Source organism: Vigna angularis, chromosome 5, assembly GCF_016808095.1.
Source record: "Vigna angularis cultivar LongXiaoDou No.4 chromosome 5, ASM1680809v1, whole genome shotgun sequence".
Classification (NCBI taxonomy): Eukaryota; Viridiplantae; Streptophyta; class Magnoliopsida; order Fabales; family Fabaceae; genus Vigna; species Vigna angularis.
The window spans coordinates 23,918,275-23,990,363 of NC_068974.1; the positions used below are offsets into that span (position 1 = coordinate 23,918,275).

The 72,089-nt window shown below is 33.1% G+C and overlaps 4 protein-coding genes and 2 long non-coding RNA genes across 7 annotated transcripts; 1 reads left to right on the forward strand and 5 right to left on the reverse strand.

The window, feature by feature from the left end:
* Positions 1-2,646: 2,646 nt before the first annotated feature.
* Positions 2,647-3,289, reverse strand: LOC128196815 (uncharacterized). The gene is made up of 3 exons (XR_008249208.1): positions 3,102-3,289; positions 2,941-3,005; positions 2,647-2,836 (listed from the first exon to the last, which is right to left on the reverse strand). It is a non-coding gene; the product is annotated as an uncharacterized LOC128196815 (long non-coding RNA).
* A 1,558-nt stretch (positions 3,290-4,847) lies between these two features.
* LOC128196753 (uncharacterized) lies at positions 4,848-5,618 on the reverse strand. Its single transcript, XR_008249120.1, has 3 exons — positions 5,473-5,618; positions 5,281-5,363; positions 4,848-5,189 (listed from the first exon to the last, which is right to left on the reverse strand). It is a non-coding gene; the product is annotated as an uncharacterized LOC128196753 (long non-coding RNA).
* A 23,125-nt stretch (positions 5,619-28,743) lies between these two features.
* On the forward strand, positions 28,744-33,989 carry LOC108338894 (aspartate aminotransferase, mitochondrial). The gene is made up of 10 exons (XM_017575959.2): positions 28,744-28,973; positions 29,341-29,426; positions 30,671-30,877; positions 31,021-31,126; positions 31,249-31,353; positions 31,442-31,614; positions 32,358-32,517; positions 33,115-33,210; positions 33,445-33,539; positions 33,637-33,989. The coding sequence occupies exons 1-10, from the start codon at positions 28,806-28,808 to the stop codon at positions 33,707-33,709; spliced, it is 1,269 nt and encodes a 422-aa protein (XP_017431448.1). The 5' UTR covers positions 28,744-28,805; the 3' UTR covers positions 33,710-33,989.
* Positions 33,990-41,738: 7,749 nt separating this feature from the next.
* Positions 41,739-46,611, reverse strand: LOC108340481 (shaggy-related protein kinase eta). Of its 2 annotated transcripts, none has more exons than XM_017577894.2 (12): positions 46,391-46,611; positions 45,041-45,139; positions 44,543-44,602; positions 44,165-44,437; positions 44,004-44,078; positions 43,871-43,927; positions 43,374-43,514; positions 43,215-43,265; positions 43,039-43,134; positions 42,676-42,759; positions 42,446-42,547; positions 41,739-42,250 (listed from the first exon to the last, which is right to left on the reverse strand). In XM_017577894.2, the coding sequence occupies exons 1-12, from the start codon at positions 46,523-46,525 to the stop codon at positions 42,155-42,157; spliced, it is 1,269 nt and encodes a 422-aa protein (XP_017433383.1). In that variant the 5' UTR covers positions 46,526-46,611; the 3' UTR covers positions 41,739-42,154. The 2 variants fall into 2 exon arrangements, with proteins under 2 accessions (XP_017433383.1, XP_017433384.1); XM_017577895.2 differs by having other exon boundaries at positions 45,041-45,133; positions 46,391-46,610.
* A 4,075-nt stretch (positions 46,612-50,686) lies between these two features.
* LOC108340508 (uncharacterized) lies at positions 50,687-52,103 on the reverse strand. Its single transcript, XM_017577957.2, has 3 exons — positions 51,879-52,103; positions 51,719-51,801; positions 50,687-51,019 (listed from the first exon to the last, which is right to left on the reverse strand). Exons 1-3 carry the CDS (start codon positions 52,036-52,038, stop codon positions 50,879-50,881), a joined length of 384 nt encoding a protein of 127 aa, XP_017433446.1. The 5' UTR covers positions 52,039-52,103; the 3' UTR covers positions 50,687-50,878.
* A 7,520-nt stretch (positions 52,104-59,623) lies between these two features.
* On the reverse strand, positions 59,624-61,791 carry LOC108340507 (peroxidase P7-like). Its single transcript, XM_017577956.2, has 3 exons — positions 61,514-61,791; positions 61,128-61,319; positions 59,624-60,426 (listed from the first exon to the last, which is right to left on the reverse strand). The coding sequence occupies exons 1-3, from the start codon at positions 61,724-61,726 to the stop codon at positions 59,875-59,877; spliced, it is 957 nt and encodes a 318-aa protein (XP_017433445.1). The 5' UTR covers positions 61,727-61,791; the 3' UTR covers positions 59,624-59,874.
* Positions 61,792-72,089: the final 10,298 nt, after the last annotated feature.

The following is a 72,089-nucleotide window of genomic DNA, read 5'->3' on the forward strand; positions in this document are numbered from 1 at the left end:
GATCCAGGGTTGAGGAAGCATATGATGAAAGCTTTGATGACGGCACTTGGGAAGCATGTGCTGAGGAGAGATTGAGGAAAAACAATAAAATTATCATAACATTGAATGCCAAGATTGGAGCTATTACGAGAGAGTTAATTGAAATTCGTCAAACTTCAATCTTTAATGAAGAAGTTACATGTGGTTATGATGAAGAAGGTGGTGGTACAACTCATGAAGCACCTGCAGGTAGAGGTGATGAAGAAGCTGCTGGTGGAGATGATGAACACCTTGCAGGCGCCTTTAATGAAGAAGCAGGGGATGAGGAACCTGCACATGAAGATGACAAAGTTTCAGCATCTCACATCGAAGTGTTTGTATTGAAATTGATGATGATGGTGATGATGATGAAGGGGAGGTACCATTGGTGATCCCCCTTTGCGTAGTTTTGTTGATGATTCAACCACTACTGTCGATGTTGACCAATTGTACTATGCAATCAGCGTAAGAGACAAACCACATAGGTAATAATTTTTTTAGGGTTATATGTGAAATAATTGGGCAAACCTTGAGCACAACTTCATGTTACACTTTAGTGCCAACCAAATACGTTGATAACATGGTAAGTATTATGTAACATGGCTTTATGTTAAATGTTGGTAGTTATGTTAATAATTTGTACAATTTTCATTGTGTAGGTGGTGTTATTTGCTAGCACAATTTTTATGTACTTTGAGAAAAGGTTGTCCGGTGTTGTTAAGACGATTCTATTCAATCCATTATACGCGGTAAATAAAATTTTTTATCATTTCATATATTTGAAATTATGTGTAAGGCATTGTGGATTGATGAATTTGAAATTGTCAACAACACTATATTCTTACTAATTATAGGAGACGTCCACAGAATCGTAATGTGTTTACTCTTCGTAATTACAACTCCTATTTGCGTTCTGATTATTTTGGACTTTGAGACATTGCCACAGCTGACTTTGTGAGTTAGGTTTAATTTGTACGGACAATGTTTGCCCAATTTTTTTTCTTCATGTATTGACATTTGGTTTTCTTTGTTTAAAGTTGTTTATGCCATTTGTCCATGATGATCATTGGTGGTGCTATTCAGTGAAACTTAGCACATTACAGATATTTGTGATTGACTCATTGGGGAGGGGTATCAGAGACCGGAAAAGGATTGACAACGTTGTTCTATGATTGCACAATTTCTGTTTCAAAATAAATTGGTTATTGTCATTTAATGTTGTATTGTTTAACTTGTTATTGTACTTCTTATTTGGTAGGCTGAAAATCTTGCATGATTTTCTTGCATCTTGTACAATATAGACCGGAAGGGACTATTGGACCTTTGTCTGTTGAACAAGCAAATATCCCATCGCAACCAAACTTGAAAGTTGTTATAACCATTGTCTTTAAATATTTGGCGTTGTCATTAATGTAGGTTGTGAGAACTGGTATATGTTGTGGTTGTATTGTTTCACACATGATTGTGGAGTTATAATGTTAAAAGCAATGAAAATTTGGGATGGAGAGGACAAATACAATGGAAAAGCATGCCTCAATATACGAATGTAAGTATCATTATGATTGTTAGAAATATTTGATGATTGTGTTAATTTCTAAAGTGCAAAATTTTGGTTTCAAGAGGAGTTGCTTAGAATTAGAAAGAAATATGTATGGGAGTGGATCCTCGACAACGAGAACGTTAGAAGAATGGAAGGGTTAGCGGAATATGGATTGTTCTAGGAATGGTTCCATTTTGTAGAGATTTTGTTTGTATTTAGAGGAAGATGGATTTTTTCCAATAATATTGTTATATGTACAGATTTTAACAAACAATTATATATATGTACATATTGTTATTGCAATAAGATGATAGCTTTCATGATTACTTTATGTGCAATGTCATTTTATTTATGTTGTGTGTGTTTTGATGACAAAGAAACGCACAATATTAATAAGTCTTTTAAATTAATCCAATGGTTTACCAACTTAAGTGAACTCCTTAAACTTGTGGATGCAAAAAACACACTGGTAATCAATTACAACTGGCTGGTAAACGATTACACGAGTAAAATCTGGATTTTGTACAAAAACTTCAACTGTAGGAGCTAGCTGTGCACTACAAGAAAAAATTGAATTACATACCGCCAAAATCCATATATAAAACCCAAAATCCGTATATAACACTTGATTACATACGGCTTATAGACGGACAAAAATCTGTATATAAAACTATTGTAGCTAAATTATATACGGATTTATCCGTATATAAATTATATACGGATATATCCGTATGTAATTTATATACGGATAAATCTGTATGTAATTTATATACGGATAAATCCGTATGTAATTTATATACGGATGTATCCGTATGTAACTTATATACGGATATATCTGTATATAATATCTGTATATAATATATCAGAAAAATAATTTTCTTTTACATACGGATAAATCTGTATGTAACATAAAATAGAGAAAAAAAATATTTATAAAAAACAAAGCTTTAAAATAAACAAAAAGACTTACAAATATAATATTAGATAAGGTTATTGCTATTAGTTTCAACTTTCAACAAATGTAAAGAATTTATAATATATAATTATGCTTAAAAAGAAATAATTAAAACAAAAATTTTATTGAAAGACTTTATAAATAGAATTCAAAACAAACCGACCCTTGTACAATATAGAATTGAATATTAACTAAACTATAATTTACACCTAAAATATAATCAAGCTCTACTCAGAAAGAAACTCTGAAACAATTGTTGTTAGCTCTGCAAATGTTGCACAAAAAATTATTGGGTGGAAGACCTTCTTCAAGCTTGATGGAATCTGAAAACAATGGGAGGGGATAAGAAATGACATAACTATAGTAGACTTGCAAGGGAAGCAGAAAGTAGAGACATCTATATAAAAGAGCCATAGACATTTCTGACCTCTTAGATTGAATCCTTTTGGCGGAACATAAACCAACTTGGGAACATATGTCATCAGGTTTCACCTACAGAACAAGATCAAACTCATTTAGGTCCAAAGAGTGAAAATGCAAATCGAAAAAATTTCACAAACCAAAAACCATGTTCAATTGGATACCTACCCTTGATACCAAGAGAATCTCCAGATATATCGAAGCACATATAGTTGGACTAGCACATCTCTAATAATGAAATTAGGTACAGATGAAACAACAAAAGAAATATTGAAACACACCATAATGGAACAACATTGGCAACTGAGATCATCCTACAGTTCACAGTAGTAACATTTGTAAGCATAGCTATCTACAAATATACATTGAGTGAAAACTCACAAAAAAGTACTCACCAGCTAGTTGACAATAGCGTTGCCAACTTTAATTCCTATAAAAATATTAAATTAAATAAATTCCTACAAAAATATCAAATTAAAATATCAAAGTAATAGCAGCGAAAGGAAAAAGAAAGTGAAGACATGAGATGAGATTGAAGGGTAGTAGAAATGGGAGTGAGAGGTCATGATGAATACTATGAGAAATATGTTATTAGAGCAATTACAATGGTTGCAAGAACATGGCAATACACCACAAACACCCTTGGGTTCGTTCTTGCTGAGAAAACAAGTATCTGTGAAAGTGGCAACTTTGAATGAAACTTTATTCCAATTGAAAAGTTAACAGCGAGTAGTCTTTAATTAAAAAACAATAATTACAATCAAACCAATATTGGAAAAAAAGTAATAAAGTCATTTAATTGCAAATGAAATCTATAACTTTTAACATATCAATAACACATTGTTAAAGGAGAAAAGAATTAAAATGTATAATCAAACATTTTATCTAAAAAGAAAGAGAAATGCAACTATTCCATCATGAAATACTTTTATTATTTTTATAAATAATAATACATGATTTTTTTCAAATTTTGGCCCAGAATCCTATTGAAGTTGGAATGGAGACGGTGGTACCTTATATTCACTCCCATTATCTTAATTTTCTTTGTCTATTCATTAAACTTTTAGTAGCATTAGCAAAAAGGATGAACAAGGAAAAAATTAATAAAATACAACTTCATTATTTTTATTTTAATATTGTAGGTTTAATTCATTATTTTTCTAGTTCGTAAAATTAGCATAATTTTTCCTCTTTTTTACAATCATCTTTTTATCAACCTCCAAAAGAAACAAAAGAACATGTGTCAAAATAATTGGGCTAACAATGGCCCATAAAGACAGATAAACAACAAAAGAAAAGTTATTCTCATATTCAAATATCATTATTTACATGAGTTATTCATAATTCTTACCATATCAGGTAATTCTCTGATAGATGAGATTTCCTTAAGAAAGCCAATTTTGCAATCAAAAGAGCTAGAAGTAATATCCTGGAAGAAAAGTTAACAGTCAGCTTAAAGTTGATAAGCTTTGGTACTTTAATTTTCAACTAGTTCATGAAGATTTGTGTTACAAGTGATCCCTAACCAATACATGCAGATTTGGCCATGGACATGCAGTTAGCAACAAGGCCAGGGCACTTTTAGTTACTTTTATTTGATATTCTCCCTGTATATAGCCTGCAATCATATGTCACATTGAAGAAAATTGAACTTGTTTATGCATATCTAAGCATACCCTACACCTTGGTCGATTATGAAATCACATAAGCAAACCAATTGTCATGTCCATTAGCAGGAATTGAGATCATCAAATCATTAAAATCTCCAAAATTAGGATTCAAAATCTCATAGATACAAATTAACTTATGAATCACTATGGTAAATTTCTTGTCTTATTAGTAAAATACAGCAGGGTACAAAAAAGAGTATGAATACTAGTAATGAAAGGTTACTTTACAAAATTAGCTTCTAGGATAAAGTTTTCTTTTGCTTCTTCATTAATTTCTCATTCATGAAAAACACAAATCTCTACTTTCTTTCTCATGGAATGCTAACAACAGGTGGGTTTCACTTCCAAGCATGGTATACTTTTACTTGTAACAACAATGGTCAACTCATTAGGAAATAGTTACCAATATAACAGTAAAAACCTGAAGTGCCAATAAATACCACAAATAAGGCTAGTCACTGAACATGTTAACTCCACATAAAACTCCTTAGCAGCATATCGTGTTTGCAAATAAGGATGAATCCATCGACTTGGTCAATTGCACAAAGTTAGGCTCCTGAATGCCCACTAATTAATCCATTAAGACCTAAGAACATGTCCAAACCAGGTCAGAGAGAATGATGAACAAAACAACATAACAAAAACCTCGTGAGAAAAAAAATATCACCGAAACATACCTTACTACCACTTCGAATGTTTTCAAAAAGCAACACCCTCGCCTCAATCGATATCTGGTAACAATGGAACAACGTCTTCCGAACTACACCACATATTGTTACGTGCAATAGGAAGAAAGAAGAAACAAATTAGGGTTTTCGAGTTTTGCAATTTTAGGGATTTATGAATCAAAGAAGAAAGGGATTACTTACTAGATGAAGGAACTTTGTTAGCGTGACCGTGAGCGCAAAAAGAACGAAGTGTGATGGTCATAAAAGAGTATTTTCCTCTGGGACAAGTTTTCCATGATCTAAGGCATTTGCTCGTTGGTGATAGAGGTAGGAGCAAGGGTTGAGGTTCTGGCTGAGGAGCATAGCCATGGAAATGTGAGGAACTTCTAGAACCTTCGAGAGCCTCTACGCTTAGAGGTTCCTCCCAACTCCAGGCTTCCCTATCATCACCCACTACACCCCACGCTTCGGCTTGCAACCCTGTGTGTCAAGCATGCCGTGTGTCGCACACTCCTCTTCTTGTCATCCTTGTAGTAGCACTATGCAATGGCCGTCGATCCAAAGCCTCGGTTAGACCGGAGCACGAGGGCCCTCAACGGCACCGCAGTCCCATTCCCTTTCTCGAAACCTCATTAACGAAAAACACGTGACGATGGTTTGTGATCGAGAGGGAAAGAGAAGAGAGGGAAAGCTCAGAGCGAAAGAGATGAGAGGGAAAGCTCAGAGCAAAAGAGATGAGAGGGAAAGCTGGGAATGGCTCGAGAACTTTTCAATTAATTCTCAGGCTATTAGGTTTTCACTTAGGGTTAAATTTTTAACTTTTTTATTATTTTTTAACATCCGTATATAATATTCATATGTAAAGAGAAATCTATTTACATACTGATATTACATATGGATTTATTCTTGAGAAAGCTTCTGTCAAAGGTGCAAACATTATATACAGATCTTACATACGAATTTTCTATATGTAATATATTTTTATTATTATTATAATATATCCGTACATAATATCCGTATGTAATAGTTTTATTATATACAGATTCAGATCCGTATGTAATAATTCGTATGTAAATGGCCTTTTTCTTGTACTGGTGGTAATCTAGGTGACCACGGTCAAAATTTATAACTTTCTTACATAAGTCCAATGGTTTTCACTTGAATTTGGTGTTTAAGTGTGAGTTGAGTGTGGGAAGTCATGTTTGGGCGCCCCATGATGGAGGACAGGAACAATGTTTGTGAGATGACCAACTTAGGTGAAGCCATAAAACTTGTGTAGCAAAAAACACACTGGTAATCGATTACAACTGGTCGGTAAACGATTGCACGAGTAAAATCTAGGTTTTGTACAGAAACTTCAACTGTAGGAGCCAGTTGTGGTAACCTGGGTGACCATGGTCAAATTTTGTTACTTTCTTAATAAGTGTTAAGACTCTGGCAAGTGTACCGAATCGTATCAAGTAATATAAATGGTAAGACCAAGTATCATTTTCCCTAGAGACTCATTGGCCTAAGCAGTAATGTGATTTGTTGATTATTTAAGACTTGAGAATGAAAATTAGGTTTAGAATGCAAAACAAAAAATAAACATGAATGCAAATATTGATCAATTGACTCAAGAATATGCAGGTGATTGGTGTAAAATATGGAATGATGATGTTGTCGGGATTTCCGACTTATCCTATCCACCCTCATGTATTTACGAATTCATCTTCTTCATTAATGCTAATGCCACTTTTTAATTTACCTTAAACTCGATGTCTCGGTAAAGAAAGTCTACTCTTAATTACTAGTTTACAATGTCTTGTCTCCCTAGAAATTAATTATGCATTACATTCGCACAGAACCTTAAAGGCAACCAATTCTCGTATCCCTATGTCTAGGTAATATTACTCTTGGGAGAATTTCCTCAGTTCTAGATTTTCCTGTATGTGTCTATATCAACAAAATCAATGATCATGCAATTGAATGAGTTAAACAAAGCATGCATAGAGTGTAGAGGAAAAACCCTAACAATTAATGAAGTAAAGCATATATATTAATAATCAATTCAATACATGAGAGTTTCAAAGGATTACATTGTTTCCCCAACAACAATGGAGGTTTAGTTCACCATAGACATGGTGAAACTAGATGAAAATAATGAAAAGAATGAAAGATAGAACCCTAAAAGTTGTAGATTGGAGATTTCGCATCCAAAATCTGCCTCTGAGGGGTGAAGAGAGTGTTTCTACGCCTCTTTCTGTCCAAAGATAGACCCTCTAGGTCGTGCAAATCAATATATAATTCATAAGAAATAGCAGAAAACTGACCTAGGCCTACGTTGACAACGCTCAGCGCCAGGTGCAACACTCAACTTCTTTCATCCAATTCCTCTTAATTCCTGCAAAAAAAAAAAGAAAAACCAAGCATAAAACTAATAATACCACCTTCAACTCTCTTATTCTCACAACTTATGTAAAAGAATGATTTCAAGCTATTTTCTAAGTCATAAAGGGTGTTTTTAGTGTCAAAATTAAGTGTAAAATAACGGTGTTTTAAACCTTATCAATAAGTCCAATGGTTTTCACTTGATTTTTGGTGTTTAAGTGTGAATAGAGGCTATGAAGTCATGTTTGGGCACCCCATAATCGAGGAAAGAAACAAAGTCTGTGAAATGACAAACTTAGGTGACGTCCTGAAACTTGTGCATAAAAAAAAACATACTTGTAATCGATTACAACTGCCTGGTAAACGATTACACGATTAAAATCTGGGTTTTGTACACAAACTTTAACTATAGGAGCCAACTTTGGTAACCTGGGTGACCATGGTCAAAATTTATTACTTTCTTAAATAAGTCCAATGGTTTTCACTTGATTTTGGTGTTTAAGTGTGAGTTGAGTGTGGGAAGTCATGTTTGGGCACCCCATGATGGAGGAAAGGAACAATGTTTGTGAGATGACAACCTTAGGTGGAGTCCTGAAACTTGTGCAGCAAAAAACACACTGGTAATCGATTACAACTAGCTGGTAAACGATTACACGAATAAAATCTGGGTTTTGTATAAATACTTCAACAGCAAGAGCCAACTGTGGTAACTTCGGTGACCATGGTCAAAATTTATAACTTTCTTACATAAGTCCAATGGTTTTCACTTGAATTTGGTGTTTAAGTGTGAATAGAGGCTGTGAAGTCATGTTTGGGCACTCCATCACCGAGGAAAGAAACAAAGTCTGTGAAATGACCAACTTAGGTGAAGTCCTGAAACTTGTGCAGAAAATAACATACTTGTAATCGATTACAACTGGCTGGTAAATAATTACACGAGTAAAATTTGGGTTTTGTACAGAAACTTTAACTACAGGAGCCGGCTATGGTAACCTGGGTGACCATGGTCAAAATTTATAACTTTCTTACTTAAGTCCAATGCTTTTCACTTGATTTTGGTGTTTAAGTGTGAGTTGAGTGCGGGAAGTCATGTTTGGGCACCCCATGATGGAGGAAAGGAACAATGTTTGTGAGATGACCAACTTAGGTGAAGCCCTCAAACTTGTACAGAAAAAAATACACTGGTAATCGATTACAACTGGCTGGTAAACGATTACACGTGTAAAATCTGGGTTTTGTACAAAAACTTCAACTACAAAAGCCAACTGTAGTAACCTGGGTAACCATGGTCAAAATTTATAACTTTCTTACATAAGTTCAATGGGTTTGACTTGATTTTGGTATTTAAGTGTGAGTTGAGTGTGGGAAGTCATGTTTGGGCACCCCATGACGAAGGAAAGGAACAATGTTTGTGAGATGACCAACTTAGGTGAAGCCCTGAAACTTGTACAGCAAAAAACACACTAATAATCGAGTACAACTGGCTGGTAAGCGATAACACGAGTAAAATTTGGGTTTTGTACAAAAACTTCAACTGTAGGAGACAACTGTGGTAACCTGGGTGACCATGGTCAAAATTTATAACTTTCTTGCATAAGTCCAATGGTTTTCACTTGACTTTATTGTTAAGAAGTCCATTACACAAGATGTTATCTAACTTGGTAGATTCATTTAATTATTTATCATAAATAATTCGCAAAAATGTCATGTAAACATTGATGAAGAAAACTTTAAATATCCATAAAGCACTTGAGTATTAAAAACATTACTATATTAAAGAAGCAACATAGTAATCCATGAACGTTCCTAATGAAAGTAATTAATCCTAAAAATCAATTCTAACATCGAGGTTCTTCGTCAAAGCGGCTGCGCAAGTGTTGCAGTTGTTCCTCATTGTTCCCAACTCGCGATTCCAGCACGTCAAATCTTATCCCCATGCCCATGTCCATGTTTCCTAATCGCGTTTCCAAGTTGTCAAATCTTGTACCCACGAAGGTCTGCAATTGTTCGATGCGGTTGATGACATCATTTAGTGTTGTAGAAGAACTGGCTTGTTGATTATCCTCGTCTTGTCCGCCTTCACGTTGATCATTGGGGGCGTTGTCTTTGGGAACCCAAACTCCCTCATGATTTTGCACATAACCAAATGAAGTTATAACCTAAGATCTCATCCTTTGTTTTAACTTAATTTTTGTAATAGGATCACTCTCAGTAGGAACCTGAAAGTGTTCCATGAAGATTGTAATCAAATGAGGATATGGCAGCTTGGCATTGTCCATTAATGCCCTTTTGATCCTATATCTGATTAAATGTCCCTAGTTAATCTCCATGGAATTGGAAAGGGCCCATAGCAGCATAATATTCTCTTTCGATGTCGTACCAATATTGGTTCCACGGGGAATTAATACTCGAGTAAGAACGTAATGAAGTATCCTAGGTTGAACCTTCATTTGTCCTGCCAGTATTCTGCTATGTATGTCAGCATCATCTCTACACACGAGTTGCCTAGCACTTACACAATCGTAATGCTCTTTCCACTCATCGACAAGACGTCCTTCATAATGAACATGCTGATGAAAAAGATTAGGGCTTATTCTAATTTTGACCCTTCTTACTTCGCTTCGAATAACACCGGTTTCCGAAATGGTCATGTTGTTATAGAAGACTCTAACTAATTCTGGGTAGAAATTCCTTCTTAAAGACACAAATTCCGTCAGCCCAACATCAGCCAATATGTCGTAGAATTGAAAATTTCTTCCTTCAAAGTAATCGTTCTCGAGATATTTGCTTTCCAAGATTTCACGATTGAAAAAATGGTTTTCAAAGTTCTCATATTGTTCATCCGACGAGAAAAGCTCATTGATTGCTGGTGGGGGGATGATGGTGGGGATGGTGTTGGACTGCGGTGGCGACGACGTCCACCACGGGAAGAAGATGCCCTTTGTTTCTTGCTTGCGAGATCAGCCATTGTAGAATTCTTAGGGTTTTGAGAGGGAGAATAATGTTGAAAGGGTACTTGAAGAAGTTGAAGAGTGGGTAGTTAATAGGGGATCACAACTGGGGGACGTGGGGAGAAAAAGAATCTCACGTTGATGGTTGCGTAACCTGTTTTTATATGGACACACCATCAGGTGTAATCGTTTACACCTTACTGGTAATTGATTACCAAATGGTTTTTTGGCCCAATCATTCATTTGAAAATAGTACCCGTTGTAATTAATGTAAATCAAACATTTTCAGTAACAGTACTTGAAAGGGCTTTTTCACAGAGGTCATCAAGGAATGGATTATCTTAAATTTCATGTATTCATTTAGACAACAATTACACAACAATGTCAAATTAATATACATATAACATACATAGAAGAAGAGGAAGGAAGTTATATACATCAAAGAAGGTTATTATCCAAAAACTTGTTCCAGACGTCTTTAAATATGTCACACATTTGTTGTTTTAAAGAGTGCAAACCCAATGGTTTGGGAGACATGTAATTGACTATTAAGGTATTAGTTGTTTTAAAGTACAACATTTGTTGTTTATGTAAACTAATGAATGATTAAATGTGACCAAGACCCAACAGCGACAATGAAAGCTTCCTTGCACAAGAAAGTTCTTGAAGATCCTCAATTTGGAGAAAATATCGGAGTTGGCTCCCTTATGTTACTCAATCTTGTAACCCATCCATTCACTACTTAAATTAAAGTAAGTTTTATTTACCTTTGATGGTGATTTTGATATTAATTATGTATGTTCATTTAGGTACATTCCTTCAATGCATTTGGAAGAAACCACTATCTAAATATCGTGCATCGCAACATAGTCAAGGTTTTTCCAGCTGAAATTTTTCCTCCCACAAAAGACCTGGTCAAAGATACACCAAAACCTGTCATTCGACTACCTCTATTGGCAGAAAACAGTGTGGATGGCATCCTCCGCAACTTCGTTCCTCCATCTCACCAACTATCATCATCCAAAGAACAACAAAAGAATTAGTTTTTTTATGATATTATTTGATAAATATTTTCTAAAGTAGGTTAAATTATAACTTCTACGGATAACTGTAATATTATTTTATGACCACTAAAACAATTTCTCGGATTACTATAATATTAATAACCTAGACTTCATGATGTTGTTAACAATCACACACTTAATTTTAATAATTATGATGTTATGCTGTAATTGTACTGATTTTGTTTACCTCAATGAAATGTTTGAGATTCTTTTTTTCCATACGTTGTTTCTTTCTTCCATGATGGAGTGCCTAAATAAGTGAAAACCATTGGATTTATGTAACAAAATTTTAAATATTTACGTTGGTCACCCAGGTTACCACAACTAGCTCCTATAGTTAACGTTTCTGTACAAAACCAGATTTTACTCGTGTAATCGTTTACCAGCCAGTTGTAATCGATTACAAGTATGTTTTTTTTCTACACAAGTTTGAGGACTTCACCTAAGTTGGTCATCTCAAAAACATTGTTCCTTTCCTCCATCATGGGGTGCTCAAACATGACTTCCCACACTCAACTCACACTTAAACACAAAAATCAAGTCAAAACCATTGGACTTATGTAAGAAAGTTATAGATTTTGACCATGGTCACCTAGGTTACCACAGTTGGCTCATGCAGTTGCAGTTTCTGTACCAAACCCAGATTTTATTCGTGTAATCGTTTACCAGCCGGTTGTAATCATTTACTAGTGTTTTTTCTACTGCACAAGTTTGAGGACTTCACCTAAGTTGGTAGTATCACTAAGATTGCTTCTTTCCTCCATCATGCAGTGCCCAAACATGACTTCTCACACTCAACTCAAACTTAAACACAAAAATCAAGTGAAAACCATTGGACTTATATAAGAAAGTTATAAATTTTGACCACGGTCACCCAGGTTACCACAGCTGGTTCCTATAGTTGGAGTTTCTGTTCAAAACCCAGATTTTACTTGTGTAATTGTTTATCAGGCAGTTGTAATCGTTTATCAGGCAGTTGTAATCGTTTACCAGTGTGTTTTTTGCTGCACAAGTTTGAGGACTTCACTTAAGTTGGTAGTATCACAAACATTGTTTCTTTCCTCCATCATAGGATGCCCAAACATGACTTCTCAGCCTCTACTCACACTTAAATACCAAAATCAATTGAAAAACATTGGACTTGTGTAAGAAAGTTAAATATTTTGACCATGGTCACCCAGGTAACCACACTTGGTTCTTGCAGTTGGAGTTTCTACAAAAAACCCTTATTTTACTCATTAATTGTTTACTAGGCAGTTGTAATCGGTTACTAGTGTCACAAAGATATTTCTTTCATCCATCACAAACATGACTACTCAATCAAATTGGTCAGTTTCTTCATTAACATTCCAAACAAAACTTCATTTCACAATGACAATAAAGAAGGGAATATCAATTCAATTAACATTAACAATAATTAACAGAAGCAAAGATGCATCTTTTATAACATTGAACAAAATTGGTTACATTACACTTATTTCTTAATCTATGTACAATGTTATATGACTTTCTATAACAAATCAATACAAATATCACTCATTTTTTATTCTAAACACTCCATTTCCAGTGAACGGTGTCCTAAGCGTTCTGTTCTTGTAATGTTACGTCTTCATAGGAGGTTGGTTGGTGTACATGCCACCTGGGTAAACAAAGCCATTATTCATGGAGGGTTCTGCATGAGGCACACTCTGTCCACCATCATCTTTATTTCTTCTTCTAGCCTTCTCTTCAGTCAACTCTGCCTGAAGGACAACAACCTTCCTTTGAAGTTCTTTAATTAGATATTCTTGTTCCTCTAAAGCACACATAAAACCTTCTCTGCGTTTTCTTTTTTGTATCTTTTTTGGTGTTGGTTGGTCATTCTTCTTTTTTGGTGTTGGTTGGTCAGCCTTCTCATCCTTCTTATCCTTGCTTGAAGCACCAACATCAACATCATCATGAACCTGAAATTTAAGAATATATATCATAGTATCAAGTGCATATATCATAACATACAAAACTTAAACAAGAAATCACATACCACACCCGTCTCCATAACCCGTTTTACGAAGTTGTCTCCCACATTTCTATTCATCCAATGCAATATTCTAAGAAATTTCTCTATTCGACCTTTAGGAGGAATGAGATGCTCATAAAACCATACCCAAAAAAAATGTTAATCTTAACATTTAGTCAAAAACAAAATGCAAGCCACAACATAAAAAAGTTGAAATTTTAAATCAATAAATAAAAATTACCTGCAACATGTAAACACAACCATCAACGTAAACGTTCCTTGTACCTTTGCCTTTCTTCAAAGCTTCTGAAGCTTTGCACAAACTACATAATAAATAACGATAAACTAGACTACCCCAACAATAATTACCCAGACCACTTATATTGTTAACAATTTTAAACATTATGGGAAACACTCTTTCGCTACGTTTTGGAAATAATATCTCACATATCCCTACCAATATGTACAAGCTACAAAAATGAGAAGAAGGTATCTTTTTTTTATGTTTTCTCATAAAAAATTTGTATATCAAATTCAAATCTTTTGTTCATTTACCTATGTATTTGATACATGTACTACTTCCCATTTCCTCCTTTAAGTTAATATTTTCACCATCTGAACTCAACCCCAATCTTAAACAAAAATCCTTTTCATTCACATTCACAACTTTATCTGCAATTAAAAAACCACTACTAGAATCGACCCATCTAACCAATAACTCACTCAAAATATTCCTACCTAGTTTAACATTACCACTAAAATCTAAAAATCACCCAAATGGAGTCTTTGAAATGAGTGACTAGTGCTCGTCTGTCAAATGTTCGTTCAAAGTACAAATATACTTTGTTGAAAAAGAGTGATGAACAGTCAACTACATCAACGAAAACAAAATAAGCAAAGGGCAAATCCCAAAAACGAAAACAATACAAATTTAAACACAACAGGGAAATCCCAAAGCAAAACTGAAAACGCGATGAAGAAAATGGAAGGAGAACGCATTTACCTTGCTCGAAGGACCATGGTCATTGGACCTTGCCATTTCGCACAATACCCTCAACGAAGAAGACGACGTTGAGCAAAACAAAGAGATGGAACGAAAACGAAGACTGAGAACGAAAACGAAGAGGGAGAACGAAAACGAAGAGATGGAATGAAAAATTAAGAGAGAGAAATATGAGAGAACGTTGATTTCAGATGAAACAGGACAATGGGTATATTTAGAATCCCAACTTTCTGAAACCCTCATCAATTTCGACATCACATTTTAACAATAAAAGCAAATTAAAAACGGACCAATGGGCTGGTGACACCTGGCGTTGTCAAAATGGTGTTAAAAACTCGTTGTCAAAATAATGGGATCCATATATATAATTGTATTAAGATGTAACGTGAAAAAGTGGAAGGGGAGGAGTTCAGGACGTGGGTTGTTCGTGAAATAAGGGGGAAAATTAGTAGGGGTGGTGACGTGGGGTTCACCTGCAAAAAAAAAGATAGTGATGATATATAGTGTACATGATTAAAGAGATAAATGGTGAGAGTTAGGTGAACTCATTTGTATTTATGGAAATGGTTTAATTGGTGTGATAATGATATTTATTGTGTTTTATCATTGAGTAAGTTTCGGTTAATATCTCTTTAATCCGGTTGACATTTTTCCTCTTGCGGGAGGGTAGAAAAGTGGATCTCTTCGTCTTTGAGAGGCGGTGGAAGAGATTGGTCTCTTCATCCATGATGAGCGGTGGAAGGGACTGTGTGTTAAGACTCCGGCAACTGTACCAAATCGTATCAAGTAATATAAATGGTAAGACCAAGTATCGTTTTCCCAAGAAACTCACTGGCCTAAACAATCATGTGATTTGTTAATTTTTTAAGACTTGAGAACGAAAATTTAGGTTTTGCAATGCAGAAAATAAACATGAATGAAAGTGTTTGATCAATTGACTAAAGAATGCATAGGCGAATGGTTGATAAAATATGAGATGATTATGTTGTTGGGGTTTCCGACTTATCATATTCACTCTCATGTATTTACAAATTCATCTTCTTCATTAATGTTAATGTCACTTTCTAATTTACTTTAAACCCGATGTCTCGGTGAAGAAAGCCTACTCTTAATTACTAGTTCGCAATGTATTGTATCCCTAGCAACTAATTATGCATTACATTCGCACAGAAGCTTAAAGGCAACCAACCATCCTATTCCTAGGTCTAGGTAATATTGCTTTTGGGAGAATTTCCCTAGTTCTAGATTTCTCCGCATGTGTCCATATAGACAAAATCAATGATCCACTAGTACAAAACCAGCGTATAACGTCGAATATTTTTGGCCTTTTACGTTGAATTCGAGAACGACGTCATATCAAGAGACGTTAAATTGTCGTGGAATTTAAAAAAATTGACGTTAATTTAACGTCGAAATTTTTAATATACAACGTTAATTTAACGTCGAATTTTGTCAATATACGACGTTAATCAATTTATTTTTATTTTTTTTAATTAATTGTGATCCTTTTTTACAGCTCTACGAGACTTGAAAAGCAGAAGAAAAAACAACAATTTTCAGTTTTTGGTATTTTATAAAGCATGAACTATGAACAGTAATATAGGATCAATCAAAGAATAACAACAAACAAGTTCAACCAAACAACAACAACAACAAACAAGTTCAACAAAAAAAATAGCAAACAAGTTATCAACAAATAAGTTCTTCAAAACAAAAACGAAAACGAAAACTAACCTGGGTTCATCGGAATAAAGTGTTGCCACCAGTGAGAGAGAAAGCAGACTGCGCCTATGAAGGATAAGAACACCAAAATAATCGGTGAAAACAAACGAAAATCATACCTAAAGTAGTTAATTAACATGCATTTGTATCAAATGAAAGAAAGATTACATGTAATGGTTGTCAAACTTCGTTCGAAAAAAGTTTGAGCAGAGAAAGGGTCCTGCGCGCTAAGATAAAGTGAATGAATTTTCAATCTCCCGCTCCAATTTTTTTTGAATTCACTAACCTTTTAACGTCTAATGTTGCGACATTCGACATTTTATATTCTTTTACGCCGAATTACAATTCTAAACTACGTTTAATAATTGCATTTATTTACAAAAATGCCACCGGTCATTTTTAACGTTGGTTATTGAGTGGTTCGACGTTAAACACATAATGTTATATGTTGTTTTTGCACTAGTGATCATGCAATTGAATGAGTTAAACAAAGCATGCATAGAGCGTAGAGGAAAAAACCTAACAATTAATGAAGTAAAGCATATATAATAATAATCAATTCAATACATGAGAGTTTCAAAGGATTACATCGTTTCCCCAACAACAATAGAGGTTTATTTCACCATAGACATGGTGAAACTAGATGAAAATAATGATAAGAATGAAAGATAGAACCCTAAAAGTTGAAGATCGGAGCTTTCGCATCCAAAATCAGCGGTAGGTGCGGTTCTCAAAGTGACGCTCAGCGGTGGCGCCCATGCGTAAGACAATGGAAATTGGTGCTCAGCGATGGCGCTCAGGCGCCAGACAGAGAACTCAACAACAATCTTAGCGCTTTGTGGTGGCTGCGATTCTTCTTTTGTGCTATTTTCCAACTTGTCCTGAGTCCAACTCCTTGCTACTTCAACTTCTTTCATCCAATTCATCTTAATTCCTGCCAAAACAAAGAAAACCAAGCATAAAACCAATAATACCACCTTCAACTCTCTTATTCTCTCAACTTAAGCAAAAGCATTATTTCAAGCTAGTTTCTAAGTCATAAAGGGTGTTTTTAGCAAAATTAAGTATAAAATAACGGTGTTTTCAACCGTTATCACTGTGATTCGAGTGCTACCTTTCCTCTTTCGAGAGGGTAGAAAGGTAGTCACCTTTCCTCTTGCGAGGGCGTAGAAAGGTGAATATCTTTGTTTTTGAGAGGCGGTGGAAGAGATTGGTCTCTTCGTCCTTGAGGGGCGGTAGAAGAGACTGGAATTCAAGTGCTACTCTTTCCTCTTGCGACAGGGTAGAAAGATATGGATGTCTCGCCCGTAGGGTTCCGGCTCATGTTGAGTTCAGTGTCATGATGGAAATCTTGGAGCAGGGGAGACAGGTCTGAAGTTGCGGTGGAGGACCACTCGAATCATTCTATTTCGGTAAAGTGAAACCTACGTGTGGAAGTATAGAAATTAGTAAGATGTTTATTGTTGGATGAGAGAATTATGATAAAGACTTAACAACTGATGGAATCCTACTTGACGTACTCCTCCTTTTGTATTTTTACCTTTCATAGTTTAGCTCTTAAGGAGCATGGGTTACTATAAATACCCAACTCCTCTCTTGTATTAGCACTTTTGAGATTAATGAGAATTGAATTTTCTGAAATCAGAAATTATTCTCTCTTGAAAGTCAGGCTAGAGAGTCCAAAGACTCCCTCTAGCCACCTTCCAAGCACCTCTCTCCCTTTCATTTTCCAACTTTCACGGTGCTTCTCTCCTCCACGCTACATCCTTCACTGCCACCTCTCCTCCATTCCACGTCATTGGTTTTTCCTCTCGCGAATCAGAAAAGCCACTTCATCTCACAGTTCACTTTCGCGCACACTTCATCTTACAGAGCATCTCATTCTCTCTCGTTTCCTCTCTTCGTCGTGAGCCATTGCTTCCATCACGGTAATCCTCTTTTTTTCCTCACAGATCCATTTTCTTCCACCATTTCTTTTGATTTCCACCGATTGAAACCTTATTTTCCACCATTAGAACCTTTTTCACCGTTCAATCTCCATTTCTCACCGTTTAATCGGTCCAAATCGAGTCTATACCCACTTCTAGGGTTTCATTCATGCCTCTCGGGTTTCCACAGATTAAATCCTAGATCCTAGGGTTCCATGTGTTCAATCTCAGTTTTCCCTTCGATCTCTAACTTCTATACCATTCCGCTACGTCTTTACTCGTCGGAGAAGCTTCGAGGAGTCCGAATCGAGCTCGCACAGCTTCGATCGTCATCTTCTCGGGCGTTCGTCCATCAAGTGGTATTCAGAGCAAGGTCGAACACGCTTCAAAGATAAGTATCGCTTTCATTGTGTTTTTTCGCTTTGTCTTGGTTTCGCGTTTCTGTTTCGCCTCTCTGTTGTGTTTCATTAATTTATGAGTTGTTCATCATTTTCCTTCATTGGCTTGAGTGTTCTGACTTGTTCTGTGCCTTGAGTCATTACTTTGAGTTTTATTTTCATTTTATTCGGTGATTTCACTTTATTTGAGTTTTTATTTTCTAAATCCACTTTTGTCATGTTTTAGTCTTGTGCTTTGTTTTATTTTGTTATTCTTAATCTGAGTTTAACCTTTTAAATTTCCAATTCATGATTTGATTTGATATCTACCTTGTTTGAATCTTGTCAATCATCAAGAACCGTGACATTCAATTGAATGAGTTCGATGACAGATTTCAGTGGCAGCATTGGTTGATGTATCATGTGCTAATTGTGCAATTCATGATCTGAAATATGTTTGAATGTGAATGTCATTGCACACCAAATGAGTGATTCAATTGTGAGCTCGGGTGAAATTGACTAACATCAACACTGTTTTTCACCAATTACACCGAAATTGGAATTTGCTTTGAAGAGTTTGTGAGTCATTCATACTTGGTTTTAAATTCTTTGCCAAGTTCTGATTCAAATTTTTCCAGTATTGTCTTTGTTTCATTGGCATCTTTTGAGGTATATGAATCTGCAGAATTGCATTAAAACTGTTTACAACAGTGATTGAACTTAGTTTGAATTTCTGAGTTTGTGATCCATAATATGCATTCACTGTTTTCACTTTGCTATCAATTCTGCAATTGAGAATAAATTTTTGGTCACTCAAGGAAGCCTAAACCAGTGGTATTTGAAACTATAACTGTGGCTGAGAGTGATTAACCTCTTGTTTTTCCTTTGGATTTTTTTTCTCTTTGAGTTGAACCATGTTCACTTTCCTTTGGCAAAAATCTGATTAAGTTGCAAAACTGATTAGGTGATCTGTTGTGAACTGTGACTGAAAATAGCAAGTTCTAAAGTATTATCCAACTCAGATTTGGCTATCAAATTGTGAAAAAAAAAAGAGCAAAGAGAGCTGGTGCAATTCACAATATTGTTTACTGTTTCAGTAAACTATCTCTGCCAAAATCAAATCAGATATAACTTTCTTCAATCATAACTGGTTCAACTTAAGTCCTTTTTATTGTTTTTAAAATCTGTTCTAGTTCTATTCCTTAGGTTCTATTTGTTGTGCTTACTTTGATCAAAAGCTTTGTTTCTTGCTTGTCATTGTTGAATGTTCTGGTTTTGTCTCAGTGCACGTGTAAACTCTGATCTGTTGTTCCTAATTGAAGTTTTTAATTGCTTTATTCATCTGATCTAGAGTTGTCTTAAGCAATAGATCTGTTGTGATGTCATTGTTTTGTGGTTATCCTGTTCTGTTATGCATATCACTTTGCCTTAGCCCAGCCATTCTTGTTTGAGAAGTTGTTACACTCTGGTTTCTGGAATCTTAAAGAAGGTTTGTGTGCTTGGTAGCATCTTAGGTGGTGGTGGTCTGAAAGACTTTCCAGCTTTGTACTGCCAAGGGAGAATCTCCCTTCCAAACCTTTTCATTTATGTGCTTTAAATTTCAAAAGAGAAGCCTGAGTATAGTGAGTTTAGTGAGGCTGACTTGGCCTAATTCCTTGGCACTTTGAAATAGAGAATTCATTGTTAATCTAACTGTTTTGTGATTGTTCATTGTGCAGGAAAATAAATTGGATCAATTAGATTGGAGCAGTTGTGATTTGCTTAAACTGACATTGCATTCATTTTGGCTTATAAACTGTTTGCTGAAATCATTGAGATATTACATGTCTGAATGTGATTACTGATTTCATGTTTTGCTTACAATTGTTGAAATCTGTTGAGTCCTTATTAGCACCATCACTCTTTCTTTGTTGAGATCATTTTTCCAAATGCATATAGAAAATATTTTCCTGGTATTAATCACATGCAGATTTCAGTTTTGTTCAGATTGATTGATTGTATACCCTTGCATGCCACCTAGTTAGTTGTTCATGGACTGATTTATGCATGAATTGATTTGCTTGGAGTAATTATGCTTGTGCATGAACTTGTTTTAACTGCCAAAGCATCATTCCATTTGTTTAAGAAGTGACTAAAGCACTTAATTTCCAATTCTGACTTCCTGGTTGAATTAAGCACATCATTATTTTTACCCATTGGATTTATCAGATTTTAAATTAGAATTGAATGGTTGCTTAAATCAGTTTAGTTCAGCTTTGAATTACACACATTGCATCTGGTTAATGTCCATTCCTATTTGTATTTGCTGGATTTGGGTTTGATTTTGTATGCAGAAATGAACCTATGTAGAAATGAACCAGTGCAGGGTGTCCAATAGAAGTTGAGATTAGTTTAGAATGAGCATGAGTATAGCTTGAGCAACCAGTAGCAGCCATCTGAACTGAAGGGAGCTTCTTTTATCTCAAACTGCTTTTGATATCCTTAAATTGTTTTGTATGGCCTGCAATCATTGGGATTAGAATTGTTTAATCTGCTGATTTAGTTGGAATTATCTATGCAGAGTTGTTTTCATTGGAATTCAAATTGTCCAGGAGTTTAATTGAGCAGCTGCAGAATCTCACTAGAAAGCTTGTGCAGCCAAGAGAAAGGGAAGTTCTTACTGCCCTATATGTTTGTGCAAACTAGTTTTACTAAGGGTTTAAGTGACAACAGCCTTGATTCATTTGTGTTGCAGGATTGGACAAGTTAATTTCTTGATTTAGGCTGAGAGTTGAAAGGAATATTTAGACTCTTGAAGATTTCGTGCAAAATGGAGAAGTGGACCAGGACCGTAGCATAGTTTGTTTTTGTAATTGTTTTCTTCAATTTGTTCGTAATAGGCTTGTGTTAGCCTACTGTTAGCTTTAGCTTTGTTTTGTAAAAGGCCTTTAAAAAGTCCAAGTATTTGGAAGAGTCCTTGGTGCTCTTTCAAACTCTTGGCAACTTTACTTGCTTTAAATTTAGCATAAGTAGATAGATGAATGTGTGATTTGATTTGTGTTTCTCGTAGGGGTCATTAGAGTCCGCTGGATTCTTAAGTGTTTTGCTTGTTTGCTTTTGTGTTCACGTTTAGGGGTGATTAGGCTAAAAGAGATTAAACTCTAAGCCTTACCACATTAGAGTCCATAATTAGGAGTCTAGTCTTTGAATGTTTGTTTTTTGAGTCGTGTCCTTTGATTTTAAAGGTGATTTTAGTTTAAGGGGTAATTAGTTAGTAGCCTAAGACATTTCTGGCAAGGCAAGACTTGGTACTTAAGCAGCTCTTTAGCTCACCTCTCTTACCTGGGACTTGTCTAAGTGAAAGTTTTTAACCCTCTAAATTAAGAAAACTCTTAAAAACAAAGATGTCTTCTTATAGTTCATATAGGTCTTCTAGGTTAGATAATGTTGATGAAATGTTTAAACAAGCTAGGAATCTTCCATTCTTTGGTAAAGACATAGGTGCATTAACATATCTAGCTTGGGAAAAAGAAATTGATAAAATAAATCCTTGGTTTTATGAAGAGAGTGAATATTATGTCCTTAGCATATATCTCTCTAAGTTAGAAGAGCATGCAAGTGAGTGGTGGGATGAAAGACAATATCATGTTAGGAAAGGTAGAAAGTCCTCCATACGTGATTGGCATGATTTAAAAGCTTGCATGAGAAGAAAGTTTGTGCCTTCAACCATTAAAAGAAACCTAGAACTAATTAGGGATTGCATTGATAATGGAAAATTATTTCTTGAGAGTTTAAATGATCATGGGTTTCTTCGTAGAGAATTAGAATTTGGGGCAAGACTTAAAGAGATCAAGGATAAGAAAAGAGAAAGAGAGATTGAGAGAAAAGAAGAGGAAGAAAGGAAAGAAGAAGAGAAGAGAGAGAGAGAAGAAAACGAGAAAAGAGAAGAGAGAAGAAGAGAGGAATTAAGAAGAGAATAAGAGAAAAGAAAAGAAGAAGAAAGAAATGAAAAAGAGAGAAAAGAAGAAAAGAGAGAAAGGAAAGAAAGAGAGAAGAAAGAAAAGGAGAAATTGTTGCTGATGACAAATTCTATTCTTTTCAAGACTATGGAACCTAAAAGGGAAGGTTTTCAAATCTTTACTTCTTTTCCAATCATGGTTTATTCTTCAAATATGGATTTTTCTTTCAAACCAATTGTCATTATATATTCTATGAAAACATTCTCAAAATATGACAATTCAAATCTTGAGTTATTGTTATCTTTAAGAAAACAATTAACTCAAGACAAAATTGAATTTGGACTTCTAAAATTTTCAAAGATTACAAATCAAAGTATTAGAAGTTCTTATTCTCTTGTTTTTAAAGAAAAATTCTTTCTTGGATTGATATTAATTGAAAATATATTTGATGTTTATTGCAGATTTGTGTTTGATCCCGGAGGAAGAAAAAGTGGATATAAAAGAATAAGGCCACTCCAAGATGGCCATGCTCCCAAAGATTGTGTGGAGTTTCTTCATAAGGCAATTGCCAGATTTGAGGACAAATCTTTTCTTAAGAGGAGGGTATGATGGAATCCTGCTTGACGTACTCCTCCTTTTGTATTTTTACCTTTCATAGCTTAGCTCTTAAGGAGCATGGGTTACTATAAATACCCAACTCCTCTCTTGTATTAGAACTTTTGAGATTAATGAGAATTGAATTTTCTGAAATCAGAAATTATTCTCTCTTGAAAGTCAGGCTAGAGAGTCCAAAGACTCCCTCTAGCCACCTTCCAAGCACCTCTCTCCCTTTCATTTTCCAACTTTCACGGTGCTTCTCTCCTCCACGCTACATCCTTCACTGCCACCTCTCCTCCATTCCACGTCATTGGTTTTTCCTCTCGCGAATCAGAAAAGCCACTTCATCTCACAGTTCACTCTCGCGCACACTTCATCTCACAAAGCATCTCATTCTCTCTCGTTCCCTCTCTTCATCGTGAGCCATTGCTTCCATCACGGTAATCCTCTTTTTTTCCTCACAGATCCATTTTCTTCCACCATTTCTTTTGATTTCCACCGATTGAAACCTTATTTTCCACCATTAGAACCTTTTTCACCGTTCAATCTCCATTTCTCACCGTTTAATCGGTCCAAATCGAGTCTATCCCCACTTCTAGGGTTTCATTCGTGCCTCTCGGGTTTCCACAGATTAAATCCTAGATCCTAGGGTTCCATGTGTTCAATCTCAGTTTTCCCTTCGATCTCTAACTTCTATACCATTCCGCTGCGTCTTTACTCGTCGGAGAAGCTTCGAGGAGTCCAAATCGAGCTCGCACAGCTTCGATCGTCATCTTCTCGGGCGTTCGTCCATCAACAACTTTGATATAAATGTTATATCGCTTAATTTGATGATATTTCTGGTTGCTCACCCTGAAATGTTGTGGTTGTGGTTTTCACCTATGATGATCGTACTTGTACGGGAGTAGATGGTTTGCAGATAAGATCGGATCTAGGAAGCTGACGAGAGTTGGGATGCTATGTTTGGGGATTTATTATTTGTTCCTATTATTTGAAAGTTTTCTGATTCGATATTTTATGTAAAAGTGATATTCAAGATTTTCAAACGATGTTTATAGTTATGATTTAATTTCGCATTTTAATTGAATGATTTATAGAAAGGTTTTGAAAAAATTTTACACCATGGCACCTCTAAAATCGGGGTGTTACAAATTGAATGGTGTAGGGTTTGTTGTTGAGTCATTTGAGACTTGGTTATGGAGTTGGGGGACTAATATAAGAGGTTAGTATCTGCTCTGCACAACTCATGGAAAAATCCACAATCTGCTTGTGCACTTCTCTGTTTTCAAATTCGCACTTTCTAAAGTAAATTCAAAGGTTGTGGAAAAAGCCACAACTTAGTTGTTGAACTTGCTGGATTTTAAATTTGTTTCTCTCGAGATAAATCCACAGGTTGTGGAAATGTTCACAACTAGGTTGTGGAACTCTCTGGTTTCAACTCTGCATCTTTGACATCAATTCTTCCAAAGTTGTGATTTTAAAGTGTATTTCTAGTTCTTGGTTTATGAGCTATATTAACCTGTTTTCTTGCTATTGTTGGAGTATGAGTACTTTGTATATATGTGAAATGTGATATAAGAATGAGAAAAGTGTGTTATGATAAGGATCTCAAGGAGAGATTCTATATTCAAGTAAGTTATGGCGGATGCTCGATAGAGAGACTGCAATAAAATGGTAATTTTGATATTCTACCAACCATTAACTCATGTAGAGTTGAATGGGGTGGTGGAGAGAATGACAAGAGGTCTTTATCCTAGCCCTCTAGGTTTTAGGAGTGAAAGATTTACCTCATTGGTAGTAGGTCGAGTTACCCTTGTTTATGACTCTACAGAGCATAAATACTACCATGAGTGCATTGCCTTCAGTAGTCTATATCAACATCATATTCGAATAAGTGAGTTTAGTGGTCGTGTGGTTATATAAATTTCTCGTTCTTGAATGTTGTAAATTGTTAAACCAAATTATTATATCATGCTTTATTTGTACACTAGCTTACCCTTACTTTTGTGTTGTCTGTCTCTTTGTATGTTTCTCTTTTGTGATGATCACCTAAATGATGTGAGCTTAGGGAGACGTTTTTTTTCGTTACTCCAGCGAGAGGTGAGTGTGTTACAAATGAGAAGTAAGATGATTCTATAGGTATAGATCTTGTCCTTGTGGAAGCTTTAGTTTTATATAATTGTTCTATTATCATCTATGTAAACATTAATTTTACTAGTATTTTACTATTAAAAATGGGATGTTACAAAAACTAGCATAGAAAATGCATATAATATTTAAGTATTCATTCTAATAGTAATAAATTTAGTGAATATTAAAAAATGATAGATCATAAACCACTTAATATTATAAATGATTTATTATTAATTTTGATAAAAATTCATTAAAAGATAAAAATTTATTTACTTAAATATGTTTATATATATATATATATATATATATATATATATATATATATATGTGTGTGTGTGTATTATATATATATATATATATATATATATATATATATATATATATATATATATATATATGTGTGTGTGTGTGTGTGTGTGTGAGAGAGAGAGAGAGAGAAATATACATAAAATTTTCATACAACAAAATTAAATGTCTAACAAATTAAAAGCACTTAAATTTACAATAAATTAGGAGTTAATTGCATATTTTTTGTATTTAAAATGAACATTTTTTAAAAAAGAAGACCCATGGGTTGGCCTTGATCCATAGGACTTTTGTGGGTATTTTCACTCTTAAGAACTTTTGGAGGTGTAGGATGAGAGGTTGGAAGTGTAGGGTGAAACACCCCTTTTTTTATTTGGCCATTTTTTGGTCTTATAAGTTTTTCTAATCTTAACTCACGTAGGTCATGGACTGATCCTAGTCTACATGACTTTTGTGGATATTTTGACTTTAAAAACTTTTTCATTAAAACACATTTTGGTTATGTGAGTTTTTCTAATCTCAACCCATGTAAATCACGATCATGTAAAAGAGATCAATTAATCGATCTAGTGTGATAGATTTTAGTTCAATAGATTTTATCTTAACAAATCAAAGGAAAAATAATTTTCTTCCCAACTAACAAAAAGAAAAATATTCTCTTAAATTTAATTATGTTTTCAGTCATAAATTTAAAAATTTTCAATTAAATTTCTGTTAGATCTTTTATGAGATTTTTTGTTATGATATATTAAATTTTCAAAATTTTATAACTTTTTAATTGAAACCCTACAATTACATTCATCTAGGAACGTTATTTTTATCGTCACTCTCTTTAAATAATGTCACATACATAATATTTTCTTATAATTATTTTTTATTGTAACCCTCAGTATATAAGGTCACCAAATATTTTCTTATAAGAGATATTTCTCAAAAAATATACTGTACTTAACAGAATTGTTTTGAAAGTTAATTAAAATTATAAAATAAAATTAAAATATTTTTAAATTATAAAATATAAAAGTATGATTTAAAAAATATAAAATTAAAAATTAAAATAAATATACAATTAAGAAATATAAAATTAATAAATTGCAAAAATATAAAATAAAAACTATAAAATTATTATAATTTTATACTTTTTTTAATTTTTTAATTTTATAATAGTAATTTTGTATTTTTGTAATATTATAATCTTATAATTATATAAATTTATAATTTAATAATTTAATAATTTTTTAGTTTTGTAATATTATTAATTTATAATTTCACAATTTAATATTTTTATCTTTTTAATTTTATATTTTATAAATTTTTTTTACTTTTGTAAAATTTTATTTTATAGTTTTATAATTTTATATTATTTTAATTTTTCATTTTTAATTTTCATAGTTTTTTAATTTTTTAATTTTATATTTTATAATTTTAATTGTTTTAAAATTCTGTTAAATATGATAAATTTTTAATAAAGATTCTCATCATTATAGTCTTTCTAAAAGAATACTACGTAATGACGTTTAAGAAAAATAATAAAATAAAATAAATGTCATGTCACATATTTAAAAAATATATAATAATATGAATTCAATTTTAAAATTTTAAAATTTGAAAAATTTAATATACTAAAAGAATTTATTAGAGACTACTGAAAGTTTATAAATTTATTGAGCTTAATTAAGTGATTCCTTTAATTAATTTTTCTTACATGTTTTTCAAACCTAAATGAATTCATTTTATGCCTTTTTCTTTTGTTACTTTCTTCCATAAATTAAATATACCCTACTAAGACTTAAATTGAATAGCTTCCTATCATTTTACAAATCTTGATAGATGGAGTGATATTTAAAAAACATGTGCACAATAATATTAAAGCAAATTATTTATTTCATTCATTATTTATTAAAGATATTGTGAGTGACAAAAATAGAAACAAACTTGATGGTTTTTTTAATGAAACAAAAGATCCAGTTACATTTAAATAAATTAATTGACACATTAATTTTAAAAGGAAAAAAGTGAATTTTTAAATTTAAGAAAATAAAAATAAGAACAACGGATGATAAAATTAGTCTTTCTATAAATAGAAATTACTTTATGATGAACAATTTATAAAAATTATTTTCTATTAACTTCTTTATCATTATATTTCCCAACTAACCTATAGAAGTATTATACTATTTTTCTTTTATTTTTATATAATAAAGTGTTGTAAAAGAATGCTCCCCAAATATATCCATAAAAGAAATAATTGAACTAGATGTGTTACAAAGATAAAAACAATAATAGTTTTAGTACAAAACAATTTGCTTTAGTATTTAATAGTAAATGATATTAGTTTCATAATAATTACTCTAAAATCATGTTACTTGACTTGACTGTGTAACTTTTTAGTATTTTATTAGTTTCATAATAATTACTCTAAAATCATGTTACTTGACTTGACTGTGTAACTTTTATACCGGTCTACCAAAATCTTTGAGCAAATTAGAATATTAAATCTATAATAGGTAAATTAATAACAATTTAATTTTTTAAGATAAATTTATATTTAATTATTAAATTAATAAAAAAGAAATAGTTACATTCTATTGTATAGTTTACTAATAAATTAATATTTAAATGTAGCTTTAATTAAAAAAAAACTCTGAAAGTGTAATTTAATATCAAATGAATCTATAAGCATTAAAACTTTGTAGTATGTAATACATGCTAAATTACACACTCATAAACTAAATAATAATTTTAATTTCAAATTAAATTACGACTGAATTACACTATCAACTTTGAATGATCGTTTGTCATAAGTTCTAACTGTAATCAAACAAGAAAATGTTGCACCTTTTAAAATAATGTGAGTGTACTGTGCTGACTACATGTACTTTTAGATTATGAAATTGCAATGCAATTATTTAATCATTTCCAGGAAAAAATATCACAGTGAACACGATTAGCTTCAACCATGGGTCAAATTATAATTATAAAAATCGCAAGAACTAAATTATAAAAAAGACAAAAAGGAATTCTGAAAGTTAAGATCTACAAGTGGTGGGACCCACTTGCATTCAATATATACTCACTGAAGTCACAGCTCGCAGCCAACCCTCTGCTTTTTGTTCTGTTTCCCTGTTTCCACGTAACTGAACTGAGTCATGGCGATTTCGCTCAAAGGAGAATCTCTCCGCCGCATCATCGTTGGGACAAGGTTCATGTCACCTTCGTGGTTTCGGAGTATCGAGCCCGCTCCCAAGGATCCGATCCTCGGAGTAACTGAAGCTTTCCTCGCCGATCAGAGTCCAAACAAAGTCAACGTCGGAGTGGTGAGTTCTGTCTCCGTTTGCGACTTATGTTCTCGCATTTTTTTTTTGTTTTTGAGAAATTGAAGAGAAATTACGTCTGTTGAAGGTGAAATTGATTTGATCAAATCGGATCTGATCAGCTAAACGGCATAGAACTGTTATATTCATCACAGAAAGTGGAAAATGTTTATTCTTCTCTCCTTTTTATTGTATTGTTTGTTTCTTTCATTGTGTTCGGAGCATTGATTCACGCAATTTGTAGGCAGTGCAAAGAAATTTTCAATGGATTATTTTGAAATATATTTAGTGCATGTTTAGTTGAAGTGTTTCTGATATTGATGGATTCTTATTGAGTGTAATTTATTTATTTATTTTTTATTTACAAAAGGGTGCGTATCGCGACGACGACGGAAAGGCTGTGGTTTTGGAGTGCGTTAGAGAAGCAGAGAGGAGAATTGCAGGAAACCAATTCATGTGAGTAAAATAATAATAATAATAATAATAATAATAATAATAATAATATATATATATATATATATATATATATATATATTTATATATATATATATATATTTATATATATATATATATATATATATTTATATATATATATATATATATATATATTCATATATATGCTTCCATGTGCTAATTTGTGGATGTCTCTTAAAGTTTACCCACTAGCAGTTTTTGACTTTTGGTTGTGTATGGACGCCAACGCAGTTTTGAGAATATGATGCTTACTATTTCTTGACGCATCCTTTGAGAGCTACACTCTTACCTTTTCTAATGGGGAATTACGATTCCTTGCACTGTTTATTTAGTTCGTTTAGGTGTTTTGGGGTGATAATGTGGGGAATACTACTTTATTACCTGCTGCTTTTCTGGTTTCCAATCTGAAAACTTTAGAAACCTCATCTTAACTATATCTTTCTATTCGAATGAGTACTTCACTGTTGTCAGAATATTCCTCAAAGTAGGAAGCTGTCAATTTTTTTTCTGAAACTAAGAAAGTAGCATTGTTCTTGAGGATATTGTTTAGTTTCAGTTGAGGGTGGTGAATTTTTCAGTTTGTAAAGTGCCATAAAAAATTAAGTTTAGTTGAATTGGCTTGAGTAAATTACACTCGTCCTTCCTGTAATTTTTTTTTTGGAATTTTGTCTGATACTCAGTTTTTAGAAATCTACGGAAAACTTCTGAATTGTTTTAACAGCTTGCATACATTGACATCTCCTGTACACTACACTAACTCCTTTAATTTTTGAAAAATATTAAAACATTTTTTTATCGCTCTTATTGTAAATGTTAAAGAAAGCAAAGGTATTATGTGCAATCCAAAATATCTTAGGGGTGATATTGTGATTTGCCCAATTGACTTTTATTACCTTACTTTCTAAATTAATTTTGAGCATGCAATAAATGCATTTAACTTGAATCCTCGGGATTCATAGAACCACATCTTCCATCAATTCAAACCTGCATTCCAAGACAAACTTCTAAGGATCACCCAGCTAAGCAATTAGTAATATTCTCGAGAGCCAGTTTCTATTTTCAATATTTTTGTAAAACCTAGCAATTAAATAAAAGTCTTATCATTTAGTAGCAAAAAAACAAGGGTCTTATCGCTCTGTCTATATAATTATATTCCAGCTTCGCGAATCATTTTCTAATAACGGAGTCTATGCCTTTACTTTGCACTGATACAAATGTTTCGTCAGGGAGTATCTTCCTATTGGTGGAAGCATAAAAATGGTTGAAGAATCGCTCAAGCTGGCATACGGAGACAACTCTGAGTTCATCAAGGATAAAAGAATAGCTGCAGTGCAGGCTTTATCTGGGACTGGTGCATGTCGACTTTTTGCTGCATTTCAACAGAGATTTCATCCTAATTCCCAAATCTACATACCAGTGCCTACCTGGGCCAAGTAAGTATTTAATATAAATCTTCTTATAAACTTTAAAATATCAGTTGACTTTATGACCTTCATTTTTTAATATTTTTAGGTTGAATTTTTTGTTGGTACCATGTCTTGCTTGGATATTTATTTCTAATATGAGAAAATTACAGCCACCATAACATTTGGAGAGATGCTGGAGTGTCTATGAAGACATTCCGTTACTATCATCCAGAGTCTAAAGGATTGGATTTTGAAGGACTGATGAACGACATGAAGGTATATTTCTCTCATTCCAAACACTTGTAAAGTTGATTTATAGGTCAACTTTTACAGATGAAGCTTTCCTAGTACTCCATACTCTTCTTACTTCTTAACTTAATTATTTATTACGTATACAGAATGCTCCAGATGGTTCCTTCTTTCTGCTTCATGCTTGTGCGCACAATCCTACTGGAGTAGATCCTTCAGAAGAACAATGGAGAGAGATCTCTTCCCAGATTAAGGTAACAATTTACGGAATAGTAATGCATAAAATCCTTGGGTTTTTTTATTCTGGTTGCTGACCTTGACATTTTTTTTCTTGTTCATTAGGCTAAGGGTCATTTCCCTTTCTTTGACATGGCATATCAAGGTTTTGCTAGTGGTGATCCAGAGAGAGATGCAAAAGCCATAAGGATTTTTCTGGAGGACGGTCATTTAATTGGACTAGCTCAGTCATATGCAAAAAATATGGGACTGTACGGCCAGCGAGTTGGATGCCTGAGGTTAGTAGACTTCTTTAAACTACAACTTAGGTGCAGAATGCTACATGAATAGGCTCTTCAGTGGCTTTTCTTGTGGTTCGACAGTTAGATATGTTGGACCTTGATGATCCTCCAGATACATTGAATGTTGACAACCTGCAGCTATATGCCGATTGTATTATAGTGTTAAAATTATCCGAAATTCTGCTATTCAGTATAAGTTTAAAAGTTAAATTGACTCTGATACCTCAGCTCCATAAGGTCTGCATAGTGAGGTTATAACAGTGCAGGAGCTGGGAAACCCAACATTCTAAAAGTAATTTTTATAATTATCTGTAGCTTGACTTCAATTTATCTCCAGATGCAATGGAATTCCCGAGAGACTTATTAGAATATTATCATTTCTATTATCATATTAGCATTTAGAATATTAGTAGTAATTTTGATGATTATTAGGCTTAATTAAATAGTTATTTAGTCAGCCGTGTTTACTCTCTGATTGTAAATAATCCATAAATACCACAACACGTGCGTAGTAACACCATTTCTCTCAAAAATTGTCTTTCAACTTGACTAAAATTAAAGCAAATAATAAAAATACGAGAACTTGGATCATTTTACATGCTTTGAAGGATGAATCTTGGACATTTTCCATAATATGTCATCTTGGACTTTGGGCACCTTAACAAAATTTTATGTCTTGGCTATGAAATGTGAATTAGTTCTGCAAAAACAATGTGCTCATAGTTTAAACTTCCCTACAGTGTGCTCTGTGAAGATGAGAAACAAGCTGTGGCTGTAAAAAGTCAGTTACAGCTGATTGCAAGACCCATGTACAGTAACCCACCTGTCCATGGAGCGCTTATAGTTTCAACTGTTCTTGGAGATCCAGAGTTGAAGAAGTTATGGCTCAACGAAGTCAAGGTAAAGAGATTTTATTTCTTAAGGGTCCCCCTGCGGGTTTGTACCAAGTTTTCATTTGTCTTACCTCCAGCGGGTAGTAAAGCCGCTATTCTTGAGTTAAGGAAGGAATAAAGTAAGGTCTTGATATGAAACTGTTGAAGTTTACTCTATAGGAGAGTTGCTGTCTTAGCATAACCTTCATGAGGCACTGGCCTTTGAGAAATTTTCCTCCTGCTGTTGCACTTCTGGGTATGGTTTCATGCTGATTTGAAATCCAAGATTTGGAAAATATTTTATATTTGTCAACTTGCCATTTTGGGTACGTCAGAAGCTGGGTTCTGTAAATTTTTTATCCCCACTGTCACGGCTAGATGCTCTTTTGTGTCACGGCTAGATGCAGTTGTGTTCTTTAACAAAATTTTAGGATTTCTTTTGTGCCATTGGTTTTTGTCGTTGTCACTTGGTTCTGTTAACACTAATCAATGTTAATATATTTCAAATTGTATTTTGAAAGGACAATATCATTACATTTTAATAAATTGTCAATACAAATTTACGAGCATAAGGAAGTTGTGATAATAGATTGAAATTGGACTTACATAGATATTGTGTTTGCAGGGCATGGCAGATCGCATCATCGGAATGAGGACCACACTACGAGAGAACTTGGAAAAGAGGAATTCTCCTTTGCCCTGGCAGCACATAACCAATCAGGTTTGGTTGTATTTGTTTAATGCTCAACTGCTTCAGCCACTTCGTCCTTTTTTTTATTGCTTATTTTAGTAGTTTAAGGTTTTCTATAATATTTTTTTATTTCGTTTTTAATGCAACCATGCGTCTTAAGACACACGGATAGATAGCTGAGTGAGAATTTTGAATTGAAATTTCAACATCATATCCCAAGTACTACAAGGTGGTTTTCTCACAGTTATTTTTTTATTTATGTAGATTGGTATGTTCTGCTACAGTGGATTGACACCGGAACAGGTTGATCTTATGACAAGCAAGTTTCATATTTACATGACCCGTAATGGTCGTATCAGGTAATTAATTATACACCCAATTTACAGTTTGTTTTTCACTTACTTTTAGATTTGAGATTCACTATTTTCTTACATTACATATATGTGATTATCACAGTATGGCTGGTCTTAATACGGGCAATGTGGGATATGTTGCTGACGCTATCCATGAGGTTACAAAATCTTCCTAAATAATTCAATTTACCAATTGAACAATTTTTGGTTTTGGGAGGAAAGAAGTCTTCTCAGAACTAAAATAAATATATATTCATTTTTATGAAGCACTCCGATGTGTATCACCATTTCATCATTTTTGTTATTTAGAACAGTTTAAGTAGCAGATCGGATGATAGAGCTTATTTATGACGAACAATATATGTTCACTGAAATGTATTACTTTCTTAAGAAATGACAGTAGCCAATTTAGAGTGTTTGAACTTCTTTAGATAATTAATATGCTTATGTTTGGCCTATGATGTGCAATGCTCTAATCAAACTGTTGATACTTTGTTGACATATTGAGTAGTTAGATCTTGAAAATATCGGCCATGTAAGTCTGAAAAATATTAAAAGAAAATAAAAATTTATTGTTTATTCTTCAATTTGTATTTGTAGGAATTTCATACGAGATAATGTTCATAATATTTCTTGAGTGATTAAAACTCAATTATTTTTCAATTTTATATTAAGTGAATTGAATACTTAAATGTTAGATATTCATGTCTTTCCGTAGTTTAAGTATAAAAGTTGTTTTTAACATAAAATTGAGATACTATGTTTGTTAAATAAAATTATGGATTAACGGTAATGCATTGATAGTATGAAAGAATGTTATATTCTTACTTCATTACAAATTATTGATAGTGATTTTTTAAGTAATTACTAGTTTTAATCCTGTCTTTACGCACGGGTTAGTATTTGTTTGTATCTTTATTACAAGAGGTTTAACAGTTGAGGAAAGAAATAATAAATATTTAAGTTTTGAATAAAATTAATTAGAAAAATGATTTATAGGTTTAAAAAGTCAATATGTCTATACAAATATAAAGAATAAGCATAAATATGTGGAGTAAACTTTCTAATGTATTAACAAACTTGTTTAATGTGTATGATTAAACTCGTATAATTATTGTACATATATGATTAGACCCATCCAATCAGTATATGAACAAACTTATATAATATGTGTTGTAAAACTTGTTTAATTATGGACATACTTATCTATTCTTAGACTCATATAACCAAGGTATGAAATGAACCATTTAATATTTTTTTACTATACTCATTTAATCAGTATATGAACAAACTCTTCTAATATGTATTGTTAGACTCGCTATACTCATAATCAATGTATAAACATATTTGTCTAATTAATGTATGAACATATTTGTCTAATATGTATTGCAAGATTCATTTAATCAGTGAATGAACAAATTTGTCTAATATGTATTAATAAACTCGTCTAATTTGAGTGTGGAAAGACTTGTCTAATGTATATTGCTAGAGTCATCTAATCAATATATGAATGACTCATCTAATGTGTATTGTTAGACTCGTTTAATGAATACATCAACAGACTTGTCTAATTTTTTTTTCTTTATTCATCTAATCAATGTATTTCTAGACTTGTCTAATAAAAAAGAAGATATTATCGCGACCATTATGCTTTAGTTCACCAGAAACCGAAGCATAATATGGCGCGGTGACATTTTTAAAATTTTCGCAATAGTATAGGCCTCGGTTGTTTTAGAACCGAAGCAATATAAGGTATATGGCCTCAGTTGTCTTTAGAATCAAGGCCATAAACCCCAACAAAACACTGACAATCAAGTTAGCTATCTAATGAAAATCTCTGTGTAGGGTTTTTCACCTCGGTTCCCTACAAAACCGAAGCCATAACCCCTGACAAAAAGTTGACAGTTGAAACGATCAAATATTTTGCAAAGATATTAATTTTACGTAAAGAATTTGGTCTCGATTCCCTTTAGAACCGATGCCATAAATCCCAGCCAAACTTTGACAACCAACATCTACAGTCTAATCATCACAAAGGTGATAGTCAGATGGTCAGAGATTAAACCAAAAGGATCGAAAGAGAAAATAACGCTTCTTGGCAACCAGAAGGACTAGAGTTGTTGCATGTAGCTCGATGTTGCTATAAATTAAACCAAAACGCTCTACGTCAAACTTCAACCCTTTGATTTGGCCACGGAACAACAACTTTTAACGCTCCACACCATTGTGGCAGGAGGAGGCTCGCCTGTTAGCCTACTTTTTTTGCCAAGATGAGAAGTGCAACAACCTAATCAAAACCTACTTAAATTATCAACGGAAAATCCTCAATAATAAAATTTTAAATCATTAACAAATTTTCAGATTTGAAATTACTAAAAGAATTTACTGATAAAAAATTAATCAATAATTAAAATTTTAAAATCTATTAATAATTCAAATTTATCAGTAAATTTATTTTCATCAGTAATATTTTGTTAATATTTTAAAAAAAAGTTATAAATGGCTTGACAATACCTATTCCTGCTCATAAGATGGCATTTATTAATGTCATTGAATAATTTTTTATATGATCTATTATTGTGTGTTTTCTATTAAAAATGTGACTTCGATAATTGTCTTTAGTTTTTACCTTCGTCAACATATATTTTTTTGATATTTTTATATTAGTTGTTTAAAATTATCTTTATTCACATAATCAACATGAAAAGGCACTACGAAATAAAAATAAAAAAAAATAATTTGGATATTATTATAATAATTTTGAAATTATAGAATAAAATTATTATTTTTCTTCATATATGATTCAAAAAATGGAACGTGAGTTACTTTTCTTATGGAATAAAATCTAATTTTTGAGTATGTGTGTTCTTAGACAAGAAAATATGATTATATATGATTTAGTTAAGATGGTGTTATCTTGATATTTTGATCAACATAATTTAGCTTGATCATTCAACATAGTCCGAACAAAATACTTTTTAGTTATGATGAACTAATGTTTTGTTATTAAGTGTGATTATTAGATAAAATAACTAGATAAGAAAGGAAAAAAAATTAATATTTACGAATGATGTGACAACATCAATTAAAAGTTCATTTGAGAGAATAAAAAACACTCAAGATATGATGAAAATTCACTTTTGAATTTATTAGACACATTACAAGTTGACTCACAGACCTCCATAAAATTTATGACACAAAGACCAAGTTTTGTGTTATTGTAGGTTAAGTTTGACGTTGTCAATATAATAAATGAATACAATAGATATTTCAAGCATGGCAAATTTAGTGCAATAGATATCAATGCTAGCTCATATGTCATCAAACTTTTTGCTACAGTTATGACAAAAAACAAAAGATCAATCGGTAAGTTCCAACCATCTCATTCAAGACGTCTATAAATAGAAGTTTAACTTTGCATCAATATTTTATGGATGTTGCGGTGAATGAAAAATTATGGTAGGTTTCAATAATAATATCGTGGTATATTAAATCATTAGGGAATTCTTCTAAAAGAAGAATGAATAATAATATTTTTTACTTTTCTATTTTTTTTTTATATATTTAAACAATGTATAAGAGATGGTCTAAGTCACTTCAAATTATTTTGAAGATGTCTAATGTGAGATGACTTTAAGTTAATATTGATGGGTTGTTAGAGGAAGTTATGGTGACTACATTGGGAGTTTTTTTTCTCTTATTTTGGGATTTAAAAATCATATTTTGTTAGGCTTATTATTTTAGCTATTAAGATTTTGTGAAATAATGATTATAATCATGTGTAGTTAAAATGTCATTCATCCTTGGTCTAACATTTTTTTTTTCCTCAATCTGTTTTTTATATTTTTAGAGGAAGATGGAGGAAATACATTAAAAGTTGTGAAAATATAAGTTTAAGATATCTCACATTTTTTGATGAAGATAGATAGTATAGACAAGATAACTAATTTTGGAATTGATAACTAGTTTAATATTTTACTTATTTTATTAGTTTATATTTTTCCTTGAAATAAGTGTAAATCTCATAATTTTCCATTAGTGTAATTTGTTTGGAGGAAGTTTGTTTTCGTATGTTTCTAACATGGGTTTAGTTCCTATAATTTTGTTTTTAATTTGTTATTTTTTATACTATAATTGAAATATAATTGATGGGCTTTGAAATCCGAACCTAATTGAAATGTGAGTATTGAAAATGATGCTTAATATGAATTTTATAAAAAAAATTATTAAGAATAAAGTTAGATTGTTGGATTATAAATATTTAAGGAAATTGTCTACCCAAATAAATGATAGAATAAATGTCTAGATAATGTTTTATAATAAATATTATATTTTATTAATTAAATATAATATAGAGCATTTATAATTTATTTTTAAATTATTTTAAAACTCTCATCATGATATTTATTTATAGATAATTGCTCTAGTTATTGTTCATATTATATTCTAATATTAATTTTATAAAATAATATATTTTCAATCAAGTTTAAGATAAAATAAAACCTGTAAAATAAATATGTATTTTGATTATGTTGATTTGAATATAATACAATATAATAAATGAATAAAATCGGTATTGTACCTAGTAGAAACCGATCGGTCACCACTATAGTCATTAGGACAAATAGTTCTATTAATGTTGAGTCACAATTGGATCAGTGCTTATTTTATTATTGGGTCAGTGCTTAGTTTATGAGCAACTAACCGAATCTAAAAGTAAATCTGTTTTTATTTTATTGGACTTGAATCAGATTAGATCCATGAGATGACCTATAAATATGAGGTCAAGACCAACAGCCAGGTACGTTCTACTCACGCTCAACTCACACTCCACTACATCCTACTAACGTTCTACAAGAACTCAAACATGTAATTGTGATACACAATTCCCAAAATCGCTCCTAACTTGAGCGTCAGAGTGTCTTTTGCAAGTACCTCCCCCCTCCTAGTCAAGAAGGCAACCGAGCGGCCCAGACTAAAGGCAACCGAGCGGACCAGACCGAAGGCAACCGAGCAGTCAAGGCTGAAGGAAGGCGAGCAGCTCACAGACTATCCAGGCGTTCAGAGGCAAGGAGGACACGTCAGAAAGGTTAGTGTCTCGGTCCCACAAAATATCTACCGAAACATTTTGGCGCCCACCGTGGGGCCGGGGGCATCCTACTGAAACCGCAAGGAACCAAACAAGGACGCAGTCTCAACATCATCATGTCAACCGCACCACAACATATTGATCCCGATAGAAGAAACCATCAACGTCAACAAGCTTCAACGAATTTACACCATATAAAAGCATCCCCTGTGACTGATGAATCACCTAGTAAAAGACTCACCAACAGCGTCAAAACACTTCAGCGGCTTTGTTCAACCATTCGGCCACTCGGCCTTACCACCATTTGGCCTCTAAGTTACTCGGCCATTCGGCCTCACAAGTATTCAACCATTCGACCTCACAGGTATTCAGCCACTCGACCTCAACTACTCGACCTTCGATGGCCTCTAGTGTTCAAGCACTCAACCATTCGGCCTTACAGTTATTCGGTCATTCGGCCTTACAGGTACTCGACCATTCGGCCTCAAAAGCATTCGGTCAATCAGCCTTACAGGGCATATGACAAGATCATGCACACATCGCATTTGGTCAATTCGGAGTTAACCGTTCGAGCCGTCCACAAAACTCAGGGAGCGTCCCAAAACGAACTCCTAGGTTCAAAATCTAATCGAGCGGTGAATACAGTCCCCCATGGACTATCACCGAACGGTAAAAATAGTCCCCCATGGACTATAAACAGAGCAGTAAAGACAGTCTCCCATGGACTATAAACCAAGCGGTGAAGACAGTCCCCCATGGACTATAAACCGAACGGTAAAGACAGTCCCCCATGTACTATCACCCGAAGGGTGAAGACAGTCCCCCATGGACTATAAACCGAACGATAAAGACAGTCCCCCATGGACTATCACCCGAATGGTGAAGACAATCCCCTATGGACTATAAATCGAGCGGTAAAGACAGTCCCCCATGGACTATCACCCGAATGGTGAAGACAATCCCCTATGGACTATAAATCGAGCGGTAAAGACAGTCCCCCATGGACTATCACCCGAAGGGTGAAGATAGTCCTCATGGACTATAAACCGAACGGTAAAGATAATCCCTCATGGACTATCACCCGAATGACGAAGACAGTCCCCCATGGACTATAAACCGAACGGTAAAGACAGTCCCCCATGGACTATCACTCGAATGGTGAAGACAGTCCCCCATGGACTATCACCCGAATGGTGAAGACAGTCCCCCATGGACTATAAACCGAGCGGTAAAGACAGTTCCATGGACTATCAACCAAATGGTGAAGGCAGTCCCCCATGAACTATAAACCGAGCGGTAAAGGCATTCCCCCGATGAACGCTCACTCACAGATATTCAGCCATTCGACTTCACAGGCTTTAAGCCATTTGGTTTCACAAGTACACGACCATTCGGCTTCACAGGTATTCGGCCATTCGGCCATCCGGCTTCATAACCCAAATTGTTTAATGTTAATTTGATTGACTACATTTTCCTAATCACATGTGGATTCGAATTGTTTTTCCTCTTCAGTACAGGTGACAAAATCCTGCACACAAACCGTTTGACCTAGGAAAAGCAAGTTCCTCAATACAGCGAGAAAAACCTCCCTCAACTCGGACTTGGGGGGCATATGTATTGTATCTAGTAGAGACCGTTCGGTCACCACTATGGTCAACCAGGGAAAACGGTTCTATTAATGTTGGGTCACAATTGGGCCAACGCTTATTTTATTATTGGACCAATAGTCCAGCAGAGGATAAAATAATCAAAGATATCTGATTAAAGATATTGATAAGTTGTTTATGAGCAACTAACTAAATCTAAAGGTAAATCTGTTTTTATTTTATTGGGCTTGAATCAGATTAGATTCATGAGATGACCTATAAATATGAGGTCAAGGCCAACAGACAGGTACGTTCTACTCACGCTCAACTCACACTCCACTAGATCCTACTAACGTTCGATCGGAACTTAAACATAGAATTGTGATACATAATTCCCAAAACCGCTCCTAACTTGAGCGTTAGAGTGCTTTTTGCAGGTATCTCCTCCTCCTGGTTAAGAAGGCAATCGAACGGCCTAAACTAAAGGCAGCCGAGCGGACCAGACCGAAGACAACCGAGCGATCAAAGCTGAAGAAAGGCGGGTAACTTAAACTATCCAAATGTTTAGAGGCAAAGAGGATAAGAAAATTTAGTGTCTCAATCCCACGAAATATCTACGAAACAAAATCCAAATTAAATAATACTAAAGAGAAGAATAAATGTAGTGAACGAAAAGTCAATATTTTAAAAAACACTATTGAAAAAGTAGCATCGAAAAAAGTAACAAAGTGTTAAAAAAAACTTGTTTATTAAATACTACTATTATAACTGAAATAAAATTTTCAATTATTATTGAAAACTATAAATTGTCTTAAACGTCTTGTCAAATATAGTTTTCGAAATATTGTGTTTAAGATATTTCTTATCATCATTTTAATCAATATTGATTTGGATAAATTACTACATAGATATCCATCCCTACAATTTCTAACATTTAGTACTGTCACATTTTTTCATTTCATCACGATATTCAACAAAAAGGTAGATTCAATACTCTATTATTAAAATAATAAACTAATTTATAAACAAGAACTTAAATTACAAAAACTAAATATAAAAACAACCATATTGTACTTTTTTTGAGGACAAGAAAATAGCAATAATTAGAAACATTTACAATTTGTATGTTTCTTGCATAAATGTATAACTTAATTAGCCCTAATTAGATCAAAAACTATTTTTTATCATATGAAAAGCTACAAAATAAATCAATCAATCATAGCATCTAGATCAAATTAATATTTCTATTACTGATTTTTCTAGATTTGAACCTGTTCAACCAATTCTGGATGTTTGTGAAATTAGTCAGTTTGTTCAATCAAAGCATACTTGACACCTGCCAACCAGCCATTGATCAATTGAACTGGTAATTTACATCCTCCTCTTCCATCTTGATGTACCAACAATATAACATTCAAATATAATTTAATATATATATACACACACACACACACACAACACCAACGTATATTGTTAATACACGTGACAAACAAAATCTTTGTAAAACGGGAGAGAAACCATACCAAAGCATTAAAGAGAGAGGAAATTTCTTATTTTGAATCAACATTTTGTCATAAGCATATTATAAACGACATCATAAATATGATCACATAAAAAACAAGCCAAACTACAACAGGGGCCCCTCATAATTCAGGTGGGCCCCTCTACATATGAAGACATGGTTGCTATCATTTTATACTCCTAGCTTTCTGAAATCTGACCAAAACAATATACAGATGCAGGGATAAGTATGCCTTAACTAGAATGAAATACTAGACTGAATCACCAACTTTCATGCAATGCCGAGCAACCAGCACTTGTATACATCTTCACAAGGGGGGGAAAACTGCAGATTAAGCTGGAACCCCCAGTTATATATAGGCCACAATCAGCCCCTCTGTTGATTCACATCAATTGCTACTCATCGTTTCATTATCCCTTTATATTTATGTACCGGTGGAATGAGGGGAACTGAGACCAGTCTGCCGTCTAATATGCTCTGGGATCAGCCTATTGACCATTTCAGGTGATACTCCAGCCAACTGTCGTCAAGTTTTCATCACAGATTCATTAAGAGAATTTTTGGGGTTAGAAACTGTTCACAAATTAGGTGTATGAGAAATTGTTAATTTGTTTGGATCATGAAGAACAGTGGCAAAGCTAGTCACAGTAAAAAAAAGCTGCAGCCTATACATGTCATGCCACATTTAATATAAAAACATAACTTATGCACGTACTTCCTGTTTAAAGTTGAAAAGCGGGGGCAATGGACGGCCATTAGGTAGACGAGCATTTGGCTCGCGGAGCTCATCAAAGAAAGGATGTGCACATGCTTCCAGCTGAAATAACAAAGGCCATTAGTGAAAATTATGCCAATTGAGTTTACTAATTCCACAACATACCACAAGTATTGTAGATCTAATATCATGGTAGTAGTGAAGGGAGTTATATTTATCGTTCAACTCACCGCAGTGCAACGGAGACTAGGTGAGTATTGGAGAAGCCTGGATGCAAGGTCAATTGCTTCCGGAGGCATTCGCTTATGGAAAACCTGGAACATAAATCATCAAAATAATTGAGTCAATAACTAGCAAATGATTAATAGTCAACGACCAAGCTTTATCTTACTAGGTGAGGTAGGTTAAATCATCAAACTCATCAGTTAAACATAAAGAATGGAAAGCACCCTCAAAAACCTGGTTGTTGTAACATGTAAAGCAAGCTATTCACTTTAAATTGGACAACTATTTTTCAAACTTTTTAATCTGTATTTAAAGTCTAAAAGAAATTGTTGAATATCATAAGGAGGATGGTTGAGAAATGACATTACCTTGTGCCAAGGATGAGCTTTAATCTGAGGGAATCTAAAATCTGTATATTCTGAGTTCAGGCAACGAATTTCCTCTCGTGTGGGGGTACCGAGAACCTACAAGAAAACACATAAATAATGACCTCTGCAAATATATGTTGCAAACCACAGAGACAACAATGTAGAAGAGAAATTACCTTAATAATTTCCACAAGTTGGTCCACCTGATTTTCTCCAGGAAATAGTGGCTATATAAACATTTGAAACTATGGGAAGTCAATATAACATATCTCAATAAAAAGGACAAAAACTTTGGTATGAGCAACATTAATACATAGATAGCCAGAATGTTTAACCTGTCCTAGAAGAAGTTCAGCAAGAACACAACCAGCTGACCATATATCAATAGAAGCTGTGTATTCTGTTGCACCAAATATTAGTTCTGGAGCTCGATAGTAACGTGAACATATGTATGAAATGTTTGATTCACCCTTGACCTGATATAATTTTTTTTTGTGGAAGAATAATATCATAATAATATCCTAGCAAGTTGTGAACATGAGAAGCTTCATGAAATTGATAACTGAATTAAAAAAATCACATGTTACATCCACCAGTTCCATTTATTTTTCATATAATAGAAAAGAAAAAGGGTCAGAGTAAATATTCTTGGCATCATTATCATCACATAAACAGGTTATTAAATCAGTATTGCATTTATGGAAAGATCTTATAATAGCTTTAGCATAGCTAAGTTCACTGGGAAGTATGTGATTTTAGTATTCCTCCATTATCATGGAGGCATATGAGCATGAAGCAATAATATGTACAAGAACTACGAAGATCAACATACCAGAACTTTGGCACTCCCAAAATCACAAAGCTTAACTTGGTGAGTAAGAGGGTGAACCTGTAGTCATGTATGCAAAAAGATTTAGAATAAATTAATACAACTCAGAGGGAAAGACATTCAAAGAAGAACGTACCAAAAGATTTTGAGGCTTCACATCCCTATGGCAAACTCCCAGTGTGGTATGGATATATGCTAATCCCCTAAAGATCTAAACATCAAATTCAAACCCAATCATTAAAAGGTATTGAATCGACACATGAACCAAGTTGCAAAACAGAAAAAAAGAGTTCATACTTGATATGTGTACAGTTTTGCATAGATGAGAGGCATCCTCTGGTTCATAGTATTGTAGTGTTTTATAACTCGGTACATTGTCTCAGGGACATATTCCATTACTAAGTTCAGAAAAAGTTCATCTCTGCTTGTTGTGGAGAAGAAACAGTGCTTCAGGGAAATTACATTTGGGTGATCCATTAAACGCATTAACTGCAATTCACGATTTTTGTATCTCCTGTCTTGCAAGACCTTTTTAATAGCCACTGGCTCTCCAGTCTCCAAGCACTTTGCCTATGTTTTAGGTAGAAAAAAGAATACCATCCGATGGTGGAAAACAATGAGATACTCGATAGGAGAGAAAGAATGGGTGTCAACTTGGTGATTGTTCATCCGTACCTGGAAAACAACTCCAAATGATCCAGTGCCAACAACACGTTCTGCCATGTAACTGATTGTCTGCAAGCGGTATGAGCGAAGGAATCACACAAATAAGTTAAGCAGAATAAACAAATTATGAAACTCATATAATATCACCAATTTTATGCATAAAGTTATTGAACCTTCATAATTAAATTCTTCAAAATTATACATCTTGTAAGGACTAACATTAGTTAATAAATAAAAAATTATCGTGAGGTAGGCACTGGGGAAATAAGCCAACTTTGATTGGTGACCGGTATTATATTTTGAAAAGCCTTACATGTAATGGGAAATTTATTAATTTCGATTCCCATCCAGTAAATGTCATTCCATTCTATCCCCCCAAAAGAAATGAATAACTATCAAAATGATAACCACTTTACACAACAACACATACAATTTAAGAGGGCATGAAGCAAAATTTTTACAAAAAACTGTAGGTTAAGAAGGAAGGGGGCTAGAACACATTCATACTTGTTTAGGTTCCCCATTTTTGCCTCCAATAGTGGTGGAGATTATGTGGCCTGTGACGGCATCATTCCCCTCAATGACAGTAGTTGACATATCCTGCAACTTATAGCAACATATAGATATTTAATGAAGTAATGCAAATTTCTTAATACAGTAGTTGAATGCCATATTTTTATTGATACAACATCAATAATAACATGTTTAAAACTATCATCGATAATTTGGTTACGGAACATCCACAAAATATTGCAACATCATTTGCCTATCAAGAATCATATGCATGCGGTGGCAGACACACTAATGCATATATCGTTGTTAATTTGAGAAGGAGAAAACATAAGAAAGAAAGGGTAGTATAGGATCTCAAGATAATCCATTGGTTAAAACAAATGTTATACGAGAAGAAAATTGCACAGCGATGGAACATAAAGCATCAGAAGGTTACCAGATGAAATCAGCCAAAGATCAGATTGTGAGTTGAAGAAAGGCAAAGTGGAAAGAGCTCAGAGACAACATACATCAGCTAAAGTTAAATCAGGTTAAGCAGCTCACAAGAAAGCATAAAGAAAGGCTCCAATATAACTCAAGACACATACAAACAGAATCTAAGGACACTAATTCCCTGAACCAAAGCAAACTAACCGTTTGAACTTTTGAACAACAATCTACCACAAGGGAAGGAAAGACGTTACTCACACACATAAAAAAGATATAAACAAAATCTATTCAGAATTAACATAGCTAAAGACAATTAACAGTAGATTAGAGACAAGTCAAATAAAAATGACCTAAAACCAAAACAGACTAAAAGATAATTGTTATCAGCGGGAAAATTGGCATTGCTAAATAAGAATGTTTGCTCAGGTCAGCTAAGTACACCTAATCAGAATCTCTTTCCTTGAATTAAAGGAAACAAAAAACTGAAACATGGGATTCCACATTTTTACTTCTTTTGATTCCTTTGCTTTTCTCCAAACACCAAAATCAGAAAGAAAAAAAGAAAAAAAAAACTTCCTAACTTCAATTTCTTCAGGGTTAAAGATCCCCACCTTCAAAGCATCAACCAAAACACACTCCAAAATAGTAAAACTTAATTTCCTTTCCTATTTTTTCAAATTCGCCAACGACAATAAACATCACTCTCCGAAAGAACAATAAAACCACTCCAATCATCGGGGTCGCCGGAGATTTCTCCGTTGAGCACGTAAAACCGGTAGATCCTTCAAAATTTCGGCGACTCCAAAGCTTCCGAGGCGAATCGACGTGATCGGAGCTCCGGCAAGTCCAAAACCAGTCAAAAGCTTAAGAGAGCGAGAGATAACGATTTTCTATGAGTGCAATGAGCAGAAGTACCTTATCGGTCTCCATATCGGAGCTCCGGCGTGGCACTTCGTGTTGCGGCTGAGACTGCTGCGGTTGTGATGGCTGCAAAGGCAACGCCGCTGACGGCGGTTGGTGTTGGTGGTGCCCCATGGGCATGGAGGCCATATGATGTGAGACACAGTCTTGTTCGTTTCTCTCTCCTCACTTTCTCTCTCTACACCCTTTTTTCGTTTTTCTTTTCTCTCTCTCTTGGCCTGTCTGTTTTGTTCAAGGAGAGAGAAAGAGAGGAAGCTCACGCGAGTTTCGGGAGAGTGTAAACACGCGTGAATCAGAGCCGTAGTCTTTCGATTCAGTGTGGTAAGTTACAGGGGAACCGATGTTACGTTTGCATGCAGGTATGTACTGTCCACCTGTCATGACTACTACAGATAGCACCGAAAGAGAGTTAATTTTAATCGCTAGATCTGTTTTAAATTTTTAATCTACGATTTAAGTTTGTATTCATGTTATTAATGAAGATATTTCATCAAACTGAGAAAAGATTAAATAATTTATTGTACATTTATAATTAGTTGGATATGGATATTTTTGTCAATTTTTTAAGAAATATATCGATTTGAGTTATGTCAAGATATTGAGATAAGGAATTATTCGTTTTAAAAATACAAAGATGAAAAGGTTGAAAAGAACAAGAACACAAGGGAAGAATTAAATATAAAAAAAATGGGTTATTGATTAAACAAATTAAAAAGAAGGTTATATGTCAGTTAGTTTTATTGTAATATACACTAACTTATTAAGGAGAATTATTTTTTCCCTTTATCAATAGTAATAATATACTTTACAATATAGTACAAGGTGTCAAACCAATTTAGATTTTCTACTAATATTTATTTGATGTGTTTTTAAAATATTTAGTTTTTTTATATTTTAAAATGCATTAAAAATTATATCAAAAAACATTAAAAAAATTTGATGTAAGAAATTATATATGATGATGTAAAAATAATTTATGCAAGAAATTATTTATGAAAATTACACCGTGGTACAAGTAGCTATACAACTAAAGTCGTTTCGAAAAAACTATTTCATCTTTTGAAATTTTTAAATAAATCAATAATAGTCAAATTATTTAAAATTCGTAGTTGGCAAAATTGAAAGTAGCTAAGAAACAATAAAACGTTTGTTTGAAGGCTCATTTGTAATTATTAGTATTATTATTATTACGATTAAAATTATTTTTTATAGTAACAACTACAATAAAATTGACATTTATATAAAGAGTATATAATTTTAGCTTTTTTATTTTATTTTTAATTATATTGCTTTATTCTTTATTTACTTAAAATAATTTTATTATTTAAAAAAATATATAATCAAATAATTTCTTAACCCAAAACTAATTATCTAATTTTTTTAAAAATTATACTACTTTTCAACTTAAGAATAATCATACAACTTCTTCTTTAATATTCTTACAAAATTATTTATGTTTTATATTTTTTTAAATTATAATATATTAGTATAATAGAAATGTGAATACTCGCATTTTCACTATGGTATAAATATAATCCGAGATTGTACTTTAAACATCTTTTAGCTTGTTATTTTTGTAAGAGCATATTTTAAATCATGAGTATTACTTACTCTTATTTGAATTGTAAATTCACTAGACGCGAAATTTGAAATTTGCACTTCGTTTTTAAAAGTTATATTTTCTTTGCATATCATCATTTCTACATAATGCAAATTATAGAAATAAAACTGCTAAATTATTTTGTCAACCATGAGTAAAATGTAAATTTAATTTTAAAGAATGATTATTTTTAAATTTTAAATTAACTTAAATAAAACATGAAGATTATAAAGCAAAATTTTTAAGAGAGATATATTTTATTTGCCCCTTAGTCCGAGAGTAGAAAATATACATATAATGAATGTAATTTTCCGGAAAATAAAGCATATACAACAATTTTTCTTATAACATTTTAATATATATTTATTTATTATGTCATATCAACATTAGTGGAATAAACCACACAAGTTTAGTCCACAAGCTTATATCATTACTTTAATCTTTAAATTTAACTATTTATTATTATTTTGTCCTTAGAATTTTCGTTAATACGTGTTTAGATCAACACTCTGTTTTGGGATAGATAGAAAAGAGAGATGTTAGTATTGTGTGGGTCCAACCTCCAAAAAATCTCTTTATTAACGAGAAGAGAGTGAAATATTGGGAAACCTAATTAAAAGTATAGTTCTATATTTATAATATATATACAAACACACTATGAAGAAATATGTTATTTTAAGAAAAAATTAATTTTGATCTCTCTTCTTTGGCATCCACCACGTTCATCAAGGCATTGCCAAGATGTTTGGTTTTGAATTAAACCACAAAGGACCCGCATCAAATGAGAAGCTAGTGAGAGTAACTTGGCAACATTTCTCAGGTACTTTGTACCATGAAGAATTTGATGCCATAATTAACCAAATTGACCTTTCTGAAGAATGGTCTTAGGATTTGAATGGCTAGTGACACTGGGAGACATTATTTGGAACTTAACAATTTGCCAATGGAGTTTACTGTTGCTGGCAGAAGACATGTTCTCAAGGATCTACCCAGAACAGTGTAAAACTGATTAGAAACCAGCTAATGGATAAAACAATCATGAATGTGCACACATAGTCATGATACAAGTCTGTCAAGATGATGGATTCTTATTGCATAATCACAACTCATGCCACTCACCCAACAACACCTGTGTTGATTTCAGAATTGTTGAATCAGTTTCAGGGTATTTTTGAAGAACCTACTCAATTACCTCCTATTAAAAGTCTCAATCATAAGATTCCCCTATTGAAAGGTACTGAACCAGTAAATAAAAGACCATACAGATATGGAGAAAATCGGAAAGACATTATTGATAAAGTTGTTCAAGAGATACTAATGTCTGGTTTTATACAGAACAGCTGCAGTTTTTATGCTAGTACTGTTGTGTTATTAGTTGGAAAAAAAGATGTCTCTTTGACATTGTGTGTTGGTTATAGCTTAACAAGGGTACTGTCAAAGACAGGTTTCCAATTCCTTTAGTAGAAGACCTCATGGATGAGTTGAATGGTTCAGTTATTTTTTTCAAAAATTGACTCGAGAATAGGTTATCATCAAGTGAGGATGGATCATCCAGATATACACAAAACTGCATTCAAGAAACAGTGGTCATCATGAGTATTTGGTCCTGCCATTTGGATTTACAAATGCCCCTAGTGCCCCAGCAACTTTTCAAAGTTTTATGAATATTGTTTTCAGCAAATTTATCTGAAATTTTTTTATTAGTTTTCTTTACTGATACATTGATTCATAGCAAGAATGGTGATACTTATTACTTGGTGTTGAGGCTCACATAAAATGATATAATACGGCCCTGACAAATTCAAGGATTAAAAAATTTACCACCAAGAATCATCATGATCATGTTGACAAAAGGAATGTTGGCAGAGCTCAGGATGCTGGAGAAACTTATAAACCTCATCAAGATTCACTTGAAGGAGAAAGCTCAAAAACAAGGAAGAATCTAAGGGTTGGTCACTAATCTTTGAGGTTTTCAGATGTTAGTTCAGTTGGAAAAGAGATTCACAATGTTTCCATCAACTTTGTAGTTGATCAAGGCAGGATTTAGTTTATGTTGGAACTACATGTAATCAGCTTAATTTACAATTTTGTAAATATGGACAGATGTACAATATGAAGCACAAACTCTAACAGTGACAGAATACATGACACAGACATTCCAACAGTAGGACACAACATACGCAGCACAAACTGAGACAAAGAAGCTCAAGATTAAATGAAGGCAGTACCATAACAAAAGATCTAAATTTAGAATCCCTATTTTTAGATTCACTTTTAAGAAGGTGAAATTATATCTTCAAAGACATCCTCATTTTCAAACCAACTTTTAAAGTTTTACATCTATTTTATTATGATAACCATTCTCACAAAAACAAATGAGGCACTATTTCTAATATTGTATTATATTTGACATTGAATTTTCTAACAGTTTAACAATCGTAGTGTGTCCGACTAGTCGTCTTGTGGGATATGTCTACAGAAATACTCCATCTACATGGAAGTGGAAATTCAAGTATGACAAATTTGTTTAACTAGACATCTATTAAGGACTATCAAAGGCTCATTGTACAGGTCTCAGTATTGAAAACGTCTATAACACCGTGACACATAAAAAAAGAGGACCCTGTACTTCATAAGTTATAGATTATCAGAATCAAAGTCGAAAAATTGAACTATCACTTTGAAACAAATTGTAACCTCCAAGATGCATACCCATTTTTATGATCTTCTTCTATTCAGAAGGGGAATACAAAACACATAATAGCAGTTTACGTCTAGTGTTTTTGCAGAATTTTTGTTCAGAGATAAAATCAAAGAATAAGTTGTGATATTACAACAAGAGCAGAAGATGGTCAAAACCTGGTTCATCTAAAAGGCTTATCTTATTTCGATTCTTTGAACACAACATGGCGCTTCACCTTTGGATCATACTTCTTCAGCTCAAGCTTTTCATTCTTCTTGCTTTTCTTTATGGCATAAAAGAATCCAGTTCCAGCCGTTGAGACAAGCCTAATAACCTTAGACTATGACCACAAGAACAACAACAATCACACTTTTTTATCCAGATCAACAAGCAAACAATTGATGAATAACAAAATGTGAAAAGAAAAAGACACCTGATCTATGACAACTTCTCAAGTAAGAACCTCTTTATGGCATGGTAATGAACAAAGGGGAAAATAATGGTAAATAAAATGACAAAACTTGTATCTACATCAAAAAATATCACATCATTCAGAAGTGAGTTAGGATACTTCATAAACAATATTTTTCTCTAAACCCACCAAAGTTACCTTTTTGAAATAAAATCCTGAAAGAACCTCAAGGTACCAAAGTGACCAATACCTTAGATGACCTGACCTTAACTATTTCTGCGGACTAAAGTTGAAACATTAAGGACCTAAAGTGTAAAATAGCTTGGATGACCTGACCTTAACTCTATCTTCCAACTTAAAGTCGAAACATTAAAGGCCTGACCTTGACCCTTAAATGTTGCTTGTACTATTATGAATTACTAATAATAAGTTTATGATTAACTCTCACTTATACTCATATCTCTAGTCCAAGTGGATTCCCCATAAGAGAATAACACATACAATACATGCAATCCTTTATCTAAGTACTGTTCTAGGTTAAAAAAACGTGAGCATGTAGCAAATGCAACAATGAATGGCCTATTGATTCACAGGTAAAATTTGCAGAAATGGGAGCTAGCTAGCTACCTTTTTCTTACTGGAACCTTTTCCGGCCATACAAACAACAGGAGAACGTGTTGGGCGGCAAAGCATGTCCTTTGACAAGTAATCTACATGCAATGAATCATCACCAGCAATTCAGTTGGGTGTTAAGTTAACGATAAAAGGGTTTATGAATTTGCATTACCTCTGGAGAAAAGACCATTGGATGAGAAAGAGTTGAAGGGCCTGAAATTTGAGGGAAGAAGAGTGGAAGAAAAAGGAGAGTGATTGAAATTGAAGATTGAATTTCCTTTGCCACCAGAAACAGTGAGCCCTGAAAAAACATGCGCTGTTGCACTCGCCATTTCTCTTCTTCTTTCTCTCCCTACAGGATAAGATAAGGTAAAGCCACCACAACCTTTGCCTGCGCCTATTTAAGAATGTCCACTCTATATTTCTGTATAAATTTCGTGATTGTGTAATTTTAAAACGCATAAAAAGTTAATTATATACGTGTTAATTCAATTTTTTAAAATTAAACTTTTAGTTTGCTAATTATTTCTTTTGGTTTGCTAATTAACAACAAAATGTTATGAAATAAAAATAATATTAATTTCTCAAATGCATACAATAATAATAAATATTTAATTATAAAGTAATAGTAAAAAATATGATAATATATTAGATTAAATGCAAGGAGTTTAGATTCTATACTGAGCTTTTATTACTGCATTTTCAAAATGTATACATTTATAATATATTTTTAAATATGTATTTCGAAAACTCAATAAAAAAATAAAAAAATTCAACAACATATTTGAATTCTAAATGTAACTGTTTCGACATTTTTCGTGAGGACCCTGTTGAAACACAAACTTGTTTGTCGAAGACGGGCGGGCGATCACGAAAGATAAAGGCGGGCGGGCGAACGGTGAAGCTGTCATGGACCGGGCGGACGCTTTCTCACCAACTGAGGCAGATCGAGCGGTTCAGGCGCCGGATGCGCTGGAAGCCGACGGAAACCGGACCACAAGCTGGAGAAGGTCGGGTCGTGCGTGTGGCGGACGGTATGGCGACAGACTGACGCTACTTCACGCTTCGGATTGGAGGCCGGACGGGTTTCTCCCTTTGCGCTCCCGGTGGTGGTCCTCCTACTCCAAGACGGGTGGTCGGGTACCTGTCAAAGGCACTTCGACGCTCAAGTCAGTAATATGACAGAGCAATCTGTGATGAATGTATGTATTGCATCGTAAGGAAAGTTGGTCCCGAAATCATACCTGGGACCTTTATTTATACTGATTGTAATGGGCTTTTACCTTTCGTGGGCCTGAAAACGGCCCAATCATACCTTAATCTTCATTAAGGGCTTTAATGAGTCATTAGTGTTTAATTGCGTAGTCGACATAGTGAATGACGGTCGTGACGGCCGGTCAGCAGGGTGACCGGGCGAGGATGTCAATCCTGGGAGGGACGGTCGAAACGGCCGGCCAGCAGGATGACCGGCCCAGGAATGTCAACCTGGGAGGGACGCTTGTGGCGGCCGCCCAGCAGGATAATCGACCCAGGAATGTCAACCTGGGAGGGACGCTTGTGGCGTCCGCCTAGCAGGATAACCGGCCCAGGGATGTCAACCTGGGAGGACGCTTGAGGCGGCGGCCCAGCATGGTACCGGGCACGATGCTACTCGGTCGGTCGGCCTGGATGGACGACCTTGGCTGGCCGCTCGCTCTTGATGGTCGACCTGGATGGACGACCTTGGACGCTCGGTCATGATTGTGACCTGGGTAGGCGGCATTGTGACCTTGGACGCTCGGTCATGATTGTGACCTTGGACGCTCGCTCGGTCTATGTGTCAGGAAGACCATTCGGTACATAAGGACCATCCGGTACAGTAACTTTAGAGAAAATAATATTATTAAAATAAGAGTTAGTTATTTTTTTTCCTAAATTATAACATGATTTTGATTTTAGTTTTAATTTCAAAGTTTTATCTAATTAAGTTCTTATCATTACGAAATACATAAAATTGGTCATTAATAAATAATAGAGTTAACTTTTTGTTGATGTGGTATATGGAGTAATACCTCATCCTTATCCCATCTTCTTTTTCTTCTTATAAGAGGAACCATGTCATCCTCACCTCCATATCACATTTTCTTCATCCAAGAAATTCATATTACGTTTGCACCAGAGAATAACACTGTTATAGGGAACCTTCATCATCTTCCAAACCTCACTAACACAATAAAAAAGCCCATGCCACTTTTCGATCTTCTTCTCCATCCCCAATCGTTCTCCTCCATTCATAAATACATACAACAAGGAGGAAAAAGCACAACAAATCATCAGACACATAACATTCTTCTTCTCCTTATCTTTCACTACCTTCTCCTTCAAGCCTAATAATTCCTGAACACATAAACCTCCATCTTCAATTCACACGCAACACAATCATTCGAAAAAAAAGAAAAAACAAAGGTGGAGCAATAGACTCATAACTACGTGGGGGTGTTGGAAATTCAAGTGTGAGTTGATGTTTTTATATTGGATAGAAATAAAAAAATAAAATATTATATGAATGAAAAACTCATTAACCCATAGTTTTAAGGTTTTGGGTAGAGAGTGGTGTTAATCCCTTATATGGTTGAGCTCATATCTCATTGGTATTGTGTCTCCCCAATGAACCTTTTCTTCAATAAACCCAACAAATGAATGTGGCATCATTAGCATCGACAACGTATAGGAAAACCCTTAAGTTGAGGTTCAATGTTGTGTTTTGTTGCGATGGTGCACTCCGGTGATAGTGGGGGCTCTTCCAACCAAAGGAGTTGTAGCAACCACAGATCTAGTTAGGTAGCATTGTTGGCTAGGGTTGGGAATGATGAGTCGCAATTTGGTTTTGCAATTTGATTTGACGATTTGGTTTTGGTGGTAGCCAGTGTCGCCAACGAATCTCCCATGGTCGTCACGATTTGGATTTGAGAAGAAGAAGATGGAGTCACACATGATAAAGGAAGATGATAATGTGAGGATGTGGGTAGCTCACCTATGAATGAGAAAGGAAGAGGAGCTTCATGCGTGAAGAACATGAGAGCATGGGGGTTGACATGTTTAAAAAAAGGGAGAAGTGACGTGACACATTGTTAGTCACATCTAGACCTGTCAAATAAGCCCATATAAGAGAGCTTCTCCCTACACCTCACCAACATCATCATACACCTCCCTTCTTTTTTTTATTTACAACTCTACCCTTCTCAGAAAGAATCTTTTACTTTAAAAAAGCTGACTCATTTAATGATTAAATTGAAGCAGCAGCCCTACACCCCTTCCTCACTGAGTTCAGCCTTACCGCATTTCAGATTATTTTGTAAACCCTACACCCCTTCCTCCCTTTTTCCTCCTTGCCTCTCCTTGCCGCATTTCATTTCAAGCTCACATTTTTTTCCTCCCGCACTCCTTCCCTCCTCCCTCATCACCAACTTCATTTGTTTTTAAGTTCTTCTGGCAGAATGGTCTTCACTTCCTCCCTTACTATCTGATTTGGTGGTTGCGTGGCTGTGTGGTGTTTAGTGCAAAAGTGTAGATCTTCTTCTTCTTAGAGAGTTAACTTCAAGCTTTGAACAGATTTCCTTAAGGTCATTGTATGATATAACAGAATGTATGATGCATTGAGTGTGATAAAATGCTAGATCTGTTGTTAAGAATCTGTGTTTGATACACGTTGATCTATGCTTGTTTCGTTTTTCATTTGTGTTTTTGATATTTATTTATAGTATTAAATTTGTTTAAAAAATATATGTATGAAATATTATGTTAATATATTTAATTTATTTTGGTTAATATTTTACATAGTTTTTTGTTAATATTTTATATTTATATATTCTGTAAATTTTATTTTTATGTTATATTTTATGATTAAATAATATTTAATATGTTTTTTGAATATCTTTTCATTTTTTGATTTGTTTGTTATTTTATTTTAAAGTCAAAAAATAAGAAAAAGGAAGGGGGTGCATGTAGGGCAACAAATGAGATTTAGGGTTGCTAGTGGTTATGAAATCATTAACTCATCATTAATTTTTATTTGACTTTAATAAATGATTTAATAAATGAAGGGCAAATGTGTAAAATAGGAGGTGCAGGAGGAAACAGGTGAGGTGTAGGGAGCATTGCTCCCCATATAATGGGATTTGGTCATATCCCATATGGGCTGGGGCCAAAAAAGCCCACAGGGCCAAAATATTTTTTATTAAAAAAGTCTAGGGTGTTGCTCCCTCCACCACCACATCTTTCTCCCTCCACCTCCCCTTTACTATTTTGTCCCTCAGTAAAATTTTATTTTTAGGGTTATTATTTTTTAATTTTACCCATTCACAGCCTATTTCATTAATAACCTATTCTAATCCCGTACATGAGTAAAATACTTTTCTTTCATTTTAACATTATATTTCTTCCTCTCTTTCTTTCGTCGTTGAGATACTACAAGTTGCAAAGGTTGGTGGTGGTGGAAAGAATTATCAAGCAGTCTCCCTCTTGTGGTGCAGTGCGTGGAGTGCTTCCTCGTATTCGAATAAACCTTGAAATAAAACCCTAAAATAAAAAACGTAACCTTTAAACGGATGTCAACATCCTTCAACGGATGTCAACATCCGTTTAAGGAAAAACGGATGTCAACATCCGTTTAAGGAAAAACGGATGTCGACATCCGTTTTACCTTAAACGGATGTTGACATCCGTTGAAGATGTCACCTCCCGGTTTAAAGGTTACGGTTTTTATTTTAGAGTTTGTTTTATTAAGGGACATCCGTTGAAGGATGTCACCTCCGTTGATGTATACTTCCTCATGCTGGTTGATGCTTTGGACGTTTTTCGATGTTCCTCCACACCACGGCGGTGACACTCCTTCACACCACGGCGACAATGGAAGCTTTCAAACCAAAAAAAAATTGGAAAGAAAAAGGAACGGAAGTGCGGGAGGTGGGGAGGTGAAACGAAAATGGGGAAAGGGGAAGAGAGTTCCGTGGGTGGGTGCTGGGAAAGTAAAATTAGGGTCTCAAATTATTTAAAATAAGGTAAAAGTAAAAATCTTTTTAACTTAAAGATATAATTGTATTTAAAATAATGTGGGGAGGTAGAGGAAGTATAGGGTGGTGGTGGAGAGAGCAACATCCAAAAGTCTATATGGTCAAATATCTCCAAAGTCGTATGAGTTAAGACCAACCCATGAACTTTTCTTTTTAGAATTGTCAAATATAATTATATTAACATCATTAATATTAATTTTAAAAAAAAATTATAATATAAAAATCACACAAAATAATAAATAAATAAAAATCATTGAATCAATTGTTACAAATAAATAATTAACAAAAAAAAGTGTTTTCAACCTAAAACAAATATAATAAATAACTAGAAATTCTAAAATTTCAAATATCTAGATAATACTTGTGATTTCATTATATTATTTTTTTTCATTTTTATATCTAATCATAATATTTATTTTAATCTTAATTCAAAAAATGAAAAATGTTTTACATAATGTATTTTGTGATAAAAATAAAAAGAAAAACAATATCGTCGTGTGTCATTCCTTAAAAACATGCAAACAATTCTAAGATCATATTTACTAATTAATTTAGAAAAAAATCTTGTACTTATTTTAAAAAAGTTTATTGTAAATAATGAGAAAATTTACTCTCTTCTCAATATTTCTTGGTAATATTCTCAATTATAGTTTTTGCTAATCATTTCTAATATCGAAGATATATTTAATAGTAACTTGAATTAACTAATCTAATATTATACATATATATATATATATATATATAATTAAATGATTAATATTTAGTTATTAATTACATCTCTTATTTATTTTATTTATGTTTTAGATATTTTATCTATATATAGAAGTTTATAATAAATATATATGATTTCTATAAAAATATTTACACAATTCTCTAATTTTTTAAATTTTTTTATAATTGTTAACATATAATTGTTTTATTTTTTTTTAATTTTATAAAATTGTGTATAATTTTATTCAATTTTAATGTACGAAAATGTTTATGCTATATTAATATTGTTTTATAATAATAATAATTTATTTTATTTTTTTATGATTGACTTTTTTTAAAAAAAAAACATTTCCTTTTAAATTGAAATGCGCTTATTATATTTTAGATGTAAAAACTACATATAAGTTTAAATTTTATTTATATATAATATTTTTTTAAATAGTTTATCAAAATAAATTTATAAAAACTTTCAAAACAAAAAAAAGAATTAAAATGTATTTTTATAATTGTTTTAAAAAATATAAGTAATTTCTAGACTTATAAAAAATAAATTATTTTGAACATATTTTTTTCTTTCAAAATTATCTTATTTTTCAGATTAAATAAACTCAACATATATTATATTTTAAAATTTTCAAAGTAATGAAATTATGTATTTAAAATATACTTATAACTAAAAAATTATTTTGAATAACTTTGTATAAAATCAATATTTATATATTTATATTTTAAAAAAAGATATTAGTAAAAAAATACTTTATTTTTAACCTAAACAAACTCAACATATATTATATTTTAAACTTTTCAAAACAATAAAATTATATATCAAAGATATGATTACAATTAAAAAATCATATTAAATAGTTTTTTATAACACCAACATTTATATATTTAGATTGAAAGAAAAATGATATTAGTAAAAAATTACTTTACTTAACTTAAACAAACTCAATATATATTTATATTTTAACTTTTCAAAATAAGGAAATTATATATTTAAGATATAATTACAATTAAAAAATTATTTTGAATAGTTTTTTATAAAATCAATATTTATATATTTGTATTTAATTGAAAAGGATATCAGTAAAATATCATACAAAATTTAAAGCTATTTAACCTTGAAAGCAAATAAAAGAAATAATTAAAATTATATTAAAAATGAATTAATTTAGTTTGGACTTTTAAAAAGCCTCCTGTTAAATTAGCTAAAAAAACAAAGCTTGATTTTAGAAGGAGTCATGATCATAGGACCTCAATGACACCTCTAGGATCATGTCAGAAAAAAAAAATGAAAGTTATGAAGAGAGACAAAAACCAAAGTCACTTAATAATTTAAAAACAAAAAACATATTTAATCCTTAAAATAAAAATCAATAGGATGAGTAAAAAACCAAATGTATAATATACTTATAAAAATTTAAATTTCATGATCTTAAATTAGTTTTTAAATAAATCTTACCTAAATAAGTCTTCAAACAAAACAAAATTTTTCCTAAAATCAATTCTTAAATTTACTAGTTTTTCAGTATATTTATTATTTTATCTGTATATATAAGAGTCAAATATGATTTCCAGTATACTTGTTATTTCCTATGATTTTCTAAGACAAATAGTTAAATAACAATGTTCATTTTCCTCTCAAAGTCTTAGAAATCATTGAAGATTTTTTTAAAGCTTCAATTGTGAGAGTCAAGGTTCAACCAAATGAATGACCATCATCTCACCAAAACTAAATTAATTGCTAAGAGGACTCTACCTTCAGGTTAAGAACATTACTAATCACTTTTAGGAATTAATGTGCAATGTTATGGGGATCAAAAGTAAAGTTTTTTTTTATTACCAATACACAAAACAATAATATAATTGATATTATAAGTTTTTAATTATATTATAAATATGAGTTATTTATCAAGTTCGTGATTAATTTTTAGTAGAGATTAGTTTATTATCTTTCGTGATTTTTAATTATATATTAGAATTTAGAAATCAATTTATTCTGACAAGGGAATAATAGTGCCTTGCAATATTAATCTTAAATTAAGATGAAGAGAATTTGAAAATACATATATGTAGGCTGGGACAAGGAGTGGTCCAATAGGGAATAACAACCTAAGAAAATAAAAAGTTCAAAAGCTAGAAATTAACAAGTAAATAACCAAAAAAGACACTAACATGTTATAATATATAGACCTCGATACAAGAAAGATGTAGTCAACTTTCGACCACAACCTCGTAATTAATCACTAAAATTTCTTCATCTCTAAAACACGTTACTTCTAACACCATGCTGATGGATCCTCTACTTATTATGGTGATCATCAGCTACACAAACATGGAAAAAACGGCATAAGCACGATGATGATGATGATGATCATTATTACTATTATTATTGCCATATTATGATCAATTCAGCACCCTGCAGTTCCTTCTAATCTCTCCATTGGTCCCAGTGAGAGGACTAATGTTGCCCATCTTCACCATGGCAGCAGCAAAGTCCCTGAAAAAGGCAACAGAATTGCCACTGTAGGTCCTCACAAGGGCATCTTGAGAGCCACCATTGAAAAGCACTTGGTCAGAGTGGAGAAGGCCACGTTGTTTCACAAGATTAGTGTAGTAATTGTTGTCAAAACGGGTTGGTGTGACGGTGTCAAGAGGGGCCAGGTTGGTGTTCCCTCCAGAAACAGGACAAGTGGCCCTTCTTGTGGTGGCAAAGTTAGGATCAATGTTGGTTTCGTTGTATATGCGATTTCTGAAGAATTGGCACTGTGCTTGGCCAATTGTGTGGCCTCCTGAGAGCACTGTTAGGTCTCTTGCTGTCAGACCTTTGTTTGCAAACATGGTTATCAGTGTAGAGAGGTCTGAGGAAGGTCCAGGGATTTGGCTGTTGGCTGCACTCTGACTTGCTGTTCTTGCATCTCTTCTTCCTAGAGGCACTGTCCATGAGGGTCCTCCTAGCTGCAAATAATCATGGATTTTAAGTTCTTTTCTCAGTTGTGGAAAAAACACATTTTCATTGTACTGCACTAAGAACACATCTTCATCTAATATTTTCTTTTGGTTATGTGTTAGAGAGAGATGTTGATGATCGGTAGTTGGACACACTAAAAAGAGAAAGGAAATATTTGGTGGGATTGTAGAAACCTTAATTTTTATAGGGTACCATAAATTTCTTGATAAGGTAGGCATGAGACATGAACCTTGATTTTTGTTTTAAATGATGATTTTGTTTACTGTGTGATGTTTTTAGGTGAAATCGAATGCCCCACTACTGCATGATGATAGGTTAAGATAGAAAAGTGAAAACGAAAGTGGGGAACATGGTTTGAAAACAGGCTCATGCAGAAGAAAATGGAAATAAAGAGAGAAACCGACATCAAGTTAATTACTACTTGACTTATTGTCAGAATGACATCACATCAGAATTTGTGACATCAGAACGCAGTCTGAATAGGAGAAGGAAATAGCCTGCATAAAAGTATACTGTTCATATTTTGCTTTTATTTTCTGTGCATAGTTGCAGTTCACTGATTTGCTAATTAACTTTATTCTAATTGGTTATTTCCTACTTCATCCATCATGTTTTTTCTGTTAACTAGAATAATTTTGTTAACAGGGTGTGGTAATTAATTAGATAAATCACGGAGAATTGGACTCACCAGAACTACTCCATCTCTTGTGGCAAGTGCAAGAATATCAGCACAAGACACAGTGGCATTGCAAGCAGCTTCAACGTTGGTTTTAATGGTGTCAATAACTTCGAAGCCCCTCGCTGAATTTCTGTTAGGAAACGCGTTTTTCTCTCCTGTGAATGTTGCAGTGTCGTCCAGTAGAATCGATGCATCACAGCCCTAAACAAAGAAATAATGAAAACTATAAAGAGAATAATAGGTTTGAACTTTGCACATGCAATCAAAAGCTAGAAAGTTAAAGAAAATGCAGAAGATAAAAGTGTAAATTTGGGTTCCATTTGGACACAGATGATCCTAATATGGAACAAAATGTAAGCTTAGATGAAAGTGTAAAGAGGGGTAGCAAGGTTTACTTGTACAAAGCAATCATGAAAGAACAAGCGAAGAATAGAGGCACCAAGCCTAGCTTCTCTGGCAATGGCTTGTCTCATTGTACTGCGCACTATGGTTTGAAGGTTGGGGCAAGTTCTGGCATAAAAGGAGGGAGAAAGTTGTGCATTGCTTGAAAAAGCCAAAAGAGAAAGAATAGAAACTATAACAAAGAAAGAGTTGTTAATGAAAGACATGTTGTCTATAACTTTGAACAGCTAATAACTCTTTTCTGTGAGTTGTGAAGTTGGTTTTAGAGGAAGAAAGCATGCATGATATTTATAGGCAAAAGGGTGTTATGCATGCAGAGAAGAAGAGAAGAAAAAGAGTTAGATGTAAGTGAGAAATTAGAAAATGGAAAATTATGCCTTCGATTAATTGTATTTGGTTCAGTTTTCAAACTTGTCTGCTCCTACTTTACATAGACGCGCTTTGCTTTTCCTCTCGGAAATGAAAGGAAGAAAATTTGTAAAATGAAGCCAAAAGATATACTTAAAGAGTGGTTGACTTTATCCAAAAGCATGTATGCAAGACAAAGGAAAAACTAAAAGTAGTAACAATATATTTTGAGTAGTATGAATGAATGCAGAGTTTGAATTATTCTCTCATCAGTGTCATACAACTTTATAAGATTACTATATATAATATATGTGAGTTTATGGAAATTAGTTTCGTTATTTTATTTTTTTATGCATATTATTGTGATTAAAATTGAATTCCTTAATTTTTTTTTTAGCTTGTCTAAATGGATTAATGTTAAGTTAGTATTTACATGTATGGGATGATTTATTTTATAAAATAATTTATACATTATAGATCGAGTAACACAATTTAATAAATAATAATTTCTTATTTTTTTCATCACCAAAGAAAATGTCTACTTATTTATATGACTCAAACTAATTAAATTTAATGTGATTTTATATATTGAAAGGGAAAAAACACTTTTTATATATGATAAAAACTTTAATTAATGGTAGATTTTAATGTAGTTATATAACAATAAAAAGTATATAGTACAATAATTAATGTAATTTATAACTATGCAATACAGTTCTTTCTGTTATATAAAAGTAACTTTTGGTTTTAGCTATTGTATTGGTAAAGAAATTATATGTTAAATAATTAATAAGTAAAATACTTGAATAATATTCTCGAGTAAACAAACACTAATTCTTGAAATTAGAACCTGCAATCGTATTTTGGGTCCCAATATTTTTGTCTAAATATATCTTACTTTTTATTACGAGTTATTTTTCTTATTAACAAATTATATATCAAATATATATTGAATAGAGGGGAACTTTTGTATACAACAGCACAAAAAGTTTTATTGCAAAGTAAAGATTGTGTGTTTTGAATAATTAATTTAATTAATTCGATTTCAATAAAAAAAAATGAGTTGGTGAGCTAATTCGGTTCACCACGGGTTCAATCCGGATGAGTCGGGTTTTTAGCGAGTTGGGTCAAAATTGACTCGTATCAAAATTTTCACATTTTGTTAACTATGTAGTTTCTTGGTCAAACGGTTGTGTATGTCTCATTAAACTAAATTGGCAATTTTATAACAATAAAGTTCTTTTGTTTCATTTTCTTTATAATCAATTGGTTCAATTATTACTGTTTCAATTTGATCGATCAAAGTAACATGTTATAAGAATCTTAGAAAAAAAAGGTGAAAAAAAGTTAAGTGAGCCAATGTGTATAACCTACCAACCCGTGATGGGTCGGGTCAAATTTAAATTTTTCAACTTACTAATAAATAAGTTGGGTTAGATTTGTTCACTAAATGACTAACTCGTGGTGGATCGGGTTGGGTCGATCCGGATTATCCATTTTGACATCTTTAATAAAAGTGCTTAGTAGCTTTAATAGAAGTGCTTAGTTACTTGATGCTATTCTGATTTTTGAATATGTATTAATATAACTATTTAAGTAACGTATTTCAAAAAATTATTAATGAGATTGATTTATCAATTTTTTAATACTTTTTATTTTATTCTATGACTGATATGATAGCAATAAAATGATTGATTCATCAAATTATGTCACTTCTTTTTGGATAAACCTTTTACGTCGTAGTTTTAATTATTTATTTATTTTTATAAAAGAGGTAGATGATTATTGTTACTTTACACATCAGCACTATTCGTATCTTTTTTATGATTACATGAAACTTGTGAGGTAGGTACAGAATAAAAAGTTAAAATATTTTATATTTTATATTATGAATTCACGAACAAGTAATAAAATTTATTAGAAATAGTTTTTGATACATCTAAACTTTTTACGTTGATTTGATACTATTTTTTTTATTTTTTACCTTTTTAAATAAATATAAAAATTTACACTTTGTGAACAACTTATCTTTATATTCTGTGTACATTACTCTAAAATTTATATACTACTTTAAATTTACGAATTCAATTTAAAAGTTATAAACCGTCATCAATCATTTTAGCTGCAAAAGTAGAAGTTGTTTCCCATTATCAAAAAGTGCTGACTTTTAATCATTAACGCGTTGTTCTTTTGGATAAGCCATGTGATGCTCAGTTTGACCTATTACTTTGTCTAATGTCTGTGCAAGTGCTTTTTTTTCCTTAGATTTTAGCTTTTTTGTTTGTTTTTCATTTTAAAAATTTCTTATAATTTAGAAATGCGTAAGTGGTGTAAAAGGAATCTCTACTATTGACCAAGTTATGTGTGCTCTAAGTTTGGATGTTGAAGACTTTTTCGAAAATAAACACTGATATGGTATATGTTTAATTAATTTTCTTAAAAGAAAATTATATATGTTTAATATGTCGATTAATTAAAAGTTTAATTAAGTTTTAAGTAATTGATAAATCTGAAAATTTTTAGTTAAGTTTCTATTAACTTTTTTGATTTATTAAATTTTAAAAATTTTAAAATATCAATTGAGTTGTTTCTATAACATTTTTTCAATTAGGTAATGTTGTTGTCAATTAGATGATGTGATTACTATTTTGTGTGAGGGTACTAGTGCAACAAAGGTATACTAGAACTATTAATATAAAAAATAGACAATGATTTTCGAAATCAAACATATTTAGACGAATTAAAAAAAAAGAAAAATATTTGATTCGGTTAAGACTAAAGCAAAAAGTTTAAGATTTTATTTCGGTTATAATAAAATCAAAACAATAAACAAAAGTATATAAAAAGAAATAATTTTAGGTTTTTAGTTCTACAAGAAACAGTTTCTATAAACCCTATCAAATTTATAATAATTATTTAATTTTAAGGAATTATGATAGAGGTTTTTAGGTGAATAGCTACCATAAATCTTAAACTTAAATAATTATTTAAAATCTGATAGGGTTTATGACGATTGTTTTTAGAACCATTACCAAAAACCTTTTATACTTTAGTTATTAGGATAACCGCTATCATAAGTCCAATTTTATTTAAAATAGTTTTTTAATATAAAGGTCTATGACCTCGGTTGGGTCAAAACCGAAGTTATAAACCCTTTTTTGCTTTAGTTCTTACCTCAATCTCTACCTAAAATATGCATCTTTTTGTAAAGATGGTTTTATTTATGTGACATCCTACATCACAAAAACATACATGCATATGAATAAAGTATGTACAACACAAAAATATATCAGAATATATTTTTCAATAAAAAAGAGAATTATAACCATAAATGATGTTAGTAAGCTGGTGTAATGCACCAAAAGGGTCATCCTCAAATAAATGAATCTTCTTGGGTGTAAGACTTCCCTTCCATGTGTCTCATGTTACATGAAAAAGTATTTAAGTCTGAACAACAATAACATATAAAGTTCAAAATTGATAAATGTATAATGGGAGTCCACATCAGGGGGTCAGAAATAGAACCAACCAACTGTCTATGTTAGACAAGAAAAGATTGAAATGTGTCTGCCATAGTAAATATCTCATATGCTGGCATATGAACTAAAGCATATGATATGACAACTTCCTCTACCTTAACCTTGACCTCATCGTTTGATATCTCTATACCATGAAGAATAGTGCACTAGTACAAAATGTGCTTTTAAACTCGCACAATAGACCTTGGTTTACACCAAACCGCTGTCTATTCAGACACGGTGGCAATTTTGTAATTAACGAGACCTTATAGGCCTCGGTTCAGACTAAACCGGTGCCAAAAAGGGCTACCACTTCGGTTGTAAAAGCAACCGGTGCCTAATTAGTGGTTTCTGACACGGTTTCTGACGCGATTAAGAGAAACCCGAGGTGAAAGGGGTATACTGCATCGGTTGGTAGGAAGGACCGAGGCGTATAAGCCTCTACTACCTCAGGCCCAAGAAGGACCGAGGCATATAAGCCTCTTATTTTCCCACATTTTTTCCCCAAATTGAACGAAAACCTAGCCCCTTGATCGCTCTCGCCTCTCCTCGCTCTCGCCTCCCTCGCTCTCGCCTCCCTCGCTCTCGCCTCCCTCCCCTCACTCTTGCCTCCCTCCCCTCGGTCTCGCCTCCCTCGGTCTCGCCTCCCTCCCCTCGGTCTCGCCTCCCTCGCTCTCTCTGCTCCGTCGTTGTCTCGCTGGCTCTCTCTCTCTCGCTGGCTCGCTCTCTCGCTCCGTCGCTCTCTCGGTCTCGCTCTGAAGACTACTGCTCCAAAATCTCCTACGAGTGCGTCGCCTCTGGAGGGAAGAGCAAGCGGTGGTGGTGCGTCAATGGTGGCGGCGGTGATAGTGGTGGTGGTGGTGGTCAGATTAGGGTTATTCTGATGTTCATGGTGGTGGTGCGAATCTGAGATTAGGGTCAGATTGAGGTCATATTAGGGTTTTTCGAATCTGAGATTTTGTTTTACTTGCTTCCTTTGTACGTTTGTGGAAATCTGCAAAAGGTAAATGTGTTAATTTGCCCGAGGTTCCAAAATTAAATTCTTGTGTTAATTTGCCATCATTTTCAAAGCAGGCTAATGTGCTCAGATCTGCAAAAAGGGTGAGGATTGTGGAGAAAAATGAAGAGCTGGTCTAATGTATATATCAGTCTTTTACGGAGAAAAGAACTCCATGGTTTTGCTTAATCGAGTTCTCTCCTTGTTCAAAGTTTCTTATTTGTGTAATTTGCAACGAAGATGTGAACTCTCTAGGCAAGTTAGTGTGTAATGTGTGTAATGTGTTAGTGAAAATTAACTAAGGTAGATTATTTGTGTGCATGTTTTCAGTCTTTGAAATTACGTTGAGCATAATAACGCTCATAGTTTGTGATTATTATCTGTGCCACTGCCAGAATACTCTATGACAGTCTAGGAAAATCATAACGAAAAAAAAAAAAAATAAAAAAAAAGACCCTACTGCCTCGGTTCAGCCTCCAACCGAGGCAGTAGAGGGAGAAGAACAATCTCGGTTCTGATAACCAAGGTCGAACCGTACCATTTTTTGTCTCGTTTCGAAACCGAGGCATAAAGTCTACCACTTTTTACCTCGCCTGAATATGCCTCGGTTCAGGAACCGGTGCCTATCAGCGAAAATAACCGGTGCCATTTCCTTTATCTGTACTAGTGGTGATTTCTTCAAACACTGTTCCACAAGCCCTAGTATCTTCTCGATATCATAAAAAACATATAGTTGAGACGGTTGGAGCTGAATAACTACCTTTACTTGTCAGTTAGCTTATATAAAGAAAAAATATTAAATTCATAAGTTAGCACAAAATGATTATTAATTTTACCTATGTGAAACCAAACATGTTCCGTTATAAGAAATCCTTGCGGACATATGTCAAAACTAAAGTTGTTGCTAGAATTGATGGATAACCCTTTCAATCACTTCAGAAGTGACTTCATCTTAGAGTTGTGCCCTAACCTTCTTAGTCTCTTACGTCAGCCTTTCTTCATACTTAGCACTGTGTGAGTATGAAGTGTGAGGATCCCCTAAAATAATGTCGAATTCTAATGTTGAATTCTAATGCCAAATCCAGCAACACACACTCTTCCAAGCTGCTCAGGTCGTTCAATTGTTGTAGCAAGGATATCATGATAACCTTCTATAGTGAATGGGCCTTGAGAGCTCTACTCAACAAAGGAGTCTTGTAACATAACAAAACAACATTATTATTTAAAATGACATCTAATATGTACAATGAAAATATTAATATTATAAGAGAAATGATATATTACAACTCTTTATGATATTTCTCTTGTTATTTCAGAAGAGTAAGAGCTCGATAATCGTAAACATGGTAACTTCTACTTCTCATGACGAGATGGTGGTGAAAGAGGTTGGGGAAAGTCACCCTCAAAAGTTGGGGCCCTACCTTCTGACTTTTTTCTGATGATTTACTATTTAAGCTTTCTATACCCCCTCGAGATAATAAGTAGGGGGTTTTATTTTGAGCACTTATACCTTGTTGTTTTGTCCTTATTTGTTATCAATGAGGAAATGAATTAGTTCTTATCATATAAAATTATCAATGAGGAAATGAATGATTTCAAGTAAACTAACCTGCCATGTCTACGATGTACGAATCTCTACAAACTGATGCCAAGTCTCTTCATCAATTGACGTATATTTGACATATGGAGTTTCATTACTTTTTTCTCTGAAGATATATCTAGATGTCAATTTGGTCTTAAAACCCCAAAATTTTTTGGCAATCAAGGATAAAAGCTTATTTCTAAGTGTCACCACATTTGGAATGTCAAATGTTATATACAATAAAGAAAATGCAAAAATAATAGAAAATTATTAATATTAATTAACTTACCAATAGGTCTTGCTATATTATGTCTCGATCAACTTCGAACACATGATCGAATGATGGAGTAAGTATAAATATCATATCACGTGCCTATACTCCTAAGTAGGATTTGAGGACATCCTAGTTTGGACTGGATGCCACACTAGTGACGACATCAACAAGGACAGACGTCCTTGCTCCATTAGCTCTTTTAAGTAATCAATCTAGTTACTCCTTTGGTGGGGCTAGAAGTGGGTACTTCATCTTTTGATGATGCCATATATATGTTAAAATAAATAAAAAAACATAATAAATTAATAAAAGACTTATAAAATAACATATAACATATTATTTAACAAAACATGTAAATTTGAAATTCATACATAAAGTTATGGATTGGTCATATGTATATTCCCTCATTGTGATATTTTTGAATTTCATGTACATCGTCAACTAGAGGGTCATCATTAAAATGTAATGTCATTTGTTGTGAGCAATATGAAGATTAATCAAATTCTCTTCGTTAACATCAATTTCTTTTTTGCCTTGAAGAGCGACATACTAATGATCAAACACAGACATAAAAACTTAAGATGCTTGATGTACCATGATAAATGGTTCGTCTCGATAATCCACCTTTCGAAAATCAACTAGAGTCATACTTGATTCATTCATTTTCACACTGCTCTTATTGTCAAACCACTTACATTTGAACATTGGAATAAAAAACACAATGTAATCAACCTCCCATATGTCTTATATTATACCATAGTATGTCATTGATCCAAAATACAGGATTTTGATCTTTAAATGTGGAAAATTGTAGCGACTTAGCTATTTTTTTACTGTGCTTTTATCATCCAAAGACTTTGTATAGAATGTACAATTAATAATTTCATAACTTGTACAACATACGACATCAAACTTTATTTCATTTGTTAGGCACAACAAAGTCTCCAAAGAATGTGCATATTTTAAAACCTCCGATTTAAACCAGGACATGAATGTTTTGTTATGCTCCACCAAATGACATTTCTTTGATGGTCTCAGATTGTTGTCCTTAATAATGGCTTTATGTGCTTTTAAAAAAGGGATTACCTCATCTGTGTTGTTCAATATGTACAAATGTGCTTGTAATAATTCTTCACGATCTTTGGTCACCACATTCACACCTCAAATTCTTTTACTTGTAGAACATCTATTCAACCAAGATTTATGAAGAACTCCTATTAGATTTGCTTTAGTCATGTAATTTGAACAAAACTCGATACTTTCTTCAGTAATATACTTTTCAATCATTGAAGCTTTTTGACAATATTGATTTTTGACGTACCCTTTTAAAATCTTCATATAACGTTCAATAGGATACATCCATCTTGATTTCTCTGACCAAATGAATAAGAAAATGTACCATGATGTCTAAAAAGGATGGAGGAAAAACCATCTCCAACTAACACAAGATGATAACAATCTCGCCTTGAAGTTCATCTAACTTTACAAGATGAATGGCTTTACTATAAATTAACGAGAAAAATGAACACAAACAAGTTATGGTCTGCTTGACATTTTTGGGTAAAATTTCACAAATAGCCATTGGTAACAATTGTTGCATTAAGATTTGGCAATTGTGAGACTTTATGCCAACAAGCTTAAGTCCTTCATTGACACTAAACTTTTAATATTTGAATAGTATCCTTGTGGTACCTTGACACTCTTTAGACAAAGGAAAAAGTCATCTTCTCCTGTCTAGACATTGTGTAATATGCGGGGTCAAATAATTAAGTTTACCGACCTCCCTTGATGCCAAGTCTTGTTGAATCTTCATGTCAACCATATCCAAACGAACATTAACTCCATCTTTTGTCTTTCCCTAAATGTTGAGTAGTGTACCAATCAAGTTATCACCCATATTCTTCTCTACATGCATTAAATCTATGCAATGTCTAATATCCAACTTTGACCAATATGGAAGATAAAAAATACTGATTTTTTCTTCCAAAGGCTTGTTGCAGATGACTTCTTCAATGTTTTCCTAAATACATGATGTACTTTATTAAATTTTTCATGAATTTCAAGGTCAGTTAATGGAATTGGTGCATCCTCATTCTCTTGATGTCCATTAAATGCTTTTCTTAACCTTCGATATAGATGATTAGATTGTTAAAATCTCTGATGATACATATACATTATCTTCGTTTCGTGTTTTGATGACTTGTAGTGTTTTCTTCATATATAGGAAATGCTTTATGATCCTTGACATTGTACCCTAACAAATTACTATATGTTAGGAAGTCATCAATGATGCATAATAACATTGGATGCATCACGAAAGTTTCAGATGCGAAGACATAAAATATTTCAACCTACAAGAACTTCAAGTCTTCAACTAGGGGGGTGAGATAAACATCTATGTCATTTCCAAGCTCCATTGGATCATATATCATCATAGACAACATCATGTACTTTCTCTTCATGCACAATCCAGGAGATAAGTTGTAAATTATCAATATAATGGGTCAACAACTGTGGTTGGTACTTAAGTTACCGATTGGGTTCATTCCATCACTAGCTAAACCAAGCTTAAGATTTCAACATTCTTAACCAAATTGGGAGAATTAATGATTAATATTTTCCATTGCAATGAATCAACTAGATGACAAAGCAATTCGTCAGTTGTTTTCTCATTTACATGCCATCTAAGCTTTTTAGTGTGTTTTCAAAGCGAAACCATCCTTTTTTATCTCACCACTATCTTCACTATTTTTTTTACTTGTATTGTGATAACCCACATTTCAAACATATTTTTAAACCTTTAAACTCTTTCCTGTATAATATGCAATCATACATACATACATGTATCCTTTTATACTTGATACCCATTGTTCAAAGAATTTTCTTCGCATTATAAGTACGAATGAGTAGCGTATTTCTATCTAGCAACATTTCGTTCAATAGCGATAACAATTTTATGAAACTCTTATCGGTCCATCCATTTGTCGCCTTCAAATTAATGAGCCTTATGTTGACAACCATGTGAACTTAGTTGAATAGACATACAAAGGAGTCTCTACAAAAGTGGACATCTTCTCATACACATGAGCTTGGGAAAAAGATTTTGCACCAACATCGCGGATCATGTCCTCTAATTTGTCTTCTTTTGGTCGGTCTTCCATGCTGGAATTGAATATATGTTTAGTTCGGGAGACAATTGGAAAGTCTATTAATTTGTCGTGCCATGTCAATGTTATGAATTGATGGAAACCATCACCGATAAGATGTTCCCTAATTTTGGTTGCATTCTACTTTATCCCTCATAACTTCTACCCTCATTACGTTGCGCAAAATGTATATATTCTTCTACTCATCTCTCGTAATCAGCAATGATGGGTGGTGAATTAATCCAATCTCGATTCGTATGTATATATACTGAAAATTGTTTACACAATTTCAGTAATCTTGAATGATCACTTTCATCGTTTTTGTATTCGAGGTTTAACTATATCTCATTCAAGAAGATTCATTTTCTTAAGTTTATTGAACATATAAGTTTTAAACAACATATCTAAATATCATAAAATTTTTCTAGCATTTTGCATTGGTCTTCATGTTACACGAAATGAAAGTGATTATAAACCACAATCAAATATGCACCTGAAGATCAATACAAAACACAATTGTAAATATTCATGAATTTTAAGACATGTATATTAAAATTTAGGTTTAATCCTTTTCGACATCCCTATTTATGTACGAATGTCTCAATTGGGTCCTCGTTTTCTAAAGTGTATCAAAATGGTCCCTAATTTTGAAAATTGATATCAATTGAGTTCTTTCCGTTAAGTTGGCTGAACGGCGTTAAAAA

Coding starts and splice junctions, on each gene's coding strand:
- LOC108338894 (XM_017575959.2), top strand. CDS start 28,806: ATGGCGATTTCGCTCAAAGGAGAATCTCTCCGCCGCATCATCGTTGGG. Junction 31,127..31,248: donor GACTGATGAACGACATGAAG/GTATATTTCTCT, acceptor TTACGTATACAG/AATGCTCCAGATGGTTCCTT. Junction 31,354..31,441: donor AGATCTCTTCCCAGATTAAG/GTAACAATTTAC, acceptor CTTGTTCATTAG/GCTAAGGGTCATTTCCCTTT.
- LOC108340508 (XM_017577957.2), bottom strand. CDS start 52,038: ATGGCGAGTGCAACAGCGCATGTTTTTTCAGGGCTCACTGTTTCTGGT. Junction 51,802..51,878: donor CAATGGTCTTTTCTCCAGAG/GTAATGCAAATT, acceptor CATTGCATGTAG/ATTACTTGTCAAAGGACATG. Junction 51,020..51,718: donor AAGGTTCCAGTAAGAAAAAG/GTAGCTAGCTAG, acceptor TTGTGGTCATAG/TCTAAGGTTATTAGGCTTGT.
- LOC108340507 (XM_017577956.2), bottom strand. CDS start 61,726: ATGTCTTTCATTAACAACTCTTTCTTTGTTATAGTTTCTATTCTTTCT. Junction 61,320..61,513: donor TTCATGATTGCTTTGTACAA/GTAAACCTTGCT, acceptor TTCTTTGTTTAG/GGCTGTGATGCATCGATTCT. Junction 60,427..61,127: donor CAAGAGATGGAGTAGTTCTG/GTGAGTCCAATT, acceptor GATTATTTGCAG/CTAGGAGGACCCTCATGGAC.
- LOC108340481 (XM_017577894.2), bottom strand. CDS start 46,525: ATGGCCTCCATGCCCATGGGGCACCACCAACACCAACCGCCGTCAGCG. Junction 44,438..44,542: donor CATTTGGAGTTGTTTTCCAG/GTACGGATGAAC, acceptor CCTAAAACATAG/GCAAAGTGCTTGGAGACTGG. Junction 43,928..44,003: donor TGAAGCCTCAAAATCTTTTG/GTACGTTCTTCT, acceptor ACATGACTACAG/GTTCACCCTCTTACTCACCA.